Source organism: Bos mutus, chromosome 5 (assembly GCF_027580195.1).
Source record: "Bos mutus isolate GX-2022 chromosome 5, NWIPB_WYAK_1.1, whole genome shotgun sequence".
In the NCBI taxonomy this organism is placed as follows: domain Eukaryota; kingdom Metazoa; phylum Chordata; class Mammalia; order Artiodactyla; family Bovidae; genus Bos; species Bos mutus.
The window spans coordinates 114,020,768-114,092,543 of record NC_091621.1 but is presented as its reverse complement, the minus strand read 5'-3'; the positions used below and the strand labels follow the sequence as shown (position 1 = coordinate 114,092,543).

The following is a 71,776-nucleotide window of genomic DNA, read 5'->3' as shown; positions in this document are numbered from 1 at the left end:
TCTCCAGATGGAAAGAAGTGTTAAATCCAGAACAGCTTCTGGACAAAAGTAAAATTCAGAAAAGCACGGTGTAAAGATAAAAGCAAGAGCACACTTGTAAAGTCCTTTGTTAAGACCTTGGAAAGATTTAAAGGAACGCCTTAGAGAACTCTGCATTTGAAAATAAAAATGAAAACAAGCAAACAAAATCCAGGACTTTCAAGAATCCTTGGTAGCTTTGGCAGAAGCCCAAGGTAGAGAAAGATTTGTTCTCAAGAAGATTTGTGGATATGACTTTTTATTTTTTTAATGTCACGAAACACAATAAGATTCATAGGAATTTTCCAAAGGTTTAAGAAAATTGTACAAGCAGAAACACCACTAGCTTGGACTGGAAGAAACAGAGAATATATCAAAGAAAAAAGTTTCAGCTCAAAAAATGACTCTTCCATGAAGCCTCCCCAGTTTCTTAGCTCAAGTTAATAGCTACATTTTCTATCTTTCTGTAGGATTTGCTATGGCCCTTATGACCCTGAACGAAAATGCTTTACATACTTTCTTCCTCCCCACCTGGCCCATGAGTTCAAAAGTGGTGGGGATAATGTTTTATCATTTTTGTTGTTTATCCAAAATTAATGCAAAATTAATACAGATGCTCAACCAATATCTGATGGTAAACCAATAAGTGATGGAATAAAAGTTTTGATGAAGGAGAACGAGTGGAGAAAATCTAAATGGTATGCTTACCAACCAAGGCATAGACAGGAAGTTTGATAAAGTCCTGTCCTGGAGGTCAGTGGCACTGACTTGGAGTTTGGGAAATCTGAATACACTTCCCAAGTGGTGAATAAGCACAGTGAAGGAGTAGCTTCATCTTTGGGGGATGGCCTGGGCACCGTGTTCTCTTCGATATGTAATTCGTGACTTGCATCTAAGTTTGTTCAGCATTTGGCAACACACTATAGAACATTAAAGGACACCCGAGGATTCTGGAAATCTGAGCACCAAATTCCCAGAGACCATCTCAGGCTTAAAATCTTCTGTTAGGAGAAACCAGCTTGGAAACTTATGTTAAAATCTGTGAGACCAGAGAGTGATGGTCATTCTTTGTTGCTGCTGGCACATATCGTTCATTAATATTTTTAAAAGATTGACTATTGGCCTATGGGAAGGAAGAAGAAGGGAAGAGGAAGTTTTAGAAATTGTCTCAGTTCAGTTCAGTCACTCAGTCATGTCTGACTCTGCGACCCCATGAATCGTAGCACGCCAGGCCTCCCTGTCTATCACCAACTCCCGGATTTCAAGTCGGTGATGCCATCCAGCCATCTCATCCTCTGTTGTCCCCTTCTTCTCCTGCCCCGATCCCTCCCAGCATCAGAGTCTTTTCCAATGAGTCAACTCTTCGCATGAGGTGGCCAAAGTACTGGAGTTTCAGCTTCAGCATCAGTCCTTCCAAGGAACACCCAGGACTGATCTCCTTTAGGATGACTGGTTGGATCTCCTTGCAGTCCAAGGGATTCTTAAGAGTCTTCTCTAACACCACAGTTCAAAAGCATCAATTCATCAGTGCTCAGCTTTCTTCACAGTCGAACTCTCACATCCATACATGACCACAGGAAAAACCATAGCCTTGACTAGACGGACCTTTTTTGGCAAAGTAATGTCTCTGCTTTTCAACATGCTATCTAGGTTGGTCATAACTTTCCTTCTAAGGAGTAAGCATCTTTTAATTTCATGGCTGCAGTCACCATCTGCAGTGATTTTGAAGCTCCCAAAAACAAAGTCTGACACTGTTTCCCTATTTCCCATGAAGTGATGGGACCAGATGCCATGATCTTGGTTTTCTGAATGTTGAGTTTTAAGCCAACTTTTTCACTCTCCTCTTTCACTTTCATCAAGAGGCTTTTTAGTTCCTCTTCACTTTCTGCCATAAGGGTGGTGTTATCTGCATATCTGAGGTTATTGATATTTCTCCCGGCAATCTTGATTCCAGCTTGTGCTTCTTCCAGCCCAGCGTTTCTCATGATGTACTATGCATATAAGTTAAATAAGCAGGGTGACAATATACAGCCTTGACGTACTCCTTTTCCTATTTGGAACCAGTCTGTTGTTCCATGTCCAGTTCTGACTGTTGCTTTCTGACCTGCATACAAATTTCTCAAGAGGCAGGTCAGGTGGTCTGGTATTCCCATCTCTTTCAGAATTTTCCACAGCTACTCCACATTCAAGGTTAGGAGAGGGGACCTCATCCAAGGTAAGGAGCAGTGGCTGCACTTTGCTGGAGCAGCTGTGAAGAGATACCCCATGTCCAAGGTAAGAGAAACCCAAGTAAGACGGTAGGTGTTGCGAGAGGGCATCAGAGAGGGCAGACACACTGAGAAATTGTCTAATGTTGCTTAAATGGGTAGGATTTTTTTAATGAATAGTGTGAGTTTATAGGGAGCTTCCCAGATGGCCCAGTAGTAAAGAATCCTCCTGCCAACGCAGGAGATCCAAGAGGCGTAGGTTTGATCCCTGGGTCGCAAAGATCCCCTGGAGAAGGAAGTGGCAAATCCCATGGACAGAGGAGTCTGGAAGTCTGCAGTTCATGGGGTCCCAAAGAGTCAGACATGACTGATCGACTGAGCACTCACATACATAAGTTTGTAGAGTGGGTGTGATATTGTAGGAGAGGTTTTATGCCACTAGAACAGTGATGTCCAATGGCTGTGTCCATCGGACCTTTGTTCAGAAGGCCGCCTTTATCCAGATGGCACTTTGTCCTCCCATAATTCTTAGTAAGACTCCCTTCTGAGAGAGTCTGAGACGGAAGCCCATGCCTCCTGTTGTCATGGGAACCTCATTCGAATTCCAGGAGAGTTTTGAGGAGAGATGATTCATGTTGAGCCCAAAATAAGATTTATTGAAATGATTGATATTTCTGTTCTTTTTCTGTCTCTCCCTGTGGGAATCTCAAGATCAAGACCTAAGAATTATCACAAATACCCGAATACGTATATTCTCAACACTACAGAACTCATACAATGACAATGTTGGGGGACACTTGCAAGATGCATCTTAAGAGGGGCTGGCAAGGCCTCTCCCCAAACCCTAAAGCCCCCCTTTTGACTCAAAGCTGCCATTGGCTAGTTCCAGTTCAGTGGCTTTGTGAAAATGAGAAAAGTCTCCTTCCTCAGGGGGACACCCCTCTGTGCCGGGGGGCATGGCTTGGTAAACAGAGAGCAGATGGGTTTATGACCTCACTCATCCCCTCAGGTTCAACTTCTACGTCAAAAACAAGCCACACAGTCGTAGATGCCACTATGGAGCCCAAAACTCCACCTTTGGGGTCCAATCTATGTGCTCGGATGAGAACATCATCCTCCACTTAATCAAGTGCCAGCATGCCCGGATACTGAACACCTGTCCAGCACCTGTCGGCCATCGACCGCTGCATTCTCTTTACCAAATGACAAGTAGTGACAGGGACAGGAAGGGGACACCGGCCAGAGACCTGAGCTGTGGGAGGCCCCCGGGGAAAAGACTCATTGTGGGAGGAACTGGAAGCCACCTGGGACCTGAAGTTCAGGGAAGAGGGTGGGAGCAGTGGGGTGGAATGGAAGGTCAGTGGGACCAGACCACAGTCACCTGTTTCTTTTTTAAAAAAATTGTTTTCCAAAGTTTAAAATGTTATTTTTATATTTTCTAATATTTGAAAATTTGCAAAACTGATTTCCTTTTCATCATTTTAATGTGGCTACTAGAAACTTTCAAATTGCATTTGTGGTTTGCATCATATTTCTATTGGATGACACTGGTCTGGAACTCAGTGCCTGGCACTTAACTAAAGGTGCTTGTAAATGTGATTTGAAATGAAACAAAACAGAATGTACCACAACTACATGTCTCAGAGCTGACTGATCACTCTCTTTAGACTGTACGGCTACATCTTCATGGCTACTGTTTGCTGTCCTCTTTTTTCCGCAAAGCTTTGTTGAGATTCAGTTGACATACACCACTGTATGTCAGTTGAAGGTGTACAACATAATGGTTTGATGTATATATATTGTGAATTTTGTTCTCCTCTTCAAAAATTCATAGTTGCTTAGCACAAAAGATCAAGCCAATAAGCCAAAAGATAGTTACAGGTATTTTTGTCTTTAAATAAAAAATCCCCTTTGCTCCCCTCCCTCATTTCCTTCTCTAGGAGCTACCACAATCACTCAGGTTCAGTGAGATGGCTCATATCACGAGGAGAAATGAAAATTTACCAACTTTGGGCCGTTTCTATAGACACTGAAATTGATTCAAGACTATGAGTTGTCAAAACTCCAAATCCCTAGGGATCTGGTGGCTAAGACTCTGCGCTCCAAGGCAGGGGGCCCCAGTTTGATCCCTGTTCAGGGAACTAGATCCCTCATGCTGCAATTAAGACCTGGAGCTGCCAGATAAATAAAAAAATATTTTCAAATCCTCCAAACCCTTCCCTTCGAAGCCCTTACCTGGTTCAAAGTCTGTCTATGAGAAAACAGAGCAGAGAGCAGAGTATTTCACGATCTTCTGTTAAATGAAGTTAAATGAATAAAGCTTTGAGTTCAGATTAGGAATGTGGAGGAAATAGCAATTTGGAGAAAATTTTAGTGGTTTTTTTTTTTTTTTCTTTCTGAATCACTAAGAAGAAGAAATCTCACATAAATTAAATTTCGGGTTTTCAGAAATCTGTGATGACTCCTGGCACCAGGGGGCAAATTTCTAGGAATTAAATGGGATGATAACTCCTTATTTGCTTCTGAATTCTCTCCCCCAGGTTTTCCACGTGTAGCTTATACCCAACACGTGCCCTGTGTCAGACACAAGAGCCCTGCCGTGAGGAAGCTGGACCGGGGGTGGGGGGTGGGCCTGTGGGAGAGAGGAGATCCCATGGGCTGGGCTTTGGAAGAGGGGGTCCCTGCTGGAAGGGGATGTAGACAGGCACCAGAGGAGACTGTGGTTTTAGGCATTTTTTTGTTTGTTTAATTACTTGTTAGAATGGATTGCATTTCTCTCCCCAGAAGAGATACAGATTTGAGATGAATTTTAGATGTTTTTAAAACAAAAATGCTACTCAGTTGAATTTGCTGTTTTTGCCGGAGCTGTGCAACTGAGCTGGAGGAAAAGACAGCATAAGCAACTCCTGCCAGACTGAAGCCCTTTTTGCTTCTTCTGTGTCACAGAGTCTCCATTCTGTTCCCAAGGAAGAAACCATATCCTCAAGGATTCCCGAAAAGCTAGACAATTAGGTAAATATTTTTGCTCAATAAACATGCCATTTGGTACCACTTTCCCTGACAAATTATCTTTCCCCTGTCTAAAAGGGAGTAAAAAAAAAAGGTAACCTTTATCCTGAGATGGATTCATAATGAATAGAAAGATACAACTGGGTTTGTACAGCGTTATTGGTACAACATTTAAACACACTGGAACTTGAAGTCACTAAGCTTTTTCCATCATATTTTTAACTTTTCTAAAAATAAAAAAAATAGAGCTCAGGCTAACTGACTTCTTTAAGAGAATACCCTGATATTGAGGAAGGAAGTGAGACAGCTGGTCCCTAATCATTTTCTTTTTTGGCCTCAAGGCATGTGGGTTCCCCAACCAGGGATTGAATCTGTGCCCCCCTGCAGTGGAAGCTCAGGTCTTAACCACTGGATCTCTAGGGAAGTCCTGGTTGCTAGTGATTTTGCCTTAAAAGTTGTAAAAGCCACATTTTTACAAAAGGAATATGGGCTGTCTTAACTAGCTTCATGCAGAGTTAGTGTGATGGCCATGATGTAAGACAGTCTTTGTGGAAAAACTGTCTCCACTGTTTTCCCTTTATTTCTAAATGCACTGGAGCACTTCACAGTTGCTCAGAGCAGGTCCTTAGATAAACAGTGAACCACAGAGATAACACTATGGCAGTAAACCGCATATGCTGTGACTACTCAGTCTTTCTCACCTTATGATTGACTGGTTCATTCATTCATTCATCCACTCATTCACTCAGTCACATGTATCGAATGCCTTTTATAGAGAAGAAATAAATAACTTAGCCTGTAGGAACTGAAGCCAACTTCCCAGGTAAAGAGGCTTTTGGTCAAGGTCTTGGAGATTACAGATGCGGCAGAATGGCCATCCCAACATAAGGAACAGCATATGTAAATACACAGAATGAGAGCCGGTTCTGTGATCAGGGAGGGAGGAGCAGGAAAGTTCAAATCAGTGGGATACAGGATGCTCACAGTGAAGTGGACTGCACTTGGTTACAAAAGACCTCGAACTCCAGCCTAAGGGGTTTATATTTTAATTTCTAGGAAAAAGATGACACGAAACAGACTTTCAAGTTGACCCCCGTTCATTTTTTATTTCTCCATATTCCCTGTGCTCTAAGGACAAAACGATGAAAAAAGTATAAAAAAAAAAGAAAAAAAAACCCTAATAAGATGTAGCCAAATTAAAAAAAAGAAAAAGAAAAAAATGTCTTTGTGGATCAATCCCACCAGGGAGGAGAGATGAAGTCATGAGACTGGCAGGCAGCAGAAAGGAGCCTGGCTCCTCTGGGGTGACAGAGGCTAAGTGTCCATGAAAAGATTGGTGGAAACTGGCTTACTGTCCAAAGACAAGGTCTGACTCTCCCAGAAGCTGTGGGATGAGGGAGCTGAGACCCAGCCTTCCAAAAGGGAACTGACCCAGGTTTCTTGAGTGACTCTGAAATGTTCATCGCCATGGGGCAGGAGACCCCAGAAAACTATTGTAAACCTGGCTATGGGCAGAGGCTGCAGGGAGCTGGGGGGGAGCATCCACAAAGCTTTTCGGTCGGGTGCAAGAGAGTGCAAACACACAGAACAGAAAGCCTCCTGTGAAAAGTAAGTGTGAGTCACTCGGTGTCTGACTCTTTGCGACCCCCTGGACTGTAGCCCACCAGGTTCGTCTGTCCATGGGACTTTCCAGGCAAGAATGTTGGAGTGGGTTGTCATTCCCTTCTCCAGGGATGTCACAAAGAAGATTTTAATGGTTTTCAAAGAGGTGGTTTTATTGTTTGTGTATTTATTTATTTATTTTTAGTAAGTGGAGGAAAAAAAGGTTGTTGGCTTAAAAAATGCTCTCCTAAATAACTTCTGGGTTCAGAAGAAATCATAATGAAAAGTCCAAAATCATCTAAATAAAAGTTAAACATAAATACATATGATGCCATTAGACTTGTAAGGTTCAGTTAAGGCCTACATTTATAAAAAGAAAGAAAGGTAAAAAGTAAATGAGTTTATAGTCAATTCAAGAAGCAAGAGGTGGGGTAAAAACCAGAAAGAGCCTAAAAAGGGAAGGAAGGAAAAAATAAGGGTGAATGAGAAAACTAACAATACAAAAGATCAATAAAATTAAAATTTGATTTTTTGAATAAAAGAAAAATGTCTCATAAGGATAGTAAAGAAAAAGGCACCAAACAATAATTCAGAGAACCAAAAGGGGACCAGATCCACTTTATCTCAGAATGGAGAGTAAACAGATCATAAGAGAAAATGATACATCTATGCAAATAAGTTTGAAAAGTCAGAAGAAAGAATCAAGTTTCTTTTTATAATGGAGTAAAGGGAGAATAAAGGCCACACTCTCTTGGCCTAGTTTATTAAGTTTGTTTTTTTTTTAAAGATCACAAGTCAATGATAAACGTTATTGAATGCTTTTTCTTTACCTCTTGTGAAAAGCATACATTTCCACCCCACTTTGCCTTCTGATGATGGCGCAACATGACTATAAGAACCTGAATCTCTGAGATGTCGCAAACGGACTGGATTTCTTGAGCATGAAAAATAATTTTCTACCTTATTTAATCCTCTATCATTTAGTCTTTTTGGGTTCATCTCAGCTAAGCCTAATTCTAACTGATACAAAAAGGGAACACATTAACTTAGTGAAGATTATTTATTAAAATATATTACAAAAATCACACATAATAATCTGAGTGAGACCACCCTGGAGCTGTGCTCTGGGGGGCCTTGAGAGGAGAAATACAATTAGTCAGGAGGCAGCAGGACTACACTCTCTAAACGGTTTCTCTTCCGTCCTGTACCCAAAGTCTTAGCTAATATAATCAGATCAAGAACTTAAAAACCAAAGGAAAATGGTTTTTATTAGCAGATAATATGATTGTCCGTGGGGCTTCCCTGGAAACTCAGCTGGTAAAGAGTCTGCCTGCAACGCAGGAGACCCCGCTTTGATTCCTGGGTCGGGAAGTTCCCCTGGAGAAGGGATAGGATACCCACTCCAGTATTCTTAGCCTTCCCTGGTGGCTCAGACAGTAAAGAATCTGCCTGCAATGTGGGAGACCTGGGTTCGATCCCTGGGTTGGAAAAGATCCCCTGGAGAAGGAAATGGCAACCCACTCCAGTATTCTTGCTTCGAGAATCCCAATGGACAGAGGAGGAGGAGGAGGAGGAGGAGGAGGAGGAGTCCTGGAAGGCTACAGTTCATGGCGTCGCAAAGAGCCAGACACGACTTAACACAGCATAGCATAATAGCCCATAAGATATCTTATAAACTTTTGTAATAAATGAATGGCTGCTAAGCTGGATGTAAGATCAACAAACACATTGGTAGCCTACCTAATCACCAGTATTAGACAATTAAGAATGTAATTTTTTTTAAAAAATGTCTTATTCACAAAAATGAAGAAGATGCTTGTGGAGATGATGGACTGTTATCGAAAGAGATGATAAAAACACACGGTATATTAATTAGGATTCTTTCACATGCAAGTAACACATGGCAACAAGAAATGCCTTAACTCTATGAATGTTTGTTATTCTTTGTAACAAGAAGTCCAGGATCAGCAAGTGCAACACAAACCTGTCATCAGACGCTCGGTATCCTTCCATCTTTCTGCTGCACAGCTTCTGCCTTCAGATTGGTCCTCCTGTGAAGTCTCCTTCGTACAGCCTCATTCTGAAGGAAGTAAAGGAAGCATCTCTTCACACATCCATGTATGTCAAACTGTTCTCGCAGAATGTCGCACACACGAGATTAAGCTGTGCGGTCATGCTACCAGCAAGGGATGCTGGGAAGGCATCTCATATTTTCAGTCTCTATCGTGGGAAGTGTACTCTGCCAATAAGAAAGTGAGTGGGGGGACTTTCCTGGTTGTCCAGAGGTTAAGACTTCACCTTCCAACGTGGGGGCTGTGGGTTTGATCCCTGGTCAGGGAGCCAAGATCCCACATGCCTCATGGCCAAAAAACCAAAACATAAAACAGAAATAACATTGTAACAAATTCATTAAAGACTTTTAAAAATGGTCCACATTAAAAAAAAAAATCTTTGAAAAAGAAAGGGGGTGCAGTAGAGTAGATTACTAATGAAGAGGTCACTTATGCCCCCAAATAAATGGATGGGGAGACCCAATTGTATTAAAGCTCCCCAAATTTAAATCTATGAATTTAGGACAACTGCAATCAAAAGGGAAATGAGTTTGTTCCGAGGCAGTTGAAAAGGTCATACAAAAATTAATACGGGAAGGGGAAAAAAAGGGCCAAGAATAGCTCAGACAATTTTGGAAGGGAAAAAAAAAATTAGGGCACTTGTCCTACCACCTTGTAAATCAAAACACCTTGTAAAGCCATAATAACTAAAGGTGAGAACACTTATGTCAACACCCACTTCACAAAGCTGTTACAAGAATCACATTATAAGGTCTACATGAAAAATGCTTTGTTGACTGTAAAATGCCGTCAGGGTGCGAGTCAGTACAGAGGACAAAGATGTACATTGCATCTCTGAGCTACAGTACTTCCTCCAGCAGTGAAATTAATAACATTGACTTCTTTGCTCCTTACCTGCCGTAAATCTTCCTGTGAGCAGGGTCAAGGGAGGGCAGGAAAGAAGCATGAAATCGTCCACTTGGAAGGAGTCCCAGAAGTTATTATTCCAGTCTCCCACTCTGAGGAGGAGCCCTACCTACAAATTCCAGCCCCAGGTGGCCATCCTGTCTCGGCTTGAACACTTTCCGTGATGGAAGGGTTACTCCCTCTCAAACCCTGCTGGTCCATGGGCAGGCGGCAGGCATCGATACAGATGGAGCTTAAAGCAGACTCACTCCAGCCTTTTCCCACTTGCCTTACTTCAAGAACAACACAAAACACATGTATTCCCTTGGTCACCAGGGCCTTTCCCTGGCATAAACATTCTCAGCTTTTTAACTGTCCCTCTAAGACCCTTCCCTAAACATGCTGACCTTCCTGGGGTGCCCACTCCTTTGTCAATATTCTTCTCAAATCTTGTGTCACTTCCCTGCCCCTACCTCCGAATGGAAACAAGAATGAATCAGTTTAAACAAATTAAGGCATAGTCCTAAGACAATGGATTATCCATGAAAACTGTGTTTTCAAAGAACATATAATGAGTTGGGGGGAGGGATTCAGGATATGATGTTAATTTAAAAAAAGAGAATATAAACTCTACCTAAGCTACATTGTAAATTCTTCCTTCCATATGCCTCCATCTCACACACAAAAAAGACTTGAAGGACACTCGAAAACTAGTAATTATCCTGAAATGGTGACAATTAGATCATTTTTGTTTTCTCCTTTTCAACTTCCTACATTTCTAGGTTTTCTACCACAACTGTACTTTTCTTTCGCAATTTAAAAAAATTACACACACACACACACAAAATTACAGAGGCCCACAAAGCTGAATGTGAAGGAGAAACATGGCGCTTGGAACGAACTCGGATGCTCTGATGCAGGTGGCCTGTGGCACGCTCACCATCTTGGTGTGGCCGTGACAAACATCAGTATTTTTGCAGCCATATCAGAATTTTGGGCTCACACTGAGCTTTTTATTAACTAAAATCATCAAAAAAAATTTTTTTTTCACATGAATTCTTTGTCAATAGTTTGAGTAACCGAGTCGTGTTTTGAAAATCAAAATGAAAATCTTTCATTTTCCCCCATTAAATTCCACGTGTTTGTTTTGGCTCCTTGCTCAGCAAACTGTATCCTGCTGAGTATTACTTGTGTGTCTCCGTCTTATGTCAACTCTCATTTATCTGTTGGCGTATCTGACACATCACTGAAAGGTATTTAGCAGAACCAGTCCCCACACAAGGATCGGAGGCTTCTGGCCCTGTACCTGCTTTCTTTGGATGACTCGACTCAATCCTTCAATGCTTTCTCTATACCCTGGTTTGCCTAGCTGTGCCTTGCCCCAACTGGAGATCATCTCTAATCCTTACCTATTCATCTTACCATAAGAAACTTTGCCCAAACCCTTGCTGAAAGACTCCGTACCTCTGGGAAAACTGGTGGGTTTTGATAAGCTTTCAAAAAAGAAAAAGCTGTGAAATGATGTTCAAGTCGTCATTGGACCATAAAGAAGGCTGAGCACCGAAGAACTGATGCTTTCGAACTGTGGTGCTTGAGTCCCTTGAACAGCAAGGAGATCCAACCAGTCAATCCTCAACGCAATCAACCCTGAATATTCATTGGGAAGATTGGTGCTGAAACTGAAGATCCGATACTTTGGTCATCTCATGCGAAGAGTTGACTCACTGGGAAAGACCCTGATGCTGGGAAAGATTGAAGGCAAGAAGAGAATGGGACAACAGAGGGTGAGTTCTTTGCATGGCATCACCGACTCGATGGACATGAGTTTGAGCAAACTCCAGGAGATAGTGAAGGACAGGGAAGCCTGACGTGCTGTAATCCATGGAGTGGCAAAGAGTTGGACACTACTGAGTGACTAACATTTTTGAAGCGATTACAAGCTAACTCTTGAAAACCCAGGTTAAGGTTTGCTGGGGCTCAAAGTTAAACTCAACAGTGAAGACTTCCCAGAACCTACACGTTCCCCCTGTTGACAACTCGGACTGCCCCTTATCGCAAATCCCTTGGCACCACTCCTGAGATTCCTGAGAGATTACTGACAATGATTCTGTGACGAAATCTTCAGGTTCTTTCTTCCTTGGGGATGAAATGTGTCAGGGCCTGGAGATCTGAGCTCATTTAAAGAGACTGGGTATTTCTTGCCCAGAGGGCTTCAAGCCTCTTAACAGTTTCCTCTTAACCAGGTTGAAGATCTTGGAGACAGTGGAGATGGCAGCTCGGTAGGAGGGGAACTGCTCTGCTTTTATCTGTCATCTGCTTACCCAACCTGCCCCAAGCACTGGACTTGGCCCTTCCCTGTTCTCCCTGCTCAAAGTACACTCACACAAAGTTTTTCTCACTGTTTCAGAGCACTTCTTGCAAGTCCCAGCTAGATTCTGAGTCCCAGCCTTGCTAACACCATGGTTGGACACCCATGATAGTCTTTGCTGTTCTTCTCTGGCTCTGTGCTTCTCCCTGGCACTTTTGGAAAGTTCCTTTCAGAACCTAACGCTTCTGAAGGGCTTCCTTTGTTAACTCTGGGTCTTCCCTCTGTTTTATCATTGAGATCACAGGCGGTTGTACTGTCAGAATTTAATTTCGGGAAGAATTTTTTTTTTTAATTGAAGTATTTGGACAGCAAGCAGATCAAACCAGATAATCCTAAAAGAAATAAGTCCTAAATATTCATTGGAAGGACTGATGCTGAAGGTGAAGCTCCAATACTTTGGCCACCTGATTCAAAGAACTGACTTATTGGGAAAGACCCTGATGCTGGGAAAGACTGAGGGCAGGAGGAGAAGGGGACGACAGAGGATGAGATGGTTGAATGGCGTCACTGACTTGATGAACATGAGTTTGAGCAAGCTCCAGGAGTTGGTGATGAACAGGGAAGCCTGGTGTGCTGCAGTCCATGGGGTCACAAAGAGTCGGACACGACTGAGTGACTAAAATGAACTGATAGTAGATTTACAATGCTGTGTTAGTTTCAGGTATACAGCAAAGTAATTCAGTTGTAATATATATGTATATGTATATAGTCTTTTCAGGTTCTTCTTCATTATAGTTTATTATAAGATATTAAATATAGTTTCCTATAGTATACAGTAGGACCTTGTTGTGTATCTATTTTATATAGTGTATACCTGCTAATCCCAAACTCCTAATTCCTCCCTCCCCATCTCCCTTCCCCTTTGGTAGCCATAAATTTGTTTTCTATGTTTGTAAGTCTGTTTCTGTTTTATAGATAACAGAAACACTTGTATCATTTTTTTTACAAGATCATTTGTATCATGATTTTAGATTCCACATATAAGCGACATCATATGATATTGACTGACTTCATATAATATTCAAGTAAGTGACATCATATGATATTGACTGACTTACATCACTTTTGATGAAAACCTCTAGCTTCATCCACGTTGCTGCAAATAGCATTACTTCATTCCTTTTTATGACTGAGTAATAGTCCATCATGTTTGTATATATTATCACATCTCCTTTATCCATTCCTCTGTCTATGGACATTTAAATTGCTGGAAGAATGTTTCTTTAATACCTCTTCTGTTCTTTTACCCTTTAAACAATGAAACACAGGCATAATAAAGCAAGACACAGGAACAACAGCAAATTAGAAGCTCCTCTTGAGGTTTGCTTCTCTTCACAGATGCACACGAGGTCTGCAGAACCACTAGGATTGGGCACTAAGGCTCCTCATGGTCCGTTTTCCTAGAAAAACATATGATGAATGATGAAAAGTGATGCTTAACTTGCTTCAGATAAAAATGTGGAGGAGCCATTCCTTCCTATTTATTGGGCACAAGAAAGAGGGGAAAGGGCAGAGATGGAGAAAGAGGGGAAATTAGTATTGGGTACCAACCTCCTGGTTTCAGTTACTCTTCATATCAATCCTGGAAGTACTGTCCCAATTTTATAGATGGAAAAAATGAAACTTAAATTACTTGAAATAACTTTGTCTGTGATCCAGTAGGCAGAGTCAAGGGTTGAACCCAATCCGTATGATGCTAAAGCTCATGCTTTTTCCTACATAACAGGTCGTAGGTAAGTAAGCAGTTCGCAGGACAATTCAGACCAGAGATGTGTGTGTGTGTGTGTGTGTGTGTATTTGGACAACTGGTATTTACATTTTTTGAGTATATTGCCAACATTTATATTCCATGCCTCTCTTCTCCCCACTCCTGTGTCCACAAGTCCGTTTCCTACATCTGAGTCTCTGTTCCTGCCTTGAAAATAGGTTCATCTGTACCATCTTTCTAGAGTCCACGTATGTGTGTTAATATACAATATTTTGCTTTTCTCTTTCTGACTTACTGCACTCTGTATGACAGATTCTAGGTCCATCCACGTCTCTACGAATGACCCAATTTTGTTCCTTTTAATGGCTGAGTAATATTCCATTGTTTTCCCACATACTTCTAAATCTGGATGCAAATGTGTGTCTCTGGGGGGTGTTCTAACAGGGCTCTATTCAGTGTGAGAAGTCTGACAATTACCTCCTGGGGATGCCACCTTCGAGGCTAGACCTTGCAACATTAGGGGAATAATAACACATTGTGCTTTGGGTCCTAAAACATCTTCTTAGAAGCACCTCACAAAGGCCTTCATGGATGCACAGAGTTAAGACCTTTAGCCACAGTAGACGGAACTGCTTCACGCCCCCCTCCTTCCAGGCATGTCTCTGATGTTCTTAGGGAAGTTTCATTGATTGGAGCTCAAGTGCCAGTGAATACGCTGGGAAAGGATTTATGTTTTTCTTACATTTTAAAGATGCTTGTATTTGTTTATTTATTTATTTATGTTGTTGTTCAGTTGCTACATTGTGTCCAACTCTTTTTGACCCCTTCCTCTGTCCCTGGATTTACCAGTCAAGAATACTGGAGTGGGTTTCCATGCCTTTCTGCAGGATCTTCTTCCTTCCTGACCCAGGGATCAGACCTGCATCTCCTGCATTGGCAGGCATATTCTTTATGCCTGAGCCACCAGGAAAAGAAAGAAAGAAAATAAAGAAAGTGAAGTCGCTCAGTCATGCTGACTCTTTGTGACCCCATGGACTATAGCCTACTAGGTTCCTCTGTCCATGGGATTTTCCAGGGAAGAGTACTGGAGTGGGTTGCCATTTCCTTCTCCAGGGTTTCTTCCTGACCCAGGGATTGAATGTGGGTCTCCCACATTGTAAGCAGACGCTTTACCATCTGAGCCACCAGGGAAGCCTTAACTTATGCATTGATTAATTTATTCATCAATTCATTAAAGTGGAGAAAATAAAGTTAAAAAAAACACTTAATGCAACAGCCATTTTCATGTAATAAACTAGATATTGCTGGAATATCCCTGATGGTCAGTGGTTAAGACTTAACCTTCCAATGCAGAGGGCTTCCCTGGTGGCTCCAATGGTAGAGAATCTGCCTTCAATGCAGGAGAGCCAGGTTTCCCTGGGTCAGGAAGATCCCCTAGAGAAGGGAATGGCTACCCACTCCAGTATTCTTGTCTGGAGAATTCCATGAACAGAGAAGCCTGGTGGGCTACAGTCCTTGGGATAGCAAAGAGCTGAACATGACTGAGTGACTAACATTTTCATTTTCCAATGCAGAGGTTGCGGGTTTGATCCCTGGTTGGGGAACTAAAATCCCATATACCTCATGGCCCAAAACCAAAACATAAAACAGAAGCAATATTGCAACAAACTCAATAAAGACTTTAAAAAATGATCTGCACAAAAAATTCTGAAAAAAAAAAAAAAAAAAAAGCCCAGATATTGTTGATAGTAAGTGAAATATGCCAGTCCTGGGCTTGACATGCGTGATCAGCTTTAATCTTCAGAACAAACAGATGAGGTAGGTATTTACTGTCCCTGTTTGATAAATGCACAGAAGGAAGTTCAGAGACATTCATGGGCTCAAGACCAAGAGCTGGTAAAGGGGAGAGCCAGGGTCCCAAGCCCCAGCTACTCTCCTGAATGCTTGTTTCTAAATCTTGATAACCCTTGATGGTGTTTAATGAGCAATTTTTTTCTTGTGGCCACCATGGTGATGCTGCTGCTGCTGCCAAGTCGCTTCAGTTGTGTCCGACTCTGTGCGACCCCATAGACGGCAGCCAACCAAGCTCCCCGGACCCTGGGATTCTCCAGGCAAGAACACTGGAGTGTGTTGCCATTTCCTTCTCAAATGCATGAAAGTGAAAAGTGAAAGTGAAGTCGCTCAGTCGTGTCCGACTCTAGCGACCCCATGGACTGCAGCCTACCAGGCTTCTCTGTCCATGGGATTTTCTAGGCAAAAGTACTAGAGTGGGGTGCCATTGCCTTCTCCGTGGTGATGAGAAGGGCATAAATCCTGCATCATTCCTTCTCCTCCTGCACCAGTGATGCCCTAGTTCCAGGAGGCCCTGGACCACTTGCAGGCCTCAGCCTCTGGAGAACCTCTGGGGGTGGAAGGAGGCAGGAACAGAGCCCCCTGCTGGTGGGAGGCCAGATGTGCAGACGCTCAGGAGCTCACAAGGCAGCCTAGTCCATCCTGGGGTCCCTGGAAGTGTGAGGTTAGCCTCTGGTTGCTCAGGAGGAAGGAGACTGTGATCTCACCCACCTCCCTGGAAAGGTCCAGCCGGGGAGTGGGCAGAAAGGAGCTGTCCTTCCCAGGCATTGGAGACCAAGCCGGAGGAGAAGGGAGGAACCGTGTAGCAGCCAGGATCCAGGCGAGGGGCTCCCTGGAATTTGCAGCCTGGAGGGCTGGGGGTGGGGTGGGGTGAGGATCAGGGGTTCAGGCATGGGAGGGATAAGGTTGGCTTCCCAGGCATAGGATTTCCCAGGGAAAGCACTTCCTCCACTCTAAGTGACAAGGTGAGCAGTGGTGTTTGGGAACTAGAGGAGCTGCGGCTTAGGTGCTGTATTTTCTGGACGATTGCTACATGAAAGGGCTCCCAGGCGCAGGAGTCTATGTTCCCACGCCCGACGATCCATCCAGCAGGCCATATGGCCAGGCTGTTCCTTCACACACTTTTACTTTTGCTTTCCTGGAAGGAGTTCCAGTGTTATCTTTCTGTTTAACAGTTATAAACACTCCCATTTATTACGAGCTTCCTAAGCACCGGCTTTTACTTCTCTTTGCCTGGGAAATTTGTGCTTATCACCCCCAAGCAGGGCAATGAAGGTGCTGTGCAAACACTGCTTTACAAGTAGGGAGTGACTTGTTGGTTTGCAGCTTTCATTTTAGCAGTAAGCGCCAGGACCTCCCAGTCCCTGGCTTCCTCCTGAATATGGAAGACTCCCCTTAAGGCAGAGGTAGTGACCCCCAGTGAAGTGAGAGAGCCTTTTTTCCCACCTGTTGTTGGGCGGGGGGCGGTCTCAGGAGCATGGAGAAGGGTGTTTGTGAGTAAGGTCCAGGACATGCCCACAAGAACAAAGATGTTCACGTCCCCCTAAGTTCTGGGCCATAGGCTCACAGGTCCCTGTGACAGCTCTTTTTGTATTACAGGTATTCTCTCTTTATTCAACAGCCTCTCCCTCAGCACTATGAATGCCTTGCAAGCAAAGTCTGTGTATCTTTTCTCTGTTTCTACATCCCCAACACCACGTCCTCGGCAGCCCTTGGTTCATGGTGGATGCCCAGTGCATGTGTCTCTGACATGCTTTGTGAGCTTATGAGTAACTCGTTTGGGGAAAGACTTTATTTTTCCTCTGTTCCGTCTCATCCCAAGTCTTCTCTCACAACTATGTTACTTTTATGACAGTGGTGTGATTCTGAAGTGTTCTGTTAGGATTACCCATTACAGTTTACAACTTACGATGGACAAGAATTTCACAGATGGGGGGGTGCCTTTCCACGTGTGAGCATTTTTGCATAATCCATGTCTGCTGGGATATATATTGGTACTGATGTAGGACACTCAAAAGTAGTTTCTCCCTTCCTAAGAAATGCAACTGCACTATTTGTCAGATAAAGTATAAACCTGGCCTCTGATCCAAAGCTTTAGGTTGTGTTGGTCAGTACAGGGAAGGTTGGGTTAGCTCAGGCACCGATGAGTCAGACTCCGTCCTGAGTCATTTTGTACACTCAGCAACTTTTCTTCAATCCCTAATCTGCACTGGCTTCGGGAGGAAAGTGAACCAGTTCTGCCTTTGTTATCAGTTGTGCACTAGAGTCCTTTTCTTGTCTTAAAATGTAAGAAGACACCAAGTGTTTAACTACTCGAGCTCACCTTTCCGTGACTCCTAAGGTGAAAAGGTGCTTCCACATGGTAGGTAATTACCTCAATGTTCTGATTAGGGAACACTGATAAGGGCCTGGAATTCATGCAACATCCACATTGGTTTATTGAGTTCTCTGGGCAGTGCTCAACAAGGGTAAAGCAATAACTATACAGTTCAGCAACATACCCACACCCAGATGTCACAAGGATTGTCAGGACGAAGAGCCAGATGATCTGTACTGAAAACAGCAGAAGTTTAGAGGAAGGACAGTCTGGGGCTGACAGTGGGGAGGGAACACTTCCCGAAGGAAATGGGCACTGAGCTGGGTCTTAAAGGAAGTGTAGGATCTGAGTGGGGTGGCTGGAAATACCAGTCCACCTTGGGGAAAAGACCTTAGGAAAAGGTTGTGTGGGGATGGCGGGGGTGCACACGTGTGACTGAGTGGTCATGCCCATCTGAATGGAGAGAAAACTGGTACCCAGGGGAGGAGGAGGAGGAGACACAGGCAGGATGAGACATCGGGCCAGGTATGTCAGTTCTAAGTGCCACACTAAGGTGTTTGGATTCTAAACCACATTGTATCCTCAAAACCACAATGACAAGAAAAAAAAGGACCTAACTTATAGATTTGGTGATGGACAGAGAAGCCTGGTGTGCTACAGTCCATGGGGTCACAAAGAGTCGGACATGACTGAGCGACTGAACTGAACTGAACTTATAGCACAGGGAACTATATTCAATATTTTGCAATAACCTAAAAGGGAAAATAATCTGAAAAAGTCATCTATCTATGGAGTGGAGTGTTAGTTGCTTAGTTGTGTCTAACTCTTTGCTACCCCACGGACAGAGGGGCTCAACAGGCTCCTCTGTCCATGGGATTCTCCAGGCAAGAATACTGGAGTAGGTTGCCACGCCCTCCTCCAGGGGATCTTCCTGACCCAGGGATCTAACCAGTATTGCAGGCAGATTCTTTACTGTCTGAGTCACCAGGGAACCCTGCCTCTCCATCTATCTATCTATCTATATCTTACACCTGAAACTAACACAACATTGTGAATTAGACTCACAGACTTAGAGAATGAATGTATGGTTACTGGGGGGAAGGGTGGTGGGGAGGGATAGATTGGGACTTTGGGGATGGACTTGTATATGCTGCTAGATTTAACATGGATAACCAACAAAGACCTACTGTACAGCACAGGGAAAACGGCTCAATATCATGTAACAGCCGAAATGGGAAAAGTATTTGAAAAAGAACAGATACATGTATGTGTATAACTGAACCACTTTGCTGTAAATCTGAAGCTAACATAACATTGTTAATCAGCTACGCTCCAATATAAGATAAAACGTTAAGAAAATAAATCAACTATTCTTCAATTTTAAAAAGAGTAGAGCAAATTTTATTGAGAGGACACTGAAAGACAAGGCAAATGAGAGCAACTCGTTAGAAAATGTTTGATTGCTTGAAACATAAAACAGAGACCATCAGACCTTGAAGGGGCCTTCAACTTCATCTGATCCAAATGCCTGATTTCCCAGATGGGGAAATTTCAGCTGAAATAAAACCAAAACCTGCCCACGCGCACTCAGTGGATAAAGGGAAAAGCCAAAGCTAGAAACCAGTGTGGTGTTTTTTCACCACCCCCCCACCCTTAATAAATTCAAATCTCCAGACGTAGACAAATCACATCCCACGTTGCTCAAAGAACTCGCAGAACCCTTGTCAATAATCTTTGAAAAAGCATGGAGAATAGCAGAACTGTTAAGAGACAAGAGAAGAACAAAGTTGTCCCGATTCTCAAAAAAAAAAACCAGGGGGGAGGGAAGGGGCACATTATAAAAACGATAAGCTAGTCAGCTTGACAATTATCCCTGGCAGAATTCTAGAACAGAATTTTAAAAAGCTATTTACTCCACAAACATTATTATAATGATAGAAACGAAGGGGGAAATAACCCACAATTTGACCACTTTAACCCATCAACTGAACAGAGTATTAAGTAGACTCTTTGTAAGTCTTTAGAAAAGGAGAGATCACTCAGAGCCAACCCGAAATCTCAGGAAACAAAACACGTCTTCATTTATTTCTTTTTTGATAGGGATGTTAGACTGGTAGAAAGCAGTGGCGTCAAAACCATGCTTGCTTTCAGCATGGCGCTTGACAAGATCCATCATAATCTTTGTGGGTGAGACGTGAACTGGCTCACAGCCAGTGGGAACAGCCATGGCTGGGGTAAGGATTGTACCTAAAGACTGCTGATTAGTGTGTACATCAGCTTGAAGGGACGCTATGGTGCTGAGCCACAGAGGTCTCTCTTTATTCCTCCCTGAGAGTAATATTCAGTATTTTTGTCTGTGTCTTAAAGGAGATGTTTATCTGATCTTCATATGACATGGACAAGGGGACATAGCTAATATGAAGGACCCTCGCTGTGTTCTGTGAATTGTGTTACCTATACTTTTCCCACAAAATGATCACATTTCCATCGAACCACCCCTGGGAGGCAGATGGGAATGTGATCTGCCTCTGAGATGAGGAAATTGATGATCTGAGATGAGTCATGTGCTTAAGATGACACAGCTCAGGAGGGCAGGAACAAAACTTTGAATCCAGGCATGTCTGGTACCAGAGTTGGGATGAAATGATCGTGTGTCGTTTCGACAGACCGCAGCTTTGAGCTTAAATCAACGCGGTATTACAGAGCCCAACATCCGCATTTTAATTCTAAAGATCAGTGGCGTATGCAAGGATTGGGTTGATGGGACCTACCACACCCACGGAAATGACCTGGGGGGTTTTAGTTGCCCCCAGGCTCCAAAGGAAAAACAGTGAAGAGAGTTAACCAAATTTGGCTGCATTTATTGATACACAGTATTTAAATCAAGACAGCTAAGGGTCCCACTTTGGAGAAAGGTAACTAAGAGATGCAGAAGCTCTGTTATAGGAAATATGGTTGAAAACAACTGATACTGTTGGAGGCTGAGAAGGCCTAAACCATCCCATATTTAAGGAGAAGCCATTAAAAAAAAAAAAGGTTAGTTCATTCTGCATTGCTCTAAAAGGCAGAACGGGGATGCATGTGTGGGAGTTAAAAAGGGCCAGGGTTTGGCTTAATCTGAGAACGAATTTTCTAACTATTGGAACTGTCTGGAAATAGAAGACAGAGGTCAGTTTGCTGTTCCCATGACAGTTTAAAGACTGGACAAGCCCTTGTTAAAGTGGAAGAGGTTATGGTGGGAGCCAAGAGGGAGACAGAGGCCGTGCCTGTGCCCCTCCAAATCCAAAATCCGACCCTACTTGTTTTTGTTGAGTTGCTAAGTCCTGTCCAGCTCTAGTGAAACATTCATCAGACGACCCACCAGACAAATCCTTGCACAGATCTAGATTTGTTAAAACAATATGGTTTCTTGGGAAGAAGGAGAGGTCCTACTCTAATTCCTAATTTAATCTGGGGATTCCTGAATTCCCTGTGGCTCAGATGGTAATGAATACGCCTGCAATGCAAGAGACCTGGGTTTGATCCCTGGGTCGGGAAGATTCCCTGGAGAAAGAAATGGCAACCCACTCCAGTATTCTTGCCTGAAAAATCCCATGGACAGAGGAGCCTGGTAGGCTACAGGCCATGGGTTCACAAAGAGTCGGACACGACTGAGCGACTAAATTCGTATCAGCATCATCTCATTGGTAAAGACATGTCCACATCAGAATAAGAATCTAAAATTTATCACCTTTGATCATCGTTAAGTCTCCTGACCACTCATCTTTGTTTTGGATACTACATAGTTTGAGAGATTTATAGTTCTTAAATTTAAAGTATTTATAGCATACTTTTACCCCTACGCGTATTTCCTTCTGCTTTCGTTCAGTCTTGACTATTTGGCTGATTTAGGGTAAACTGTACAGTTAGATTATTGTTACTCCAGAAAGCTATTCTGACATGTGCTTGACAAAAGCTGATCTTGGTCATCCAGAAACAAAGGAATTCTCTGGCTTATAGGAAGTTTGTGCTCACATTTTAAAATCAGAGCCATTTCTTGCCTGTCTGCCAGCGCCACCTAGTGGGGCTCTGAGTACATTTTTCCCAGCCCAGGAGTAAAAATCCCAGTTTGGAAAGATCTATGTGGGATCATCATTCCTTTCTGGACCTCAGAATATTTGGGGTGGAAGAAACCTCTAGGGGTCAATATTTAACATCCCTGTATTATCTAGGTGGGCCTTCCCCAAGATCCTAGCCAGAGATACCAATTTTTAGTCTAGTCCCCAGCCAGATTCTTTACTGTCTGAGCCACCGGGAAACCCTAAAAGGAATGCATAGTCAACAGGATTCAAACCTGCTCAGGGAGACCCCAGTGGATTTCTAGTTCATTTCCTTAACCACTTTGCCATGACTACATAAGCCTAGTCCCCAGAGTGAGCATTAATCCTGAAGACCAGAGCACCCAGGAAAAAGGAAAACAAACAAATTGAAAAAGAGAGATCATAGTGATTTTTTTCCTGTCTGTTTCCTTTGCATTTCACTTTTTTTTTTTTTTTTTAAGAAATCAGGACAGATTAAGACTTGATGCAAAGACTTGTGACCTGAGACTTGCAGAGGTTCACAGAGCCTCAGCAAGGGGGATCGGTCCAGATGGAAAAATACACAAATACCCTACAAAGTGGGGTAAGAACTTAATTCTTTTCAGGATTTTGACTTTTGAGAAGTGGTTGCTGGGCAGATCTTGCTCAGCTCTGCGCCAGTGATGAGACTTGTCTTAAGTCATTTCATATTTAATCCACTGTGCTTTCAAGAGAAGGATATCATGTGCATTTCTTGTTCTAGTTTCAGGATTATTCAGGATTGAGGATAATGTTAAGGATATTCTATCAAAAAAAGAGTCCCTTGGATTGCAAAATCAAACCAGTCAATCCAAAAGGAAATCAACCCTAAATATTCATTGGAAAGACTAATGCTAAAGCTGAAGCTGCAATACTTTGGCCACTTGATGCAAAGAGCTGACTCATTGGAAAGTATCTTGATGCTGGAAAAGGTGGAAGGCAGGAGGAGAAGGGGGCGACAGAGGATGAGGTGGTTTTGAATGGCATCGTCGACACAATGGACGTGAGTTTGGACAAACTCCCGGAGACAGTAAAGGACAGGGGAGCCTGGTGTGCTGCAGTCCACGGGGTCGCAGAGTTGGACACGACTTAGCGATTAAACAGCAACCAGGGACCCGGCCGGGGCACCTGAGAACTGGAAGGGTGAGAGCTTCCTTGTTGATTTTAGACGCACAGGTGAGTGAAGGCAAGGTGATCTGGACCAGAAAACTGATCACTCCTGACTCTCAGCTACTGCCTGTCCCTTCCATTCTTTGGATGGTTGTCTCTTTACTTTATGTCTCTTATCACATCTTACACGTGGCTCTCCTTTTAGTCTCCTCTGGTAAATGAAAAGTTCCTCAAAGGCACGGGATGTATCTTTTGCTTCCTATATCTCTTGGCTGACATACCTGAGCTCAGTATCTGATTTATCTCCCTGGGACATCAAATCATGGACTGTGAGAGCTGGCAGCCACCTTGAAGATTACCGGGTCCACTCATCTCTTCCCAGCTCAAGAGGGATGTGACTTGCTTCAAGTCCATCACTCAGCTCATTGGAACCAGAACTGGGATCAGCCTCTGCATCCCCTGACTGTTCTGGACATTAACATGGCAGCTTCAATAGTGGAAGGGAGGCAGGGTGCCTCTCCACCCACAACTGACAACAGCGAGCCACCAGCAAGAAACTTCCCAAACCCTCATGGATACAAATATTGCCTTCTACTCTATAATTTGTACGTGTTTGTTTTAGCATGAAAATGTTAGAATATCTTTTTTTTTTTTTCTCATGAGGAAACTTGGTGCTGAAAGTACAATGAGAAAGAGTTGTTTTTCTTCCTTGGCATCATGTTGCAAGCCTCAGAGTCAAAACAAAGTTGTGACTTTTGTGCTTGGGATTGAGGAACCCTGAACATCTTCCTGAGTGTGGTTCTGGGTTCCTGAGGATAGAGGTCAGAAGGAGGATAAACCAGGGAGGGGAAAGCCAAGATTCTATCTTTTGAAAAAATTAATTGTTTTAACAGCCTTATTGAGATGTAATTCACATACCATATAACCCCTTCATTTAAATTGCATAATTGAATGGCTTTGGGGATAAAGGTGCTTTGTCTTGAGTGAACAGCTGCAAAGACACATCCCTACACAGCACCTGTTAGAGTAGAAGGAAAAGCAACGTGTGGTTTTTATTTTTAAATTCCATTTATGCTCCATCCTGCCCCTCCCGATCTGTAATTGTTGTTTAGTTGCTAAGTCGTGTCCAACTTTTTGCGACCCCATGGACTGCAGCACCCCAGGCTCCCCTTCCTTCACTATCTATCTCCTAGAGTTTGCTCACATTTATGTCCATTGAGTCGGTGATGCCATCCAACCATCCCATCCTCTGTTGCCCCCTTCTCCTCCTGCCCTCAGTCTTTCCCAGCATCAGGGTCTTTTCCATTGAGTCAGCTCTTCCCATCAGGTGGCCAAAATAGTGAAGCTTCAGCTTCAGCATCAGTCCTTCCAATGAATATTCAGGGTTGATTTCCTTTAGGATTGACTGGTTTGATCTCCTTGTTGTACAAGGGACTCTCAAGAGTCTTGTCCAGCACCACAGTTCAAAAGCATCAGTTCTTCAGTGCTCAGCCTTCTTTAAGGTCCAGCTCTCACTTCCCTACATTACTGTGGGAAAAACCATAGCTTTGACTAGACGGACCTTTGTCGGCAAGTGATGTCTCTGTTTTTTAATAGGCTGTCTAGGTTTGTCATCCTGGAGAAGGGATAGGCTACCCACTCCAGTATTCTTGGGCTTCCCTCATGGCTCAGTTGGTAAAGAATCTGCCTGCAATGAGGGAGACCTGGGTTCGATCTCTGGGTTGGGAAGATCCCCTAGAAGAGGGCATGGCAACCCACTCCAATATTCTTGCCTAGAGAATTTCTACGGACAGAGGTGCCTGGTGGGCTGCAGTCCGTGGGGGGTCGTGAAGAGTCAGACATGACTGAGGCTCTAAGTAGAGCACAGCACAGGTTTGTCACAGCTCTCCTTCCAAGGAGCAGGTGTGATCTGTAGGGCATTATTAATCCATAGAAGCACCCCTTCACTGCTCCCCAACCGCTCCTCCCAAACTGAACAGAAGCTCTATCCATATTCGCTTGATTTGCTGGGCAGAAACAATGGTCTCGGTGATGAACTTGCAGGAACGAAGAGTTCTTGAGTTGATGGGAAAGGGAGCAAAGGGACAGGGAGAGGGTGGTAGGTGATAAAGCAGGGAGAAACACTGCTTTTTAAAAGAAGGAGAAACAAGAACACAAACTTACCCTAGGGCAGTACTTGGATGCCAGTTGTGACTGGATGGCCAAGCAGGGGGCACTGGTGGAGGACTGGAACCACACAGAGCAGTGGTCAGGAGCGCCATCCTGAAGTCAGGCACCGCGGCTTGGGTCCTTGTTCTTGGGCAGGTCAGGTGATATCTCTGTGCCTTACTTTCCTTTCACATAAAAGGGGGTAAAGGCAGCGCCTACTGAACTGTGTTGCTGTGTGAATTCTATTTGTCAGTTGCATATTGTAAACAGCTTTAAACAGTGTCAGGCCCGTTCTTGCTGTTATACCAGGGCCTGTTCCATCTGCACCCCTTCTACACACACACACACACACACACACACACACACACACTTCTTAGGAATTCTGACTGGCTGTTCCTTCTACATGGAACCCTCTTTGCCGGGGTACCGTTCAGCTTGCTCCCTGACCTCCTCAAATGTTACTTTCCTAATGAGGACCATCCTGAATGCTCTCAATATCCTTTACTCTTAACCGTGTTTCTTTAGCTGTTGTCACTTTACAGCCTACCACACAATGTGTTTACTTTTTATATTATAGGATCTGTGGCCACCTCTCACCATCCCTTCCCAGCCTCAAGCCGGGCCCCCAACCTTCCCCAGCGTGTAAATTTCACAAAGGTAGGAATTTCCCTCTGTTTTGTTCCCTGGTACATCCTAAGAGGCTAGAGCCTGTGCCTGAAATATGGAGCTGCTGCTGCTGCTAAGTGGCTTCAGTCGTGTTTGACTCTGTGCGACCCCATAGACGGCAGCCCACCAGGCTCCCCCATCCCTGGGATTCTCAGGCAAGAACACTGGAGTGGGTTGCCATTTCCTTCTCCAATGCATGAAAGTGAAAAGTGAAAGTGAAGTCGCTCAGTCGTGTCCGACTTTAGCAACCCCGTGGACTGCAGCCCACCAGGCTCCTCCATCCATGGGATTTTCCAGGCAAGAGTACTGGAGTGGGGTGCCATTGCCTTCTCCGTGAAATATGGAGCGAGGTTGCTAAAAATTTGTTGAATGAAGAACTGAAGAGCAACTCATATTAGATAATCCGCCGTGGTTTCCTGACCTCCCTGAACATGATTCTTAAGAACTGGTGAAAGTTCCTGTGTCAAGGTCCCCCGTGTCTGCCGTGAGCTGAGTGCAGGCAGGACACCCTCCAGCTGTCCTTTCTGCCACTCAAGGCTTGTCCTTGCTTCCCTCCTAATTTTAAAAAGGATTTCTTATAGACGTGCTTTCTGCTTTTAAACTCAAAGCTTCTCACACTGAGTCATGTCTGTGGTCTCTTTCTGAATCACCCCCATTAAGTCCTTTTTGACAGAGTGATGACCCAAACCCTGGAGTGGCGTTCCTGGAAGAAGAACCTCGGCCAGGAATGTCACAGCCTCAGAGGCTTTTTTCAGAGTTCTCCATCCTCTAATTAGGATGGTCGCTCATCTCAGCTGCCGCTTTGGGCCGAGGCTGTGAGTTGCATGCTGATGTCCATTGCTGTGCCTGCATCATTTCCCCCAGCAGCCAAGGGTAATCATCAGTGGGATTTTCGAGACAGCCTTTCCATTTAGTGTGAGTGAATTACTTCATGCTGCATTTTTTTTTTTCGGTTGAATTTAATTCCTTGTCCTGTTTCCTAATTAGGAAGATTTATGGGATTCATTCTGATTTTTTGGAAAAAAACAAATCAAAAAAATCCTTCCCAGGGATACTTATCCCAGTTTTGACAAACGTTTTTCATCGGCTTATTTCATCTCTTAATTCCTGCTGGAGTTGTTAACTGTCAGACTCCGACAACGGGGCTGATTCTGCGACTGCCTCATTGTTGGCTCTTTTTCAGATGGAGGCTGGGTCTTTATATTCAGGGCCGATGGGCACAAATACAGCTCTTTCTCCCCTCACTCCTGGACCCTCTCGTGGCCCCTCATCCTCTCTCTATGCCTCTCTCTGTCTCCTGCTTACCCTTTCTGTCAGATCCCGCCGTCTCCCATATATTATACATTCCTAGTATGCTGGCCCCTGTTTTTAGCTGTCCACGTGGCCCTTAAATATAAAATCAAGGACTTCCCTGGTGGCCCAGTGCTTAAGACTTTGCTTCCAGTGGTTGCAGGTTCAATCCCTGGTTGGGGAACTAAGATCCCACATGCCTTGCAGCCAAAAAAACCCAAAATGTAAAACAGAAGTGATAGTGTAACAAAGTCAAGAAAGACTTTTTAAAAATAGTCCACATAAATACATTTTCAAAAAATGTATAAAGAATCAGTTATAAAAATACCATTAAAATAGCTAAGACTAAATCCTTCATCTCACCCGTCACTTGGTTCTCTATTCTCTTTCTGTTGTCTTAGGGGACATTGATTTTTTTTTCCACCATGAATTGACCTTGCCACTCTTTTCCTTCCTCCGCATGTTTTCTCCATCTGATTATTTTCTTTCTTTTTAGAGATAAGATGGATTGCCTGTGCTCCTCCATACTCCCACCTCTCCTTGCCCCTTGGGCCTTTCCTCTGCTCTCTAGGCATTCTGAGATCTAATCCATTCACCCAGAAAAGCTGTGACAAACCTAAACAGCATGTTAAAAAGCAGAGACATCACTTTGCCAATAAAGGTCTGTCTAGTCAAAGCTGTGGTTTTTCCAGTAGTCATGTATGGATGTGAAAATTGGACCATAAAGAAAGTCTAAGTGCTGAAGAATGGATGCTTTTGAACTGTGGTGTCAGAAAAGGTTCTTGAGAGTCCCTTGGATGATAAGGAGACCAAACCAGTCAATCCTAAGGAAATCAGTCCTGAATATTCATTAGAAGGACTGATGCTGAAGCTGAAGCTCCAACTTTGACCACCTGATTTGAAGAGCTGACTCATTGGAACAAGAGTCTGATGCTGGGAAAGATTGAAGGCAGGAAGAGAAGGGGATGGCACAGGATGAGATGGTTGGATGGCATCACCGACTGGATGGATATGAATTTGAGCAAGCTCAGGGAGTTGGTGATGGACAGGGGAGCCTGGTGTGCTGCAGTCCATGCAGTCACAGAGTCGGACATGACTGAGAGACTGAACTGAGCTGAATCCACTCAACCAGGTGGGAGGGAGGATTCTGTCCCTCAGGATCCCTGGGCTGGGTTTAGGGTGGTTTAAGACAGCTCTTGGGCTGCAGTCCATGGGGTTGCTAAGGGTCAGACATGACTGAATGACTTCACTTTGACTTTTCACTTTCATGCATTGGAGAAGGAAATGGCAATCCACTCCAGTGTTCTTGCCTGGAGAATCCCAGGGACAGGGGAGCCTGGTGGGCTGCCGTTTATGGGGTCGCACAGAGTCAGACACGACTGAAGAGACTTAGCAGCAGCAGCAGCAAGACATCTCCACCCAGAACACAAGAAAGATAAACGAAAACATCTCTTTGTCTCGTTTTCCTGAGAAAGCTAGTGACTGTCCATGGTCAGGATACATAGTTTCTACGGCTGTGGCATTTAGCCCCAGACAATGATGCAGTGGGAAGCTGTTCCAGCCCCAGACTGTGTCACAGAGAGTAAGCTCTTGGAAGACTATGAGAGGCTGAATACATGTCTGGACCATCCCTGGAGACAGTTACAGAAAAGTGCATGACGATGTTTCCTGTGAGAACATTCTAGAAAGTCCCAGATCCATTCCATTTCCTCAGAAACATAAGAGGAGTGTTATTATTAATTAGGAGCCTAAATACCCAAGGGGCTCGGGCAGGTAATTTGAATGAGGATAAGAGACACTGGTTTGGTGACTCAGGTAAAACCGAGAATCCGTTGCTAGTCCAAAGTGGTGGGTATTGCCAGTTGTTGGCACAGGAAGATGCTATGTAAGGGGAGCTCGAGAGACCTATTATTTAATGTGAAATTTCCCAAGTTTTAAAACGGTGGCCACTTATCAAAACTTTTAAAATACTTTGTGTGCTAAAGCTTCTTAGCTCTCAGTTTGAGACCCTATGACTAATGATCTCGGGTCATTTCCCATGCTTGCTCTCTAATGGTGGTTATAAATCCAGAATAATAAGAAAAAAGATGATTGAGAAACTTTGCACTGTTATTTCCAGTTTATGAAATGTGTTCTCTTCACATTTGGGACACAGCTGTATATTTTAAAAACATATCCATCTGAGGTTGGACGGCATCACTGACTCGCTGGACATAAGTTTGAGCGAGCTCCAGGAGTTGGTGATGGACAGGGAGGCCCAGCGTGCTGCAGTCCATGGGGTCACAAAGAGTCGGACACGACTGAGTGACTAAACTGAACTGAACCTGAGCTCTATGCATCTGACTCTCCAGCCGCCAGGCCAGGCAACCCCAAGGTTTCATAGAAATGAAATCCCACAAAAGGCCCTAACCTTTCCAGTTAAACTTTCATTGTGAAAATCCATTCTATCTTCAAAGAAGTGCTAGTTCCTAAATTATTTACTACTGTTCACTTTGCAAAACTTGTTAAAGACAATCACCATAAACCACCAGTAACAATTTCATAACTATAGATAAATTTTATTCCTAAATAGAAGATGAAAAAATTGAACCCAGCAGTTTATTCAAAGAATAATGAATATATGACTAAGCAAAGTTTATTTCAAGAAGGTAAGGATGGGCTGAACATTAGAAAATCTGTTGATTCTTGTGTTACGACTTCCCTGGTAGCTCAGACAGCAAAGAATCTGTGCCTACAATGCAGGAGATCCAGATTTGATCCCTGGGTTGAGAAGAGCCCCTGGAGAAGGAAATGGCAACCCTCTCCAGTATTCTTGCCAGGAAAAGTCCCAGGACAGAGAAGCCTGGGGGCTACAGCCCATGGGGTCGCAAAGAGTCAGACAGGACTGAGTGACTAAGCACATTCATACCTGTGTTGAAAAAAATTTGAAAACTGTGGGAATTGTGAATTAAGTTTTGTCTGGGGCAAAATGAGGACTGCAGCCCAGGAAACATTCTTTTTGGATGGCTCTGAGAAACTGCCTCAAGGAGGCAAGAGGAGGAATAGGGATATATAGGAGTTTTGCAACAAAGGGCAGGTAGTCATTTGGGAACACCAGAAACCAGATATGGCAAGTTAAGGAATTTAGCACTTTTCTTTGTATGGGAAGATGCAAGAGTCTGGACGCACTGAAATCATTCCTTTGATCTGTCCCTCAGCTTTCTGGGGCCTGTATCCTGTATTTTCACATCCTGAGTTCCCTCAGGGCTCATCAGCTCACCTTCCACGATGACGGCAATCGTTGGTGACAGCGACACCCTTTGTTAACTGATGTGGCAGGACATATTCCATTTCTCCTAGTGTAGTTCATTATATTCATGAGTCAGAATAAAAAAGGAGCACAGTGATAGAGCTCAATAGACAGTTGATAAATTTAATATCTTTCCCAATTAAATGCTTATAGTAAATAAGGAACAGAAAAATGATGTGTGTGTGCTCAGTCATGTCCGACTCTTTATGACTCTCTGGACTATAGCCGGTCCGCCTCTCTGTCCGTGGGATTTTTCAGGCAAGACTACTGGAATGGGTTGACATTTTCTCCCCAGGGGATCTTTCCCACCCAGGGATCAAACCCACATTTTTTGTGTCTTCTGCATTAGCAGGGAGATTCTTTACCCCTAAGCCATTGGGGAAGTCCTTAAAGATTATAGTGTTCTAGGAAATGGCAACCCACTCCAGCGTTCTTGTCTGGAGAATCCCGGGGACGGGGGAGCCTGGTAGGCTGCAGTCCATGGGGTCGCTAAGAGTCAGACATGACTGAGCGGCTTCACTCTCACTTTTCACTTTCATGCATTGGAGAAGGAAATGGCAGCCCACTCCAATATTCTTGCCTGGAGAATCCCAGGGACAGAGGAGCCTAGTGGGCTGCCGTCTATGGGGTCACACAGAGTCGGACACGACTGAAGTGACTTAGCAGCAGCAGCAGCAGCACCAACTAGGAGCAAATGTTTGTCATCCTGAGTTAAAGACTGAGTGCCCTTTTTCTTGTCTTGTGTTGATATTTTGGCCAATGCAAGAGCAAGAGTGAAAACTGCATTATTTGTAGGTGATATGATCGTTAAAATAGAAATTTCAGAGACATCAGTTGATAAGCTATTAAAACTATAAGACATTTTCAGTGGGGTAGTACACAAGATAAATACATACAGCATTCCATAGCTTGTATGTACGTTACACACATTTACATTTGAAATATCCATTGTGATTGATATTTAAGTCGTTTTCAAGTTTTTACTATTCCAAAAAATGTAGCAATAAACATTCTTGTACAGACCATTTCTGTACATTTATTCATTTGCCTCCTTGAAATTAGCTCCTAGAAATGGAATTGTTCAATAAAAGATTATGGAAATTTCATATTGCCAAACTATGGGGCAGGGATCTTTACTTAACCTTTTTTTCCCCCCACTTTATTTTTTGTCAGATGGCTAACCAGTTGCCCCAGTATTACTTACTAAATAATCCATTCTTTCCTCACCACTTTGTAATAGATTTACTATACATATTGGATTGAAGGATATCTGTATATCCTATATTTCATAGTAAGTGAAAAAAATCAGATTCTAAATCTGTAGGTATTCTTGGACAAGTAAAAATTGTAATCTGTGGAGTTATATAAAAGCTCAATCTGTGGAGTTATATAAAAGCTCAGAAGTATATTTTTTTAAGTTTTGTTTTTTTTTTTGACGTGGACCATTTTTAAAGTCTTTGCTGAATTGTTACAATAGTGCTTTGGCTGTTTACACTTTAGTTTTTTGGAGGAGGGGTTTGTAAGATCTTAGCTCCCTGACAAAGGCTAAGCATTGGAAGGTGAACCCTTAACCACTTGACTGCCAAGGAAGTCCCTCAGAAGGACCTTAAATTGTTTCCTTTTTGCTTCCTACGGGCAGATAGTATTTCTTTGCCTAGAAAATCCTTCCTCTCTTGTAGCTCATTTTACCTAGGTAACTTCAATAGGAGGGCATCCTATTTAAGTCTTAGCTTAAATTTCTTGGTGGGTGTAGGACACAGGGGGTAGGCAAACACCCTGTCCTAGGTAAGCATTTTTTCAAAGAATCCTGTACATGCCATACTACCTACAAACCATCCTGCATGTTCTTACTTATCTAAATTACACCTTATTGTTTCTCTGGACCCCAAGCTCTATGAGGGCTGCACACGGGTCAGTCTTATTCATTCTGGAGCCTAGCACAGTGCCTGGCAAATAACCGTCATTAACTGAGCACTTCAGTTCAGTTCAGCTCAGTTCAGTCGCTCAGTCGTGTCCGACTCTTTGCAACCCCATGAATTGCAGCACGCCAGGCCTCCCTGTCCATCACCAACTCCCAGAGTTCACTCATACTCATGTCCATTGAGTCAGTGATGCCATCCAGCCATCTCATCCTCTGTCGTCCCCTTCTCCTCCTGCCCCCAATCCCTCCCAGCATCAGAGTCTTTTCCAATGAGTTAGCTCTTCACATGAGGTGGCCAAAGTACTGGAGTTCCAGCTTCAGCATCATTCCCTCCAAAGAAATCCCAGGGCTGATCTCCTTCAGAATGGACTGGTTGGATCTTCTTTCAGTCCAAGGGACTCTCAAGAGTCTTCTCCAACACCACAGTTCAAAAGCATCAATTCTTCGGCGCTCAGCCTTCTTCACAGTCCAACTCTCACATCCATACATGACCACAGGAAAAACCATTGCCTTGACTAGACGGACCTTTGTTGGCAAAGTAATGTCTCTGCTTTTGAATATGCTATCTAGGTTGGTCATAACTTTCCTTCCAAGGAGTAAGCATCTTTTAATTTCATGGCTGCAATCACCATCTGCAGTGATTTTGGAGCCCCCCCAAATTTATTCTGACACTGTTTCCACTGTTTCCCCATCTATTTCCCATGAAGTGATGGGACCGGATGCCATGATCTTAGTTTTCTGAATGTTGAGTCTTAAGCCAACTTTTTCACTCTCCTCTTTCACTTTCATCAAGAGGCTTTTTAGTTCCTCTTCACTTTCTGCCATAAGGGTGGTGTCATCTGCATATCTGAGGTTATTGAGATTTCTCCCGGCAATCTTGATTTCAGTTTGTGTTTCTTCCAATCCAGCGTTTCTCATGATGTACTCTGCATAGAAGTTAAATAAGCAGGGTGACTTACTGTTTGCCAAATACCGCGCTAGGTGCCTTTAACGACCTCACTACACCCTTAGATACTATTATCACCTCAGTTCTGAGAGTGAGGAAACCGAGTCTGAGCATGAAAGCTTGTCCTCCTGCTGCTGCTGCTAAGTCGCTTCAGTCGTGTCCGACTCTGTGTGACCCCAGAGACGGCAGCCCACCAGGCTCCCCGGTCCCTGGGATTCTCCAGGCAAGAACACTGGAGTGGGTTGCCATTTCCTTCTCCAATGCATGAAAGTGAAAAGTGAAAGTGAAGTCGCTCAGTCGTGTCCGACGCTCAGCGACCCCACGGACTGCAGCCTTCCAGGCTCCTCCATCCATGGGATTTTCCAGGCAAGAGTACTGGAGTGGGGTGCCAGTGCCTTCTCCGGAAAGCTTGTCCTGCGGGCTATTAATTCTCAGGCCTGTCTACCTCTTGGTCACTACGCGGTGATCAATAAATATAAGAGGAAGAACAGCCAGCGAGGTTCTCTCAGAGTGGACGTTACACTTCAACTGCAGGCCTGGACGTGTGCTTGGACTGAAAACCCTTTAAAAAGCCCAGGACCACTCAGATCCTGGCAGGCTCCGCCCACCCCGCGCCGAGACCGGAAGGGAGCGTCAGGGGCGGGGCGGGCTTCCGGGGACGGGGCGGGGCCGGCGTTGGTTGGCCGGCTGCAGCCGGAAGTCGGGAGGTTTGGCGTCCAAAGACGCCGGCCTGTGACAGGGGAGAAGGAGGCCTACGAGAAGGTTGCCTCTCCGGCCCTTGGCTCCCGGGGACCCTCGGAAAAATCCAGTGCCCCGACCCTGCGGCCGGCCCCTTCCCCTAGGCTCTCTCCGCTCGATTTCGCCACCGCTATGTGGGAAGCGAATCCGGTGAGTAGCCGGGTGGGATGGGGCGGACCGATGGGCGGGGTTGACGGGAGAGGGCGGGCGGAGTTCCCGGGAACTGCGCCCCCCACACCCCGCACCCCTCCTGGCCCCGCCGGCCGGCTGTTGAGTTCCGAGAACGCGGAGGCCCCGGGTTCGGCGGCTCCGGCAGCACCTTGCGAACAGTGGAGAAGGCTTGGTGGGTCTCCAGTGCCGGGCAGGCTGTCTGACCCGTCCCAGTGATTGATTTGGACTCGCTGTGGTTACTCTGCTCCCCATCCCTCCACACTGTCGTTTTAGACTGCGTTTTGCTGTCTGGCTGGCGTTTCCTGGGCCTCGAACCTGTGAGTCTTCGTTAGGCTCAGATGTACTTGCCAGCCTTCCACCTCACCCCTATCCAAAGCGAAGGGGCTTTCCCCCCGGACTCTCCCCTGAATGGGCCTAAGAGGAACCGCCGGGGCGCCTTTCCCCTTTTTGATGGACAGCCTGGGAAAACGGGTGGGAGGGGTGGAGGGGCGAACGTGTGTTCTTAGATTTTTTTTTTCTCCCCCGGGTGGACAGAAGTGGTGACCTGGAGCGTTCCCGCTGCAAGTCTTTCTCCCTCCGGTATTCGCATTGTGTCTACATATATTTTTATTTTGTTTTTGTACCTTCGTTTAATATGCAGCTTTAAAAGAGAGGAGTCCGTTTGCCAGGAGTATTTCTATTAGTCTCCTGTTAGAGGCGAAGTCGCCTGGTAACACAGTTAGACGCTGTTTACACCTTTGAGTTAACTGGAAAATGGCAGAATCATGTATCAGCGAATTGTTGGCCAAAATATGTGCAGCTGCCCCGTCTATTGAGAGAAATTCCTGAGTCTACTTTAGTAACCCAGTTTCCATATTTGCAGTAACTCCTTTTCTGTCATCAGTACTACATCTTCCTCGTTCCTGGAGTATATTTCCAGGTAAAGAAGAGAGTTATCAGTAAATTTCCATCTGTTTTTCCCAAGTAGAGACTAGTCTGTTGGTCTGGATTTTTTCGCTGCATGTTGTGGTTCCATCCCAGACCTTCATGTAATGATGGTCATCATTTAAGACTTTTTTTGTTTTTGGCTCAGACATAGAATCCTCTAATATAAGGTCACATCAGAGGAAAGTAATTGCCGGGTTTTGATTTTAGCAAAAATAATTGCAGATTGTGAGAATGTATTCTGCTTATATATTCACTTTCGCTGTCATCAGTCAGTTTCATATATTATTATTATGTGTGTGTGTGTGTATTCAGTTTTTATTGGCTGTCCTCTTCCTGGTTTCTCCATAACACATCTTTACTCATCTAAGTACATGTCTTGCTCAAAGTCACATGTCTTAAATCCTTCATTATGTTGTAAGCTCCACAGGGGCAGAGATTTTTGTCTGTTTTGTTTCCTGTGGCATCCAAAGACTAGGGAAGAGAGCCTGGCATATAGTAGGTGCTCAGTAAATGCCCCTTGAATTCACAAAGGCCATTGTATCAACACTGGGAAGACTCCTTTGCTCCATTTTTTTTTTTTCTCTTTCTCCATAACGTACATATCAGAATTCACTATTGGGTCACTGGTGTGTTTGTGAGGGTTATAGAGGCGCTAGTGAATATCTCCTGTATTTAGTTTGTTATGGCATTATCTCACTTCTTTGGAAGGAATGGTTGGTTTTCTCTAAAATCATTCTAGCGATTTTGCTTGATTTCAGTAGAGCAGACTGACTTTTGTTAATTGTGATGAACTTTGCACCTACAAACCCACATTCTTCTTCTGACCCTTGTCTTGCCACTCTAATATGTCTTAATGGTCCTGTGTTTTCTTACTGATACTGTTTTTCTTCCTCTGAGCATATGAATACTATCAATAAGGACAGTTTGTGAAGTGAAAGTTGCTCAGTCATGTCCAACTGTTTGCGACCCCATGGACTACATAGTCCATGGAATTCTCCAGGCCAGAATACTGGAGTGGGTAGCTTTTCCCTTCTCCAGGAGATCTGCCCAACCCAGGGACTGAACCCAGGTCTATTCTGTATAAATACAGCCAGCATCCTGCATTTGGGTTTCCTCTGGCAATTTGTTAGTTTCTTTTAATAGAAGAAGCATCTGGATTGTCTGTCCAGCTGTGCTCCTGGAGTAAAAATTAATTTTAATGTTTCTCTAAACCAAACACAATTGGGAAGATGAAAAAAAAAAAGCATCCTAAAGATAAATACAGATGACTCTGTGTTACCCACCAGTGTAAATTACTGTTTACCATTTCTTTCCATTGAATGGTATAATAAATTCTGCTTTGTGGAGGAAGGCATAGTGAACTGCTTTAATTGAAGATGTCTGCTAATTTCTCCCTGTATTGTTTTGGTAGTATCTATGACTCTGATATGCCACCTGTAATCTGCAAATATATCTCCTCTGGCAAATACACCTCCTGTGTGATACTGTATTCTACTTGCAAGTGTTTTGGGGAGATAACTGCACTGACTCTGGCTGTGGTAATACTAGAAGCAGCCGCCCCCTTCCACCTGGAAAGTCACCCAGACATGTTTGGAGTGTGGAAAATCACCATGAACTTGCAGCATTTCCTTGGGTGGGGGGAAACCCCACACAAGAAAACCAAGGAGCTATAAATAAACTTTATCTCAGCACACAGTTTTATTTTCCTTTTTCAAGACAGTCATGAGGTTGGTGGTGATTCTGTTCAAGTCTTTTACCAGCCAGGCACCGACTGAGGCAGACCCGGTTGACAGGCGGCATGTTCTCAGTTCCAGTGGGGGTTCCTGGCAGTTCTCCACCCACTGGGGGAGGCAGCCCTTGGCCAGTGTCCCTCAGTTTAGGAAAACGGCAAGATCTGCAGAAAGGACTTGGAAGGAGCACCATCACTGCCTGACTCTGCATACCCTGACCTTGCCCTGCCTTTTGCTCTCTCTGCCATTGTCTTACCCCTCTTTGCTGAAAATAGATTAAGTGTCAACATTACATGGGAGGGAGTTCCAGCTTCTCTCTGATGACAGAAAGTGAAAAGTGACAAACGTCTCTTAAGATAACAGGTCATCTCTTGCAGTAACAGGGTCTTAGTTCATAAAGAGTGATAAACTCTTGTGAAATTCCTTTTCCCTTGTTAGCTCGGACGGTGAGAACAGTCTAGTGACGTAGCGGAGGGAGGAGGAAATGACTTTGCCAAGATCAAGCAGGTGGGGAAGCCACGGAACTCTTAGCACCCATGTCCTCGCTGCCTCTGTCCTGCGCTTGGCGGGAGCCGTGATGATGTTTGTAAGTCAGCGCGGCACTCCACCTGCCAAGCCTCCTTTTCCTCTGTTGTTTTATCATCACAGCTGAGCTGCTTCCAGACTTCTCTCCTTTCTCTGTCCAGCATCTTGAGAGAATAGTCTTACACTTTGTGTCATTCTTACTCAAACCTCAGCTCCGCCAGCCCTGCCTCTGCCCCAGCACCTGGCTTGCTGGGAGGTCACCAGGAGCTTACGGATCACCATGCACAACGGCCACCTGCACACCTGACCCTCTTCTGTCTTTCTGCAGCATTAATGCCACTGGAAGTATTTCTCACAACCTCCTCTCTCTTCTTTTGGAATTTTCTGGGACTGTACTTCTTTGGATTTCTTTTCCTTCCTGTGATTTGTCCTTGAATCCTGATCTTGGCTTAGCTGCACTGCCTTTTTCTGTCCTGAAACGTTCCACCTTCCCCTTGTTCTTGTCTCGGTGCGTCTTTCTGAACTCCCAGGCTTCAGGTATCACTCTGATGGCCGTGCCTGCCCAATGTATGCCATTAATCCTGACCCCTTCTCTGAACTGGGAGATGGACAGAGCTACTGGTTGTCTGTCCAAGAGTTCATAGGTAGCATGTCTAAACCCAGCTCCCTGAGCTGTCAAGTCATGATTTCACCCCATCAACAAACACGAGATAAACACCTGCTTACTCCAGACACTAGGAAGGGACCAGTGCAAACCTGGACCGCGTCAGAGCCTATCCTCAAGGGCTGGAGGTATAGTTTGAATGGGGCCAGTGTTGCCAGAGGGTGTCTGGGGGACTGGGTAGGTTTAGTGAAGTAACTTACAGTTTGAGCTAGGTGTCCGAGTCACATGATGTGGTCTCATGGAAAGGACAGAGGAAGCAAAATAGCTGAAGCCCGCAAAAGCAAGAGAGAATGACCCGTACAGCTTCAGTGGAGGAGTGACATGGAAGAAGAGCATGGCTGGTGGGTCAAGTCTAGGTGAGGACATCGCGAGAGAATGAGTGTGGAGGGTTGTAGGGGGTGGCAGCTGACATCTGTGGCTGTGTGTGTCTGGAGTAGGCAGTGTCTTTCATAGACGTACCCTTGGGCTGGAGGGGGGATGGAGGTAGGGTGGGTTCCTCGCAGGGAAAGTTTAGACAGTGTAGTGTCTATGCAGACATGTTCTCAAGATCAGCATCCACTTGGGGTTTGGTAACTGACAGGTGCTTCCAGACTTCTCTCCTTTCTGTGTCCAGCATCTTGAGAGAATAGTCGTACACTTTTTGTCTTTCTTACTCAAACTTCAGCTCCCCCAGCCCCTCCTCTGCCCCAGCACCTGACTTGCTGGGAGGTCACCGAGAACTTTGGCATTGTCTTGGCATTCTCTATAATTGTTCTGGCAATGGGTTTAGCTGAGCTTAGAGAGGTGTGATGATGTGCGATGTTTGGTGGCTGGGGGCAACACTGACTAGTTTACGGGGTCCTCCGGTACTTCTGTGAGGTGGGGGCGGGTGTAAATTACTGTCCTTTGTTTAATGATGAGACAAAGGCTCAACCTTGGGTGCATTTTCTGAATAAGGACAGCCCAGTTTTCAACACAGAGCTTTCTGTCCCCAGAACAAGTGCTTTTCCCATTCCAACTTGGGATGTAGGATTTAGAGTGAGTAGAAAAGACCCTGTGGGGAGGGCTGCAGGAAACCAGAGCTAAAGGAAGGGCTCCTGAACTGCAGAAAATCTTTGTGATGACATCTCTGGGGATTCAGGACTTTCTAGTGATGTCGCCCACAAATAGGAGGAGAAAGACAATGCGGCCCTCCTGGAATTGGCATGGTGGGCACTGCACAGGGCTTAGGGGTGAGTCTGGTGTCAGGGCAGAACAGTCGGAGACAAAGCTGGGGGTGCGTGTTCATGGTTGAGGCCTGAAGGGATGGCGTGGGGTGGTTCACCGAGGGAGCCCCCCCTGGCCTGGTGCTCATGCAGGGTGTTGAGGCCTTTGGCACGTGCAGCTTCCCCTCCCAGAGTAGACTTGCTTTGGAAATAAGGTCTGAGGTCGCTCACTCATTTATTTAGCACTTACTATAAGCCAGTGAGTTCTCAGGCCCAGAGTTCACGGTAGTGAGCAACCCAGCAGGCCTGGCCCTTGTGGGTTTGCGGTCTATGCAGTGAGGCAGACATTACACCAATAACTGCACCTTAGCGTTCAACTCCAACCATAGTAGAAGCTCTGAAAGAAAAAGCACACTGGAATGTGTAACAGGAGGAGCTAGTGCTGGACTCGGAGATCCATCCGGTCAGGCCACCCAGTGAGAGCTCCTTCTGCAGAGATTTGAGGGACTGAGCAAGGGTTAGCCAGGTACAGTCATCATGGGAGGGGAGGAGGGCTGTTCAGACAGCAGAGATGCCCCGAGCGAAGGCCCCGAGGCAGGAAGGAGCTTGAGAGAGAAGCCATCTGTGGCTGGAACGCCAGGAACCAGGAGTCCGGCCGGTAGGTAGTTAGGAACAGGCCACGTGTGGATTTGTGGCACCTGTTTAGGATTTGACTTTTACCCTCAGAGGAGGGGTTTTACAAAGATCATTCTGGCTGCTGTGGGGAAAATGAGTTCTGTGTTAGAGAGTATGCGAGGCAGAGTGATGGGCTGCCAAAGGTCTCCACATCCTGGTCACCAGAAAGTGTGACTCTTGTCAGGTCACGGAGCAAAAGGGAGTTAAGATTGCTGGTCAGCTGACTAATAATGGGGAGTGTATCTTGAATTGTACAGGTGTACCCAGTGTCGTCATCACTGGGGTCCTTAAAAGCAGAAGATGGAGATAGGAGTGAGTCAGAGGGAGCGTGAGGCTGGAGGAAGAATCACAGATGTACATCATTGCTGACTGGAGATGGACTTAAGGGAGCCGTAAAGCAAGCAGTGCGATCGGCTTTTAGAAGCTGGAAAAGCCGAGGAAATTGAGCCCCCCAGCAGCCTCCAGGTGGGAACCAAGCCCATCTTAATTTTAGCCTGTGAGTCCCACATCAGACCGCAACAGACCTGTGAGATGAGAAAGTGTGTTCTTATAAGTCACTGAATTGGTGGTGGTTTGTTCTGGCAGTGACTAGAACTTGCACAGATGGACATCTGAAGGACCGTGGGGAGGCACTTAGGGAGCTGTAGTGTGTGGTCCAGGGTTGAGGAGAGCAGGGTGGGTCAACCCAGGTCAACACAGTCACCAAATTGACACACTTATAATATCAGATAACTGTAGGATTCAACCAGCCAGGATGTTTGGAAGATGGGAGCAAGTGGATTCTTGGACTGCTTCAGTTTCTGGAAAGTATCTGTTCCTGTTCTCTTGTAACACTGGTTGTGTTCTTTATATATTCACAATACTAAGGTCAGTCTTCCTCTCCAATGAGTCAGGAAAACCATCAGATTCTTGGAGGAAATCAGAGCCTAGCAATTGAGCCATTTCCAGCATAGTTTGGTGACTTTGTGAAATCTGGTATTGTATTCTCAGCATTAAAACTTGGGGTAAAAAAGGGTTTAGCGATGTTTTGGCCTTGGACTAGTAGGTTGCCGTTATTTACGATGCTGACTGTGTTTCAGCATCACTTCCATAGGCCTCTGGAAATCAAGCTTGACCATAGGCTTAATCTGTATCACGAAGAAGTGTTTTTAATCTCATCCCTCCCTTCAGCAACTCTTGTCAGCACTTTTATCCTTGGCAGCCAGTAAATCAGGTGGGAAGAGGAATCTTACAGACACTGTCATTTCTTCCTTCAGCGTCTGAAAGCACGTGCTCTGAGGTGGCAGGATTTGCTGGTACTTGGTTTTCACTGTTTCCTTCCACACCCAGTTATACTCGGGAGGCACATTGCTGCCTTCTGAGTGTCCCAGATGTTTAAGCATCATTTAGGAACCCAGCAGCACATTTCCTTGCTGTTTGTATAGCTTGAGCTCTTTTAGTTGTGAATGGATTGCACCTTTTCCAGCCCACGTCACAGCCCACAAAAGTATCATTGCCTGAATGAAAGCCAACTTCCCTTGTACCATGAGTTCCCATCAGTAAACAGAACAGAAGGCTGTTGAGTTCTCCTACCCTGTTACATACTACATGTGCTACGAGAATGGATTTGTATTTTCTCTCTTGTAGTTTGTTCAATTTTAAAACTAAATACATGTTGAAACACTCAAGTGATAACAATCGCTCTGCTGTATCATGTGCCATTGATAAGATGTGACTTCCAACAGAGTAATTTAATAAAGAAATTTTGTCAAGAGCTTGTTTTTTTTTGGTCACAGCAGTTAAATTGGGCATTAAATTTGGATTGACAGGTTCTCAGCAATATCAAGACTTTTGCCCATTTTAGCTGGGTAATGCCTGTTTAGCCTGGGTTCCTCTGTATCCTTATCAACAAAGGAGATTGATTTGGGCTCTGTTTGAAAATTGTGTGGAAGTTTATTTGTTTTTACACCATTATATTTGCTGAACACCAGCTTATATGAGCTGATTAACACAGACCGAACATAGGCGTTATGGTAAGAAAATAAAGGATTTTTGTGAAAATCATTATTAAGCTTATATTTCAACTTTGCAAACTGCATGTGAACAAATTTCTTCCTTTACTTTTTTTTCTCTGAAAATGCCTTTGAACTACTTCCTAATTCTTAAGGACCATGTTTTAAAGATGCTAAGGAAGACAAAAAGGGACTAGGACCGAGCACCAGGAACCTGTCAAGTGATAGCATGAATAGATGTAAAGATGCAAACGGTTGAGGATCATGGCCAGAAATCTAAGATGATTTGGAGAGTGTGATTCAATGAAAACTGAGAAAAAAGTAATTTAGATTAATGGGTAAAATGTTACTGAGAGGTTAAATAAGATAAGGTCTGATAAACGTGCACAGGACTGAGGACAGCTCATTGGAGGTCCTGGCAAGTGCCTGTGTGCGTGCGTGTGTCCGTCTGTGACAGTGGTAGGAGATACTGGGCCAGAAGCTGGCAAACCCGAGTTAGAGTAGGTGTTAGCGTGCCTGGAAAGGGAACCAACAAGCACAGTGTGTGTAGACACACAGTTATAGTTAGTAAGCCTCCACAGGAGAAGAGGCGGAATCCCCAAAGCACTCAACCGAAAAGAAGATTGAAAAAAAAAGATGAAAAGGGGACAAAGAACAGGGGACAAGTAAAAAGCAAATAGCAAGATGATAAACCTAACCAATCGATAATAGTAAGTAATACTCCAAACATTCCAGTTAGAAGGCAGATTGTCAGATTGGATTAAAAAGCAAAACCCAGCTGTAAATTGTCTATAGGAAACACACATGGAAAATGAAGACACAAGTAGGATAAAACTAAATGGAAAGAGATACACAGTGCTAACTCTAGTTGAGAGAAAGAGTGGTATTAATATTATAGTAGGTTTCAGTGATAATGGTATTATTAGTTATAAAGAATGCCATATCCTAATGATAAAGAAGTCAGTTCATCAGAAACAACTTTAAACATTTATACACCCAATAACAGAGTATCAAGATACATGAAACAAAACTAGTAAAACTGTTAAGGAGAAATAGACAAATCCCATTTTAGTTGGAGATTTTAATACTCCTGTCTCAATAATTGATGGAATAAGTAGTTAGGAATGAGCAAGGGTATAGAAGACTTGAACAACATTATCAACATCAGCTTCAGCTGATCAATATTTATAGACCATTAATTACATCCAACAACTGCTGAATACACGTTTCTTTTTTTAACTACACAGAGAATATTTAGCAATATAGATCATGTATCTGGGCCATGAATGGAGTCTAAATACATTTAAAAGAATTGGGGATTAGGAAGAGGCGGGCACTCGGCTTGACCCTTGACGCCAGCCCGAAGGATGCTGAGTCCAAACGCCTGCCTCGACCCAGAGCCTCGGAGCACCTCAATCCCTGATGGCGTCCTGGCGGGCAGGAGCGTCTCCCCAGGACTCCCAGAGAGGCTCCCGGGGCCTTGCGCGCCACCGGGGCTGGAGGAGGCTCTGAGTGTGCTGGGGCTGGAGGGAGAACGTGAAAAAAAAAAAAAAGAATTGGGGTCATAGGTATGCTGTCTGAGTGAAATGGAATTAAATTAGAATTCAGTAAACAAAAGATCTGTAAAAATCCTCAAGTATTGGTAAGTAAATAGTAACCTTACAAAACTCATTGATTAAAGAAATAAGGGAAAATAGAACATGAAAACCTATCAAATTTGTGGTATGCTGCTAAGCAGTACTCAGAGGGAAATTTATAGTTATAGCTGCTTATATATAAAAAAAGCCACAAATCAGTGACCACAGCTTCCTCCTTAAGAAATGAGAAAAAGAAGAGCAAATTAAACTAAAGCAGGAACAAAGAGATAAAGTTTAGAGTGAAAATCACGAAAATGAAACAACAGAGAAAATGAAACCAGAAGAAAAAATAGAAAAAGGGAATACAAATTACCAATATTGAGAATGAGAGAGATAGTATCACTACATATTCTACAAATGTGAAAGGATAGTAAGGGGATTGTTATGAACAACTGAATGTCAGTTAGTGTGATGACTGAGATAAAATTGACATGTTCTCTCTAAGACACAAATTACCAAAGCACCCTCAAGAAATAAATCACACAAATAGCCCAGTATTTACTAAAAAATTTAAATTTGTAGAAAAAAATTACCCACAAAGAAAACTGCAAGTGCAGTTGCTTGCCAGTGATTTTTATAAACATTTAAGGAAGAAATAATAACAATTTTGCACAGACTTTCAGAAAATTGAAGTTAAGGTAATACTTCACCACTCTTTCTATGAAACTGTCACCATGCCAATACCAAAACCAATCAAAGACGCTATAAGACAACTACAGATCAACATCCCTAATGAATGTAGACACAAACATTCTAAAGGACAAATCAGACCTAATAATATATAAGGTTAATGCATCATTACCAAATGGTGTTTATCCCCCAAATTCAAGGTTTGTTTAATATTTGAATAGCAATCAGTATGTGCTAATCACTCAGTCATGTCTGACTCTTTGTGACCCCATGGACTCTGTGCCTGGGATTCTTCAGGCAGAATATTGGAGTGGGTAGCCATTCTCTTCAGGGGATCTTCCTGACCCGGGATCAGACCCAGGTCTCCTGCATTGCAGGCAGATTCTTTACCATCTGAGCCATCAGGGAAGCCCAGCAATCAGTATAACTCATCTGCAAATACACTAAAATGAAAAACCGTATGATTATTTCAATGCATGCAGAAAACGCATTTGACAAAATCCAGTATCTATTCCTGATACAAGTTCTGAGCTGCCTAGGACCAGAAGAAAACATGCTCAGCCTGAGAAGGGGTGTACAGAAAAGGTTAACTGAACAGGCCTGGGCTGCTCAAACTCTGCACATTCTCAAGAATGTGCAATGACCAATACCTGTTTTCATGACTGTCCTTTGCTGAACTCCAAAGAACTGAACTCTTGGAATTGGTTATCTAATGAGTGCAATTGCATGGTTGCGATCTTCAGCCATGCTCCATCAGTGTCCAGATAGTTTATACTAGCAATGTGATTGATGGTCAGTTCTAACCTTCTGGAGGTCTGGAACTTTGGCAGCTGAGGTGGGTCACCCACACAGGTGCTATATGCTTGCATGACCAATACCCAGTAGAACCCCTGGACACCTAGGCTCAGGTGAATGTCCTTGGTGGGCAGCCCTCTGTTGCCCACAGAGTTTCTGGGAGAATTAAGTGTCCTGTGTGACTCCAGTGGGAAGGGACACTTGAAAGCTTGAACATGGTTCCTCTGGACTTCACCCCATCCAATTTCCTTTTGGTGTTTATTTCACTCTGTATACTTTTACTGTAATAAACTATAGCCATGAATCGACCAACTCTGAGTCCTGTGAATTCTTCTCTCATGAGCCTCAGGTTGACCTTGGGGACCCCTGACACATGGGACATCTATGAAATACCTGTATCTAATATTAAACTTAGTAGTCAAAGACTGAATGCTTCCCCACTAAGATCAGGAATGAGGCAGTGATGCTTGTTGTTTATGTACCTTTATCCTGGAAATTATAACCGTGCAGTAAGACAAGAAAAAGCACAGAAAAGAAAAAACAGACATCTGTATGCTAGAAGAAAGAAGGAAAGCTTCTGTCTGTATGATGCCTATATAGAAATGTGATGAAATGTCTAGAAGTTTTCTAGAATTAATAAGTGAGTTTACTAAGGTTGCCAAATACAGAAACCATATCCCCAAATCAACATATATCTACATACTAGCAACATTCAATCAGAAATTGAAATTTCAAATGCAGTTCCATTTACAGTAGTATCAAAAATAGGTATGAATCTTGCAGAAATGATGTGTGGGATCTGTACATGATGAGTGGGATCTGTACATCAAAAACTATAAAACATTATTGAAAACAGTTAAAGAAGATGTAAATAAGTCAAGAGACATACCTCATTCATGGGTTGGAATACTAAATATTGTTGAGATGCCAGTTCCAGGTAGCTCATTCACTATTCAATCCCAGTCGAACATGAACGGACCTAGACTTGCCAAAGCAGTTCTGAGAAAGAAGAACAAATTTGGAGTGCTAACCAGACCACCTGACCTCCTCTTGAGAAACCTGTATACAGGTCAGGAAGCAACAATTAGAACTGGACATAGAACAACAGACTGGTTCCAAATAGGAAAAGGAGTACGTCAAGGCTGTATATTGTCACCCTGCTTGTTTAACTTCTGTGCAGAGTACATCATGAGAAACGCTGGGCTGGAAGAAGCACAAGCTGGAATCAAGATTGCCGGGAGAAATATCAATAACCTCAGATATGCAGATGACACCACCCTTGTGGCAGAAAGTGAAGAAGAACTGTAAGAGCCTCTTGATGAAAGTGAAAGAGGAAAGTGAAAAAGTTGGCTTAAAGCTCAATATTCAGAAAACTAAGATCATGGCATCTGGTCCCATCACTTTATGGGAAATAGATGGGGAAACAGTGGAAACAGTGTCAGACTTTATTTTTTGGGGGCTCCAAAATCATTGCAGATCGTGATGGCAGCCATGAAATTAAAAGACACTTACTCCTTAGAAGGAAAGTTATGACCAACCTAGATAGCATATTAAAAAGCAGAGAGATTACTTTGCCAACAAAGGTCCATCTAGTCAAGGCTATGGTTTTTCCGGTGGTCATGTATGGGTGTGAGAGTTGGACTGTGAAGAAAGCTGAGCACTGATGAATTGATGCTTTTGAACTGTGGTGTTGGAGAAGACTCTTGAGAGTCCCTTGGACTGCAAGGAGATCCAACCAGTCCATCCTAAAGGAGATCAGTCCTGAGTGTTCATTGGAAGGACTGATGCTGAAGCTGAAACTCCAATATTTTGGTCACCTCATGCAAAGAGTTGACTCATTTGAAAAGACCCTGATGCTGGGAAAGATTAAGGGCAGGAGGAGAAGGGGACGACAGGGGATGAGATGGTTGGATGGCATCACCGACACAATGGACATGGGTTTGGGTGGACTCCAGGAGTTGATGGACGGGGAGGTCTGGCGGGTTGCGGTTCATGGGGTCGCAAAGAATTGGACACAACTGAGCAACTGAACTGAACTGAATGCTATCTGATTAAAAGATTGAGTATGAAACTGGACTTCCTAAGTGGCACTAGTGGTAAAGAATCCACCTGCTAATGCAGGAGATGCCAGAGACGTGGGTTCAATCCCTGGATCGGGAAGATCCCCTGGAGGAGGAAATTTCAACCCACTCCAGTATTCTTGCCTGGAAAATCCCATAGATAAAGGAGCGTGGCGGGCTACAGTTCAGAGAGTTGGACACGACTGAGCAAGCAACATGACATGAAACTCCACTCAAAACCGTGTATTCAAAATAGAAAAAATGTTTATTAGAATAGAAGGTCTAGAAGTAGGCCCACAAACATGGACAACTGATTTTTTAATAAAAGACTCGGTGGAAAAGGGCGGTTTACTCGGTGTTTTGTTAGAAGAAATGTTTAAGCCCCTGTGCCAGTGAGATTCCCCCCATGCTGATGGATTGGTGTGCAGCCTTGGAGATGTCACATCGGCCCCAGGACCTGCTCTGACCACTCCTGGGTTGGTACAGCCTAGAGCTTGTGCACAGCCTTCCCACTGCCACTGTTGATTCCATGTGGGCTCTTGTTGGCTTTCCCTGGTTCTCTATGTTAACTTTTTGACTAGTCTGCCATTCTGCTTATATCAGAGCTTCTCCTTAATTTCATGAAAAGATTGCTATTTTTTTTTTCCAATAATGTTCTTAGGCATGAGGTTCTCTACTCTTTGTTCATGTAGAGCCAGCCCCCTCAGGCAGATACATGGATCTCTGCACCCTAAGCAGGGGTGTACCTTTGCTCCGGTAAATAGAACCCCAGTGTCACTGCGCCTGGAACTGGAGATGGGAGCCTGTTCTTCCCAGAGTGCCACCTTCCTCTGAGTGGGCACTGGGCGAGAGGGGAGATGACAGCCCTCGGTCGTCTTGACTTACTCCTCCTGCCATGAAAACTTTACTCTGGGAGCAGACTAGGTGGAAGCAGTCAGGGCCCCGTATTCACAGCATGTTGGGTCTGGACGGGAGCTTCCACCAAATGAGTGGGGACTGGGTAGAGGAAAGGAGACGAGTCCTTGGTGTTGTCTGCCCAAAATAGACCTTCTGCACGTGGGGGCAGGCAGCCCCTTCCAGGGTGTCGTAGCCCCAGACTAGCAGCTGGACAGAGAGGAAACCCCTGTCTTCTTGTCTGCAACACAGAGCAGGGGGAGCAGGGCTGATGGAGCAGACCTCAGCTCAAAGGCCAGACCTTCCCTTGCCTGCTCTGAGACTTCGTCGATTTTCTTGAGCAAATACTTCTTTTGCTTTATGCTCTTAGGATAGTTTCCAGAGACTAAATGTTGTTGTTCTTTAAAATAATGTCCACCAGTTAAAATGCAGTTTTGTCATTCCAAAAGTTCCACCCTGTTTCTAAGCTTTTGATGCCTAGTTTTGGACCTTCTTCCTATAATAAGGGGGGCTTTCCTGGTGGCTCAGATGGTGAAGAATCTGCCTGCAGTGCAGGAGACCCAGGTTTGATCCTTGAGTTGGAAAGATTCCTTGGAGCAGGAAATGGCAACCCACTCTAGTATTCTTACTTGGATAAGCCCATGGACAGAGGAGGCTGCAGCCCATGGGATGGCAAAGAGTTGGATGCAACTGATCGACTAACAGTTCACACTTTGACACATATAAGAAACAAGGAGGTTTTCATTACCAAATATTATTTCCTCAAGGTGTTATGTTTATACTAACCAAACAAGTGATACTTACTTTAATAAACTCATCAGAGGGTTTTAGCCATCTGGAATGTTATTTTTCTCTCACAGGCCAGGATTTTGACTTTAAACTTATCTTCCACCTGGCCTTTCAATTTGATGATCCAAACTGATTGCTCCCAGGCCCCATAAATACTCCCTTTGGAAAAGCTAGCATTGTAGACGGGCTCCTCCAGCATACGCATTGCACTTGAAAATTTACAAAACGTTTTTTTCCACTTTACATTAACTTTTTTTTTTTCTCCTCAGCCTGATGTGCAGGAAGTATCATTGTCTGCCAGTTAACCAGAAGATCAAGCAGAGTATGGCATCCTGGCTGATCGAACCCATCTCACTGACATTTATTGACTGCCTCCTCTCTGGTGGACAGCTTGTACACACTCCTTTTGTTGCCTATAAATGTATCATAACCTCGATACATTACTTCCGTGGTTACAGTATTTTAAAGGTATTCACTGAAGCTTGACTTACCTCTTTGAGCCTAATTATATACACTAGCCATTCCTTTGGAGGGTGAACTTGTTGAAAACCATACAAGTTAGTCTTGTGAACTGAGTCTGTAGAAAGAAAGTCATAACATCTGTGAAGCAAAGCAGTCACATTCACCTTTAGCCCCAGAGGAGAGAAGAGACAGGGGGCTGGCATCTTAGGGAAGAACCAACGCTCCAGAGGCCTCGGGTATTTCTAGAATCTTCTTTGAACTGCCAGCTGTGTGATTCTAGACAATGTAATTATCTTTCCTCTATTTCGTTTCCCCCAACATTAATTGGAGAATAATGACTTCTCTTGTGCCTTGGATTGTGGAGGAAAACATTAGTGTAAGTTGACGAGGAATTTTATAAAATCTGAAGCTCCTTAGGGCAGTGGTACCAGCCTGTGGTATGGCCCTCTCTGTACAGGGATGATAAGACAAGTCTGTCCTGGGCGCCCCTCTGACCTGCTGACACACACACAGCTGCCTTTGACGGGCCTCCTGGAAAGGACTGTGGTGAACACGCCCGCCTTGTGACCTGGCTCACGGCGTGGTCCTGGGTTAGTGTGACGCACCACAGCACACCGGTTGCTTGTATGCTGTGTCCGGGGGGCTTTTCTACTTCCCATCCCTTTTCTCCTCGATGGAACTCATAAGCCAAATATTTATCCGAACTATTTCCTTGAAATTCATCCTTCCCAATTTTTCAAGTTATTTTCGGAAGAAAAACTAAATTTAGGTCACTGTTGCTTTCTGTGTAAATGGGCAAATTAGGTGAACAGTAAATCATAAGGAAGAGTAGGCGCTGTGAATAACTTACACAGCTGATCTTAAAATTTAAATCACTGCCTTTATTCCTGGTAAAATATATAAGGTGGAATGCAGGTGCTGTGTGTTCAGCTGCTAAATCACATCTGACTCTGCGACCTCACGGACTGCAGCCTGCCAGGCACCTCTGTCCATGGGATTTTCTGGGCAAGAACACTGGAGTGGGTTGCCGTTTCCTCTTCCAGGGGATCTTCCTGACCCAGGGTTCAAGGCCGTGTCTCCTGCGTTGGCAGGCGGATTCTTTACCTACTGAGCCACACAGCAGAGCCTAAATCTACAGCTCTTGCTCTGAGGGTGTTCTGGTTTTAATTTCTTAGCAGCCAATCCACTTTAAAACATGAAGGGAAATTCCTGAACATAATTACAAAGCATTCCTTGGAGAGAGTTTCCAAACAGGAATGAAAAAATAACAAGCCCCATCCCCTGTGCTCAGGTACTGTGCTTGGTACTCTGCAGGACTGGGCGTCATGTCTCCCAGCAGCCAGGGAAGAAGGATCTTCTCATCTCAGGTCTGTGAGAAGGAAACCGGGCATAGAAGGTTTCTCAACAAGGGCATAGAAGCTTAGCCCAGGTGAAACCACTTCTGGATACTTTAAAGAATGAAATTTTTTCCAAATTACCCAAGTACTACATATTCTTTGCCAAAAAAAAAAAAAAAAATCAGAGATACAGGAAATTAAAGTTTTGACAAATCACCAGTAACCGTTTAACTTTGTGTGTGTGTGTATGATGAAACACACACACATACACACACACACACACACACACAGCAAAGTCTGAATGATACACAGTTAAGTGAATAGTATTGATTAACCGTGGAGAAAGCAGGTGAGAGCCACCAGGAAGGGAAGTGATGGTCAAAGAAGTCTTTAGCTTTATCTTGAATGTTCTGCTTTTTTGCAAGGAGAATATTTTCATATATTAGCTGTGCAAATTTAGTAATTTAAAAACCCTTAGAGAATGAGGAAAGAAAGCTACATTCTAGGTAAAGTTGAATCTTCATGACTCACCTCTTTCCCTCTTTTCTGGTGACCTCCTCTTCATCACATTCTCCACCCAAAAGTGTTTAAAACTTTCAAAAATAATAACATGTACATGATATAGACAAGATTATAAAGTCATTGATAAGGAAATATAAGGCAGTGTTCCATCGTGTGGAAGTGCACAGACCCTGGGTCTGCACTGCCTGGGTTTGAACCCTGGCTTCCCTGTTGTGACCTTCTCATTTATAAATGTGGGGTAGTAATAGTACCTATGTTACAGGGCTGTTGTGAGTGTTGCTCGTGCAGTACTGGGGACAGCATCTGGCAACTAGGAAGAGCCCATCCTATAGATCAGTCCTGGGTGTTCACTGGAAGGACTGATGCTGAAGCTGAAACTCCAGCACTGGCCACCGGGTGCGAAGAGCTGACTCATTTGAAAAGACTGATGCTGGGAGGGATTGGGGGCAGGAGGAGAAGGGGACGACAGAGGATGAGATGGTTGGATGGCATCATTGACTCGATGGACACGAGTTTGGGTGGACTCTGGGAGTTGGTGTTAGAGAGGGAGGCCTGGCATGCTGCAGTCCATGGGGTCGCAAGGAGTCGGACATGACTGAGCGACTGAACTGAAGTGAACTGAACTGAAGAGTTATATAAGGGTTACTATTATTACTATTATTATCCTAACATTCAGAGAAAAAGCCATGTTAAACGTATATCCATTTGGACTTTTCTGTGTGTGTGCATATACACGTGTGCATATATAGACATATACACATTTATGTGGGTAAAGATAGATGTATATTTTTATTAAAATTGGATCATACTGTTTCCATTTATTATAGCCTTCTTTGTACTCTCTCAATACTATATTTTACAAACATCTTTCCATGCCACTAAATGAAATATGAATATTCATTGCTTTTTTTAAAGATACGCCACACAGCTTGCAGGATCTTAGTTCCCTAGCCAGGGATTGAGTCGGGCCCTGGCAGTGAAAACTCTTCAGTCTCAGCCGCTGGACCACCAGGGAGTTCCCGAAATACGAACGTTCAAAACAAAAATCAAATGTGTCAGTATTTGGTTTTAACTAGTAGTGGTAGCGTGGATCCTTCAGCCAAATACATGAACAGAGGATAAGCCACATTTCTCGGCGCTAAACTGAGAAGCTGGAGTGCTTCTTGGTGCTGATACAGCTTGCTTAAGTGGTGGCAGGGACATCGATGCATCCACCCAAGTGTCTGATTGATTGTCATGTTTGTTAAGCAATGATCGTCAATATTTTTTTTTCATTAAACACCAAGATTTTTTAAACAGACTGTGGACAGTTTAAGCGTAAAACTAAAATTTGTGGTTTACTTCATAATCGCAGACTGAATCGAGGCTTCCCAGGTGGTACAGTGGTAAGGAACCTGCCTGCCAGTGGAGGACATGAGAGATTTGGGTTTGACCCCTTGGGAAGATTCCCTGGAGAAGGAAACAGCAACCCACTCCAGTGTTCTTGCCTGGGAAATCTAACAGAGGAGCCTGGCGGGCTCCAGTCCTAGGGTCGCAAAACAGTCAGACGTGACTTAGAGACTGAGCATGCACACTGAAGCTTTCCTCTTTTTTTTTCCTAAACAGCCCACTCTGGGAACTTCTCTTATAAGCAGTTAATCCAAAACCTCCAAACTGTTTGTCCAGCAGTTGCTGCTAAAAACTGGAACTTTATGTTCCATGTCTGATGTGCAAATGTGATATTCATCATTTTACATGTTTATCTTCAGAGCCAATATGCAAGACACTATGCTGTTTGTCAGCATCAGAGTTGACATTACAGATCTTTGTGAGAAGAAAAATGATGTGTAGAAACTTCATGGTGTCCAGTGGCTAAGACTCAGTGTTCCCAATGCAGGGGGCCGATGTTCAATCCTTGGTTCGGGAACGGGATCCCACATTGCCACAACCAAGATGCGGTGTGGATGCTAAGTCACTTCAGTCATGTCCGACCCTTGGTGACCCTATGGACCGTGGCCTGCTAGGCTCCTCTGTCCATGGGGTTCTCCAGGCAAGAATACTGGAGTGGATTGCCATTTCCTCCTCCAGGGACTCTTCCCCACCCAGGGATCAAGCTTGCGTTTCTTAAGTCTCCTGCATTGGCAGGTGGATTATTTACCACTAGTGCCCCCTGGACCTGCAGCCAAGTAAATATATTAAATAAGTAAAAATTAAAAAAAAAAGTAATGTGTAAACAGCGCACTGGTTGCTAAGAAAACGATCTCTTCCTCTCTCCGGCACTTCAGGAGATGTTTCACAAAGCAGAAGAATTCTTATCCAAGACGACAGACAGCGAGGTGGATGAGATGGACACGTCAGACACACAGTGGGGCTGGTTTTACTTGGCGGAGTGCGGCAAGTGGCACATGTTTCAGGTAGCGCCCCTCTGGGTGGGGCGGGGGTTAAACGCGGAGCGTCGTCATGCTCGCGTGAAAAATCAGTAGAAGCTGCACCCGCCAGAAACCAAACCTTAGGGAAGTCAGAGAGCGGAACTAAAAGAAAAGTCAAACTCTTCTGGCTCCTCTCCCCTTCCCCAGATTTTCAGTGTTTTCTTAGAAGGTACGGTGTATGTTTTCTGTGTGTCCAGAGGGTGAGCGTGTCTGCGGGATGAGCGTGTCTGCGGGGTGTGTGGGCTGGGCATGTGTGCGCAAGGCCAGGCCTGGTTTGGTGGACAAATGGTCAGGGAAGAGACCCAGCCTGCATGAAGCGCCCCTGTGCTTCCAGTGTCAAGTCAGAGGGTGTAGATATGTGTTCTCCTCCAGCCTCATGCAGCCTGAAAGCAGATGCTAACACTCTCTTACAGCCAAAGACTGGGAAACTCAGGAAAGTTAATGTAACTGGTCCCGAGTCACACAGTTAATTAACTGTTAAGCTGAGATGTGAGCCCACACTCAAAAGTTTGTGGTCTTTTTTCTTTTTTCACTTACGAGGCTACTTAAAAGATTTGATTTGAGCCACTTAAGATGTGTCATTTTGGCAATAATCTGAAAATATTGCAATACTTTGGAAAAAGGCCTTATAACCAGTCGTTAAAGTTTTTTGTGTGTGTGTGCTGAAAATCCTTAAGCCTTTGCCCACATGTTGTCTTAGCCGATTCTCCCCATGTGTTGGTGACTAGGACAGGTCAGCAAGTTTCCTCTGTCCCTCCATTCTCTGTCTTGTCCCCCAGTACCTGCCTCTGTGGCCAAGCCGTTTCTGTGAACAGCTGGTAAATGAACTTTCTGGTTTGTCTTAAAGCCGGATACCAACATTCAGTGTTCAGTTAGCAGTGAAGATATCGAAAAAAGCTTCAAAGCAAACCCTTGTGGCTCCATTTCTTTTACCACTTCCAAATTCAGCTACAAGATAGACTTTGCAGGTATGTTTTTTTCCCCTAATAGTTGTGTGTTCTTAGTGTGTTGATATGGTGAAATCTACAGTTCTGCAGATCAGGATTAGTTGATATATTAATATTTGCAAACGGCAAAGTAAACCCCTTTTGTAATACATAAAGATGCCTCTACAAAAATTCAACATTTAAAATCTTTTGGATTTGCCTTTTATAAAGGTGTGTTCATATGCTTATAGATACTGATATATATGGAGAGTTTCGTATCTCTTGAGTTCATATAATGCTTCTCACCTAAGGAACACAAAACGCCTCTAAGCCATTGTGTTGCTCCTCATCCTTTCAGTCTCTTGAAATAGGTAGGAGCCATCAGGTGATTTCAGGATCAACCAGAGCAGTTACGTGACAAAGTCCTAGGTGGCCGGTTCTAGTTTTAAGGCCAAAGTTCAGCCAAATGACCCATCTCTTGGTATCTTGCCTAGAAAACCACTCTTCAGTGGACATTGCCTTCAGCCACTTTCTGATTTCTGGATCTCTCATTTCCAGCCAGCTAGTCTGGAAATCAGCCCCACTTGGATTTCATCTGTGATGAAATTAATCCGGGATGAACATTCATCTGTGATGAAATCCAAGGGCATGCTTTTAAGGACCCCTTGACAAACCTCTTGTACTCACACTGCCTTCTCCAGTTGCCAGCCTCAGCTGTTTACTGGTCAGAGGCAAATAGGACCTGGAGGGAGGGTGGCTTTCTTAACAAAAGTGCTTTGCACTGCCACACAGCTCTGTCATCCAGGTCAGGTGTTCTTTCCTGGTTCCTGAGAGTGGAGTCCTTATATCAGTGAGCGCTGGCTGTGGTAGCAGGTAGGGGGCTGGTGAAACACAGGAGATTCCCCTGGAGGAGCCAAGGCCCAGACATACTGAAGGGGGTTAAATTGTCCACTAAGACATTGGTGCAGCCAAGTCTCCAATGACTGCTATGCCCCCAGAGTTGTTTATTTGTTTTTAGTTAAGAGTTAGTGCTGACTACAGAGAAGGCAATGGCACCCCACTCCAGTACTCTTGCCTGGAAAATCCCATGGGTGGAGGAGCCTGGTAGGCTGCAGTCCATGGGGTCGCTAGGAGTTGGACACGACTGGGCGACTTCACTTTCACTTTTCACTTTCATGCATTGGAGAAGGAAATGGCAACCCACTCCAGTGTTCTTGCCTGGAGAATCCCAGGGATGGGGGAGCCTGGTGAGCTGCCGTCTATGGGGTCGCACAGAGTCGGACATGACTGAAGCGACTTAGCAGCAGCAGTAGCAGCAGTGCTGACTAAGCATAGCATTTTTTACATTAGGCAAATTGGCTGCCTTTAAGGGGCCCGACACTTGTCTTAGACAGAAGGTGCTGGTGGACACTTGAGGCTGGTGCACAACTGTCAGTGTTGAAGCCGCACTGAGACGTCATGACGTGCAGACCTCAAGCTTTACATGGAGGGCAGGACTCATCAAAGCGTTTGGTCCGTGCTCCAACAAGCCACGTGTCTTTGAAAGAATACTTTCTAGTGAATTGTATCTGGGGGAGCATTTCTCTTGGACAGTGCAGTTTATTTAAAAAAAAAAAGTCTATCAAAGAACAAGAGTCACATAAACACCAGCTCACACCCCTCTATGTAATGACACTGTTTCGAAAGTGTAGGTATTAGCATTTCCCACGTACATTGGCAAAATTAGCCCCCATCATTTTGTCACAAGCCAGCTCAGCTTCTCTTTATAAAAAAACTGGTGAGAAGTAAGCTCAAGACAAGCTGGTATAAGGTGAAGGCATCATAGGCTTAACTCCATGTGCTGAGACGACCTTGCTTTCTCGCCGCGTGGTGGCTGTGCCAGCGTGTGCAGAGCCTAGGCGTACAGGAGGGGTGAGCACACTTCTCACAGCAGCAGCCCGGCTGTGTGGACCACCTCATCTTGGCGTGGGATGACGTCCACGTAGACAGGGTGGTGAAGTGACCAGAATCCCCTCGGTAAGACTTAGCGCCTACCTCGGTGGGGATGATGAGGTGGACCTGGCAAATACCGCCATGGCTGAGAAAGAGAGGAGAGAAGAAAGTGATACATCAGTCAGTCCATTAGCCTCTTAGCACTGCATCCCTCGTGTAAGTCTGTATTGAGTCTAGCTAGGTTTTCTATTGTTTTGGTTTAGGTGTACAATTTACAGAGAAGGCAAGGAATGTACAAATTTTTGAAACTGTGAGTTGTGCAAGTTTTATCATGGTAACGTATCTTTTTTGTTTTTGTTGTTATGTCCAAAATTTTTGAAACAATCAAACATTAAAGAAGCCAGTCAGAAGATTCAGTACTTTCTTTCTCTTCCTAGTACTTCTAATTTTCCAAAGTTGAGAACCCCTCTCTGTTCACGTGTTTGACTCAAGCACGGTACGAAAAGGAATAGACCCTACGTACTGAGGGTGGCCTCCTCCTGTGTTAGCTTAGATCAAGCAGGGAAGCTGATAACCAGACGTGTGGTCAGGTATCCCTAATAAGGCTGGTGCTGGCAGCTGCTCCTGAAGCCCGTGGTCCTTGACCATCCGATTGTGCGGCTGCAAAGCTTCGTGACATGGCGTCGCCCAGTGTGTTCCCGTGACTCACCTCTTTGTCTCTGTGCACAGAAATGAAGCAGATGAACCTCACCACGGGGAAGCAGCGCTTAATAAAAAGAGCCCCCTTTTCCATCAGTGCTTTCAGGTATTGTGGGGGGAATGGGCTGCAAAAAGTGGGCTGTCTCTCTCTCTCCTCTTCTTTAACGTTTGGCAGAGGAATAAGTAGACGGAGAATGTTTTGGTGGGTTATTTAATGATCTTAATATTAATCTTTACTGATTTCACATTTGTTGATGCATGAGCCGTACTGTTATTTTCGACTGGCATTTCCTTTCCTGTCGTCCTTTTCATTTCCCTTAGATAGATGTATTTTTCAATTCTTTAGAGCAGTTTGAGCGGTAGTTTAAAAAATGCCTCATGATCTCTACTGTAAATCCTTAAAATAACCTACCGAGGTAAGTTCAAATTAGCTTGGAAAGACTCTCCTGGAACCATCCAATTATTTGGGTTTTAAATCCTGAGTAATTACCCACTTTGTCTTCACCTCCACTGAGCCCCACTGGGCAGCTCCTGGAGGTAATTTCAGATCTGCAGTGACTAAAGGGGGCCTGGGAAGACAGGAGTGTGTGGGACGGTGGCCCAGCTGCCTGCGGTCCTATCCTGAAAAGCTATGAATGCCTTGTTGTGGTTTAGTCACCAAGTCATGTCCTACTCTGCGACCCCATGGGTTGTAGCCCCACCAGGCTCTTCTGTCCATGGGGATTCTCCAGGCAAGAATACTGCAGTGGGTTTCCATTTCCTCCTTCAGGGGATCTTCCTGATCCAGGGATCGAACCCACATCTCCTGCATTGGCAGGCAGATTCTTTACCACTGAGCCACCAGGGAAGCCCTGCTATAAATGCCACAAGAGAAACAAGAGAATAAATAGGTGTTATTCACATGAGTAAAGTTGAAGGGAAAAACTTTAGGGCGTGTCTTGTATTATTGGGAATGATTCCTCAATCAAGTCTTGAGATTCCTGTTGTTCAAAGAATTTAAAATGAAACAAACAAAAAATGCTGTTTAATAGCATGTGATTTGTAGGAGATGCCCATTTGCTTCTTCCAAGGAGATGTTTTGAAAGGATTAAAGAAAATAGTTTTTGAAGTTTCTCTTCTTGGGACTTTGGGCATGTATTTTAGGATTATGATTTATAAGTTATGCAAGTACTTGTATAATGAATGCTCTAGGAAGGGAGAGAACTTTACTTCCTTACTAGCTACATTATATCCTCATTCTTAAGTACAAGGAATTTAAGAAAGGAATTGTTTATCTTCAGAGGGTATGTAATCTGAGAGAAAAATGAGACATAATAATGAAAAATGTTATAGTAATTGTATGTCACTATATCTGGTGTCTTTTTATGGGGAGAGGCATGTAATGCAAGGCACTTCGTTCGCTCACAGACCATAGAAGCCATAGCACAAAGACAGGAGAGGGGGGGAAATAACCAGAACGGAGTCCAAGACGCAGGATAATAAAAGGAAGAATGGTTAGGCAGGATACAGACGAGCAATGACGACCAAGAGGTGTTGATACAGAAATGCTTGTGTATTGCGGGAATATACCGAGCTCTCATGACATGCAGAGTGAATAGCACATTGCCTGTTGGCAAGAAATTTGCAATTAACCAAGGCTGTAAATATTCAACAAATAAGCAAACAAAAACGTTTCACACAGCTGAAAGATACTTCTGTCGTTGCTTAGTCACCAAGTTGTGCCTGACTGTTTGCAGTCCCATGGATTGGAGCCTGCCAGGCTCCTCTGTCCATGGGATTCTCTAGGCAAGAGTATTGCAGTGGGCTGCCATTTCCTTCTCCAGGGGATCTTCCTAACCCAGGAACTGAACCCAGGTCTCCTGCATTGCAGGCAGATTCTTTACCACTGAGCCACCTGGGAAGCAAAAAAGATACTTCAGGCAAAGTGAAAAAAACAAACAAAAAACAAAGAAAACCTGGGAAAGGTATTGTTACGTGGTATCACAATCTCTGGAGTATATGAAGTACTTTGAAGAATCTCTAAGTAGAAAACCAATAGCCCCTTAGAAGAATAAGAAAAGAATTTGTGCAGTTCATGCAGCCTCACTTATAAAAAAGAGAAATACAAATTATACCAGGTTATTTCTTACTATCAGATGGACAGAAATTCCAGAGTCTGGTAACACACCTCTTCGGAGAGGTTGTGGACAAGTAGGCATTCTCTACGTTTCTGCTGGGAATGTCAATGACTGTAGCCTTCGAGGAGGGCCTCTGGAAAGTTTCTGTTAAAGTCAGGAATAAATATATTCTTTGACCCAGAAATGCCATTCCGAAAATGTTATCTTAAAAGTTGACAAGCGGCCATGGACAATGACAAGTGGACAGACTTGTTCTCTAGCATCCTTAATGGCAGCAAGAGTTGGAAACAGCCAAATGTCATCCACAGGGAACTTGTGGTCAACAGGAGGGGGTGTGTCCATGCACTGGGGTACCTGTGTCAGTAGAATGCACGCCTTCATCCTCCAGTGTCCAGAGTGTCTGCGTGTGCCAGGCTGTGTGCTGGGGAGTTGTCTCCATGGTACAGAAGGCTCTCTGAGAATATAGTGAAAAACATAGAGCAGCTACAAAAGACACAGGAATATGCTGCCATTCCTGTGTGCAAAACAAACAGACAAAAAACCCCATAGGTTTGTGTTAACCTAAAGTTCTAGAATACCCAAGAGACTGAAAGCAGTGATTACTTGGCGTGGAGGCAAGAGGTGAGAACCAGACCGGGGACTGGAGAGGGAGGGAAGCCATCCACCACTCACTCTCTTACACCTTTATTGTCCAGTCGCTGAGTCACGTCCGACTCTTTGCAATACCATGGACTGCAGCACGCCAGGCTTTCCTGTCCTTCACTGTCTCCCTGAGTTTGCTCAAACTCTTGTCCCCATCTTTAAATCATGATTGTGTGATGTCCCCAAAGGTAAAACGAGTTAAAAAAATAAGTTAAAGACAGGCTAGAAGTTGATACATTTCTTCCACAACTTCCAGTCACCAGACGGGATTCATGTATCAGTTACAGCCTTCTGCCATCAAGCTCCCCAAGGTCATTGTCTTTTTCTGTGTTCACATCCAGTGGCTTAAACGTGGTAGATGACTTTGCCAGCTTCTGCTTTGGGACCGTGCAGGGGCCTAGTGGACAATAAAGAGAGAAAGGTTTAGATTTGAGTTAATAATAGATCTTGAAGGACATTGAACATGTAGCTGAGGGTTCTGAGTGGTATTTAATAGACACTAAATCTGTTAAAGGAGTTTTATTTTAATCAAGAAGTTGATTTTCTTCTCGGAAATTACTTTTCTTCACCTAAAGTCTTCCTACCTTTAAAAGAAACTCTGGCAAATACAGGAAAACAAGATCGAAATAATATCGTTTTTGAAGTTTCCCATCAGATTTCTCAACGCAGCCCCTAAAAAAGTTGCACACAAGCCAATATTCAGTAAGTGTTTTAAAATAAAGAAACCAAGGACGACACTGTACTGCTTTTGTCACATGATAATTCAGCTTGGGAGAAAATGTCTGAGTCGTTGACCGTGATTATAATCGGCTTCTAAAATGTTGTTTTGTCTTTTCTGCTCCAAGTTACATCTGTGAGAACGAGGCCATCCCCATGCCGCCACACTGGGAGAACGTGAACACCGAGCTGCCCTACCAGGTGAGGGCAGCACCCAGTGACCACCCGCCCACCGGAGAGGTGGGGAAGAACCCCGGTAACACAGTGCCATCTTCTCTTTCCAGCTTATTCCGTTGCACAATCAGACACACGAATACAATGAAGTCGCTAGTCTCTTTGGGAAAACAATGGACCGCAACAGAATTAAAAGGATTCAGAGAATTCAAAACCTAGACCTGTGGGAGTTCTTCTGCAGGTGAGACCATTTCCACTCGGAACCCTGCTCCTTGGCCTCTGAGACGTTCTGCAGCCTCAGAGACGGCAAAGCACAAATGCTCAATGGTGTTCACCGCCAGCGGCACCCCGTGCTCTTCTCCACGTGTTTTGACCTGGTTTCCCAGCCTCTTCCTCATCCCCAGGGACAGCTGCTCTGTAAGCTGCCAACTTCCTGTACAGCAGGGGTCCCCAACCTCTGTGATCTAATGCCTGACCCCCTGAGGTGGAGCTGGTACAATAACAATGGAAATAAAGTGCACAATACGTGTCGTTCCCTTGAGTCATCCCGAAACCATCCTCCCACCCGTGGTCCGTGGAAGAAGGGTCGTCTTCCACAAAACCGGTCCCTGGTGCCTGAAAGGCTGGGGACAGCCGTTCTTAGGCACAGTTGGATAGTTTTTACTGCCTTCGTTTGTATACAATACACATTATTATTTTGAGTTATACATCTCTTTCTGCATCATTCTTTTGAAAAATAATGTTGTCTGTAAAAGAGTTATCAGTGTTAATACACGTACACCTATTTCATTATTTTAATTTCCATATCTAAATATGTAATTATTTGTTCAGTTTTTTCTCTTGAGAGGATTTTAGGCCATTTTTAGTATGTTTGTTTTTTTTTGCTTTTACAGTAAGTCCTACATGGAATATCTTTGTATGTTTTGGAAGAGATTTGTCCACTGACAAGAGGGTTGAACTGGATGGTTTTATGTCCCTTCCAGCCCGAAGATTCAAAAGTGCAGTTCAACTAACATGTCGCACTCTGGGGATAAAATGATCAAGGCATAGTCCTTGCTCAAGGAATTTCACTGTTTAAAGACTCTGTGAACAGTTATTTATTGTCTGTAGTGTCATTTTTAGGTATCGGTAAAGCTTGACTGGTTTAAGCAATCAGTCATTTTACTGTGATGGGGCATCATCTGGGAGATCTATAGTTTTTTTTTTTTTAATTTTTTAAAATTAAAATATTTAATTGAAGTATAGTTGATTTATAGTGTAGTTTGGGGTATAATTTTTACCCTTGTCTGTTAACTAGTAATTTTTGATGAACCAATTTAGATGTCCCAAGAGCATGTGAGATTATTTTTTCCAGAGCTATTATATGTCCACTTGTGGTAGATGTTAAATTACCGTTTTCTGTTTCACCCATTCTATTGCGCTTCACTCCTTGAAGAATCAGTGATGCCACTTACAGTAGATTTCTGTGTGTTTTGTGTCTGTGCATTGTATTTTTAGGAAAAAGGCTCAGCTCAAGAAAAAAAGAGGCGTGCCTCAGATTAATGAACAAATGCTGTTCCATGGCACCAGCAGTGAGTTCGTGGAGGCGATTTGCATTCACAACTTTGACTGGAGAATCAACGGCATCCACGGTGCTCTCTTTGGCAAAGGTAATCATCCGAACCTAGTCGGAGTGCTAGGAGACAGTCTTCTCTTTGAGAGAGGATTAATGAGATTCAGGGGCTCCAGAGGCTTTAAGTTAAATGTTAGACGCAAAAGTTAAATGCTAGGCTCCTGGCACACCCTCAGAGTTTCTGAGCCGCCAAAAAGCCACTTCCTGCTTGTGCAAGATGGAAGGAAGACTTTTCACATCTCTCCGAGGTCAGATAACCACCCTCCACTGCTGCCCCCAAGTCCCAGCCATTCAGGTGGGACATCATGTCTAGATTTGCTCATTTTTGCATTATGACATTTAGTTTCCACATATGAGTCCTTTCCATGGATAAGTCTGTACACCAAACTGTTTTATGTCAAGTACACAGAGCACTAAAAAATAAATCAGTTAATGTGTACATGGTTACATAGGTCTATTTTTTGTTTGTTTTTTTTTAGAAAATGATAGGTTGGAATGTTGATGAGCTTTAAAGAATAATGGGGGAAATCCTCCCCTTTTTCCTAATGTTGTGGAAGTCTGAGTTCCTTAGTCTTTGCTCACTAGACAAGCACGTTAAGGAGAGAGGGGAGGGGAAACATTAACATTAACATAAACATAAACATTAACATTAAGAGGTGGACCTTAACTTGGTCTTCCCTGGTGGCTCAGTGGTAAAGAATCCGCCTGCATTGCAGGAGATGTAGGCTTGATCCCTGGTCAGAAAGATCCCCTGGAGGAGTGCATGGCTGCCCACTCCAGTATTCTTGCCTGAAGAATCCCATGGGCAGAGGAGCCTGGTGGGCTGCAGTCCGCTGGGTTGCAAAGAGTCGGACACGACTGAAGCGACTTAGCCTGTGTGTGAGCTGCATTGCCTGTATGCTGGGTCCTTATTTTGCACCTTCCCTCCAGCAAGAGGGGCTGCGTTAATTTAAAAAATCACGGCTGAAAAGGCCATCCCCTTTATTTAACTGTGTAAGAGGATCAGAAAGGTATTACATAAATCCCACTGGATTTGAGTAATAGGGGACTTTGCAATTCATTTCCAAAGTGTTTTGGGTAAGTGCTCCCTTACTGAGGGCAGCCTCCTAGACCTCCCAGTTTGGAAGAGTCAGATGCTTCATGGAGATTCCTGTTTAGCCAGTAGACCCGTGAGCTTGTTCTTCTGGAACGTTCGGGTGTGAGCTGAATTGCATTATCTCCGGAAATCTTTTCCTGGATTTCTGGATGTGGGGTTCTATCATTTCCAAAAATATTATTGAACTGTCACCTTGTAAAATAGAAACATGGTTTCTTGGGGTTTGAAATCATCTGTGCAGACCCGTGGTTTCACTGTGCTCCCCAGTGATGGGTGCTTAGATGGGTGGGTAGCAGGTGGGGAAAGGGTGGAAGGAAATAGAAGAGGGAGGGAGGTCCCAGCAGTTACAAGGCGGGTCCTGCCACTTGTAATCACAGAAGCCACTTGTGTCTGTCTTACATATTGGATTTATTTATAAGATTTGTTTTTGGCCATACCACATGGCATGTGGGATTTTAGTTCCCCAACCAGGGATCAAACCTGGGACCCCTGCCTTGGATGCTTGGACTCTTAACCACTGGACTGCCAGGGAAGTCCCTGTAATATTCTTTTTGAATACCACTACACAAGTCCAGTAGCTGCATTTTGGTGGGGATGGGGATGGTGTTGGTGGTGGGGACTGGTCTGTACTAACACACACACCCCAGTGGCCATCTGCATCGCAGCTGTCCACAACAGACAGATTTCTGTTCTTTTCTTTAACACCTATAGTTGAGGGAATTCCACGTCTATCTTGGCTCTATGATTGCCTGTGTCTGTCCCCCTAGCCCCAGTAGTTTCGCTTGTGTTTCATACATTCCTTGGAGTAACCTTGGCTCTCCGGGGCCCTTTCTGTCTAAGGAACCTATTTTGCTCGAGACGCTGCTTACTCCAGCCGCTTCTGCAAAGATGACGTAAAGCACGGAAACACGTTCCAGATCCACGGGGTCAGCCTGCCGCAGCGGCATCTGTTCCGAACACACAAATCCATGTTTCTCGCCCGAGTGCTGATTGGAGACTACATAAATGGAGACTCCAAATATATGCGCCCTCCCTCCAAAGACGGCAGCTATGTAAACTTGTATGACAGCTGCGTGGACGACACCTGGAATCCCAGGGTCTTTGTGGTGTTCGACGCTAACCAGATCTACCCCGAGTACCTGATAGACTTTCACTGATTTCACATCCAAGTCTTCGAGGTTGAGGGAGCTATATTCTTTTTCGCAGGGAGGTCTGCGCACCGATCATCTAGCCACTCAGTGTTAATGCTCTGATCCCTCTGAAGCAGAAAGAGGCCTCTCTATAAAAAGACACACTGACTTTACGGTTGGTTTGTTGTTCTGTTTCCGTTTGTCGCTGACGTTTGTTAAAGCGCAATACCACTGCTGTTTAAGGGCGGCGCTCAAAATGGAATCGTCTGAGTCACTCCATCTTTAAGGTTTACATGTGTGTCTTTAGGGTGAATGTTTTCAGTTCAAGTAGACTTAGTCCTATATATGATCAAAAAAATGTAGACATAAAAGTGTCCCTTGAGAGGAACTGAGATTTTGTAAACAAATTCTGAAATGATCATCCACTGATCTATGTGTTGCTTTGTTAGTCTTCGGGAGGATGGGAGGCAGTTTAAAACCTTGAAGCAGCCTGAGTAACTTGAGAGAAATCAGACACAAAAGAACGGTAGGCAGTGCTGCCAAGCAGGCCAGAAGGAGAGGATCAAGACAGGGCACCCTCTCCTGATGCCTTTGGGAGAGGCAAAGAGTCACTGCGGGGTGTGACTGGCCTTGCTCACCTCTTCTGCCTCCTGCAGCCCAAATGACTGCAATTAGCAAGCACCTCATCCCCTAGAGCTCCCCAATTCTTATACCCAGACTCCCTGCACAAGGTACTTACTGCATCTTCAAAAGGAAATTTTTTTACAACACACGTTCTTGTTCAGTCAGTTGTGTCCGACTCTTTGCGACCCCAAGAACTGCAGGATGCCAGGCTTCCCTGTCCTTCACTGTCTCCCAGAATTTGCTCAAACTCATGTCCATTGAATCAATGATGCCATCCAACCGTCTCATTCTCTCTTTCCCTCTTCTGCCCTCAATCTCTCTCAGCATCAGGGTCTTTTCCAATGAATTGGCTCTTCACATCAGGTGTCCAAAGTATTGGAGCTTCAGCATCAGTCCTTCCAATGAATATTCAGGGTTGATTTCTTTTAGGATTGATTGGCTTGATCTCCTTGCTGTCCAGGGGACTCTCAAGAGTCTTCTCCAGCACCAAGCACATACTTTCCCTTTGTTTCGGGTTCTTACAATGATTACTTCTAAGAGATTTTTAATCCGATCCTCCCCCCACCAAATGCACAGCTATTCAGCTATGATTTATAAAACCCACACTTCTAAATTCCCCATTTTGAATCGTTCCAGAAAGCCTGAGATGCTTGCAACCAATCTGATTTGTTCTTTTGAGTAGCAGTAGACAGTCTGCTCACTGTCTTGAAAAATTAGGTACAATTCATAATCGTGCTCAGTGAAGTTTGTTTACCTGCTCCATCTGCCTGGCTGTTCTATTTTAAGGAGGAATAAGTGATGTTGAAAGAACTTCCTGCCCCTAAAGCTATTCTAGCAGAGACAGGACAGCAACTTGGCAGAGATGTTACGTAGGAGTTCAGGTGTCGGGTGGAGGATTTGATCATATGATTGTTAAAGACTTTTTCCAGCCTTGATTTTCTGTGGTTATAGCTGAAAAAAAAAAAATTTGGTATCTTTTTTTTTTTTAAGTTTTGCCATCTCCAAGATTTATTTATTTTCTGTCTGCACTTCGAGGGCATGTGGAATCTTAGTTCCCTGACTAGGGATTGAAGCCACACCCCCCTGCCTTAGAAGAGCAGAGTCTTAACACCGCACCGCCAGAGAAATCCCCAGAATACTGGTATCTTTCCTGGAAATCCTTTTTCGAATTCACTTTGGTACTAAATTCCATCTCCATTACCTTTCACCCCAATTTGGGCTGAAAGGTAGTCAAGGTAATTTAACTTCTCAAGAAAAACCCAGTACATGTGCTCACCTGGGACGCTCAGCTCTGTCCCTTGAACTGCAAAGACACCATACAAATAAGGCGTAGGGAGCAGGTTAGGCGAGGCGGTTCTTCAGCTGCTGCTGCCTCCCCCAGACTCCCTGCAGCCCTGAGGGCATGTGACTGTGCCGAGAGTAGGTCACACACGGACACCTGCCACCCAGGAAGCTGTGTCCAGCTCACTGGAGCCAAGTGACAGCCGAGAGTTCCTGACTCTGATGTGCAGAGGAACAGCTGGTTTTGATGAAGTGCTGTTCGTGTTTTTAGAAAGGACACATTTTATAAACATGTGGAAGTCACCATGGAAATACAGGAGAGAAAGTCACCAGGCTGCTGCCTCATGGGAGGCAGCTTACCACTGCTGCGGACCTGCTCGCAAAAACGACCTCAGAGACATCAGGAAGGCACATGCTGACAATCTTTTTCTTCTACTTATTTGTTACTTACATACAAACTGATGTTCAGACAGTCCCCAATTCAACACAGCTCTCTTTTCCAGTTTAATTTGATGGCCTCCCCAATGCTTGAATGGAATAACTGCTGTAGATTTTATCTCAGTTGGTAAAGAATCTGCCTGCAATGCAGGAGACCCCAGTTCGATTTCTGGGTCAGGAAGATCTGTGAGAGATGGGATAGGCTACCCACTCCGGTATTCTTGGGCTACCCTTGTGGCTCAGCTGGTAAAGAATGCGCCTGCAATGCAGGAGACCTGTGTTCGATTCCTGGGTTGGGAAGATCCCCTGGAGAAGGGAAAGGCCACCCACTCCAGTATTCTGTCCTGGAGAAGTCCATGGACACAGTCCATGGGGTTGCAAAGAGTTGGACGTGACTGAGCGACTTTCACTTTCATTGGCAGGAGACTCAAGAGACGTGGTTTTGATCCTTGGGTTGGAAAGATCCCCTGGAGAAGGAAATGGAAACCCACTCCAGTATTCTTGCTTGGAAAATCCCATGGACAAAGGAGCCTGGTGGGCTGCAGTCCATGGGGTCACAAAGAGTCAGGACTGAGTGACTGAGTGCGCGTGCACACACACGCACGCACATACACACACACACAACTTCTGGACATTAGCTGATCTGACCTCCAGGAGACTAAGAGCCTGAGGTTGAAACTTGCAAGGCAACCCCCCAGGTGAACTCTGAACTTCACTAGCTAGCTCCTCTCTGTAGGCAGAGTGCGGTGAAATAGACATTGTAAGAGAGAACTGTGCTGTTATTCTTGTCTGAGGTCGTACTCCAAATCCTCTTTCATAAGAAAGACCTGAGTTTGATGAACTTCTTAAACGTGATCGTGTCGAGTTCATTGGTGTTAGCGTCCTCTTTGCTGTGATCAGCAGACTGATTTGAGAGTCGTATCATCACTGTGTAATGAGACTGGACACCACTGTTTGCATTCTTTTCCTGTCATCATGTGTGTGCGGGTTGGGGGAGAGGGAATCCATTCCAGATTCATGAATAAATGATTTTTAAAATTTTGCCCTGAATAAACTGCAGCTGATAGTAACTGTTCTTTTATCACTTTGGTAATATCAGCCTCAGGGTTAAAAAAAAATATATGTGTTGATAAGAAACAATCTCCTAGATCTTTGTGGTGATGAAGAAGAAGGTTTTGTATCAGCGTCGCTTTCATTTCTAGACTGTTCCTGTGAGGATGCTCAAGACCTGGGAGCCGCTCTGGACTCACAAATACACTCTTTCTACATGGAGTAATCAGTGCTCCCTGTAGCGGGTCATGGAGGGCTGCATATGTTATATATTTCTTTCTGCGATGTCTATGTCTCATTTCCACCTTGCATTATTTAAACCTCAGTTCTCAGCTCAGAGTTAAAGGACTCTTGAGGTGTTTTGTTTCCTGTAACTCTTACGTAACCCACTTGCAGGTGTGGGAAATCTCTTGTTCTCGGTTTGAATCATCACAAGCAACAGCTAAACACATAACCCGTGGCGGAAAACACTTACTCCATGCAATTGAAAATTCCGAAACAGACCAGGGCCTGGTACCTTCACTCTCGGTGGCTCCTGGCCCAGAGGAGAATCCAGGAGGCTGTCTGCCCTCACCCGAAGAGTGAGCTTCCTGAGTCCACCGGCCTCCAGCCCCTCCCGGGTATGTCTTTTTGAAGCGAGTTAGACACTTCACTTAATCTTTCGGCTTCTGTTGGTCAAAAAGGGAGGTGTTAAAAGATCCCTTAATTGTAGAGTGGTAGAAAGGCAAAACAGAATGACTAAGACTACCCACCCATGGAAACAAGTTAAGTTTTCCGTTTGCTGAAGCTAGGTCCTAGTCTGTCTAAATTGGACTTTTATTGGGACTCATTATGATGAAAATTCTGCTGAGTTTTGATGGATGATGGAGAAAGGTGATATCTTTACAGAAATGTGTCTAAGCCATCCAGCTATTTGATGTCACCTCCCAGGTTGCCCCAGTGGATCTCCTGTTCAGCAGGAGACACAGGAGACCTGGGTTTGATCCCTGGGTCAGGAAGATCCCCTGGAGGAGGGCATGGCAACCCACTCCAGTATTCTTGCCTGGAGAATCCCATGGACAGAGGAGCCTGGTGGGCTACAGTCCATGGAGTCACAAAGAGTCAGACACGACTGATCAACTACACGCGCGTGTACACACACACACACAGATTGCCAAGAACAGGGCTAAAAACCATCTTACAGTGGGTGTTTCTGATGACCCTTCCATCCCAGACTGCCCTCTGGCCCCTGGGGGAGGGATGTTTTATTTATTTTTCAATGAACATGGACTATTTTGCATAAAATAGTCCATTTCTAGATGAAAGTATACATCTCTGTACTTGCAAAGTGAAAAAGGGATGGTAATAAAAAGATAGCAAGGAAAAGAAAAACAGAAGCCTTGTCAAAAATTGTTTTTGATCAGAAGCTTCAGCAACGTGACTATGCTTCATTTTACCCCCTTGCCCTAAATGTAGGGAAAGGTTTGACGAAAGAAGCCACTCTGCTTCACTTCCCATGGATCACTGGATCATAATGCTTGGGCACTGCTGATGGAAAAGAGGAACGTTTCAAAGAAATACGAGGTACACGGCTCTCGGGGGCTGCCTGGTCATCGAGAATGATGTCCATGGGAGAGGTGAGTCCCAAACGTCTGGGAAAGATGTTGACAGCTCATCACCAACCCCCACTATTCCTCAGGGAGTATCATTCCCAGACTCTAGGCTGGGAGCTGGCTGGGGAGTTGGTTTGGTGTGTCCCGCCTCTCCCCCAACCCCTGCTGGCCTGTGTTCCCCCCATCCCAGGTGGGAAGGCATCTTGCTTCTTCCTAACACCTGAGTGAAGGCTCCTTCCTGAATGTGACTCAGCTCGGCCTCCTGCTGCAAGATTATGTAAAGCGTTTTCGCAGCTCTAATTGCCTGGCTTTCGTTCCTCAGCCCTGCAGGCTAAGAGCTTGGCTTTTATTTGAACCTTCTCCCTGTGTGGCTGTGGATCTAAGAAATTAGCACTGGTCTTATTTATTTTTAATGGCTCCTCGTGAGAAGGGAACATACAGGATATGCCAACGACGCTTGTGTTCTCTGCAGCTTTTTCCGCTGTGCTTTGCCCTCCGCCGAGAGGCTGCACAGCAAGCTGATCCCAGCTCCCACCCTGCTGTTTAAGCTGGCTCAGGAGAGTCGCAATCCAGAGTTGAATTCAGCTCACCTCTGCAGTGTTAACCATGAACCCACGTGGTGCTTCTTGTGTTTTCCTGTTCATTTTTAAGAAATACCTTGTCCTGAAGGGCTCATGACACTTGAGTATTTCTGCAGGTCCCATACAGAATCAGTAGACATTCTCAGTCTGCGTTTGATGAACATTCTTAGAGAATTCTTAAGAGAATCAATGTCCGGCCCAGTTCCTCCTCTTTATTCATTTAAGAAAAGGACCATCTTGGGAGCACTAATCTGAGTCTTATTTCTGACTTTGCTGGCTCCGGGTGACCTTGGATAACTCACCAGAGGGGAACCGTCACTTCTCAGAAGGTGAAGTTGACTGGAGACTGACCGAGCTCTTGGTAGAACAACCTGTGGCTGGATTTCTCTAGGAACACCTGACTTGGCTGAGGGCCAAGAGGCAAGGGTTTGGGACGGGAAAGGAAAGGGATTGACCTCGTTTTCCCTGAATCTCCAGCTACTCAGTCTGTCCCCCTCAAGTTCACGTCTCAGTTCCAGGGGTGAGCCAGGCAGCAACCCAGTCCAGCATAGCCCCAGCCCCGTGGGACTCATGGTCCGGCAGGAGGACATTCTGCACTGCCACAGGCTTTAGTAAGGGGGAAGTTAAGGCTGCTTGGCAGCCTGTGACCAAGGATGTAACCAATCCCGAGGGATCAGAGGAGGCTTCCTTGAGAAGTGACGTCTGGACACACAGATCAGAAAGAGGGGCGGGTGCTAGTTAGGGGGACTCTGGGCCTGGCCACACCCTTCTATGCCTCCAGGTTCTAGGAGATGAGGAACAGGTGTGGGTGTGGGCCAATGGAACATTCTTTATTATTCTAGTGAAGATGGCAGGATCCCAGCCACTTCAAGAACCAGAATCTGTCACGCCAATGCGTGCACCTGGCCCTGAGGTCTGGCTTCCAGAAGGCTGGGGGCTGACCCAGGGGGCTGGGTCAGTGCCGGGGGTGGGGGTGGGGAAGGGAGGGGGCGTGGTGACTGGGACATCAGCGGATGTTGCAGAGATTTTTATTCGACTTAGAATCCAGATGCTGATTATGCAGAGTTGTTCATTCCTGTTCCTGGGCCTTTGCTCATGCCTTCCTCCCCTGCTCCCACTGCCAGCGGAAACACACGCACATTCCTCCTTCTACCTTCAGAGTCCCGTCTATCTGCAGCTTGGGCTCTGGGGTCAGATAACCAAGCTGAACCCTGGTCCTATCTCCCGCCAGCTGTTTGACCTCGCAGAGACAGAGGTTACTTAACCTCTCCGTGCTGCACCTCTGTGTCTGTAAATGGGGATAGTAACAGCGCCTAGGCTTCCCTGGTGGCTCAGCAGTAAAGAACCCGCTTGCCAGTGCAGGAGACATGGGTTTGATCCCTGGGTTGAGAAGATCCCCTGGAGGAGGGAATGGCTACTCACTCCAATATTCTTGCCTAAAGACTCCCATGGGCAGAGGAGCCTGGCAGGCTGTAGTCTAGGGGGATCGAGAGTTGGACATGACGGAGGACTAAACAACAGA

General features: G+C 44.6%; 1 protein-coding gene across 4 annotated transcripts; it reads left to right on the top strand.

The window, feature by feature from the left end:
* Positions 1-34,183: 34,183 nt before the first annotated feature.
* PARP11 (poly(ADP-ribose) polymerase family member 11) lies at positions 34,184-66,012 on the top strand. Of its 4 annotated transcripts, XM_070371757.1 has the most exons (9): positions 34,185-34,392; positions 49,184-49,382; positions 53,500-53,628; positions 54,491-54,611; positions 57,231-57,306; positions 60,805-60,877; positions 60,961-61,091; positions 62,348-62,499; positions 64,399-66,012. In XM_070371757.1, the coding sequence occupies exons 2-9, from the start codon at positions 49,188-49,190 to the stop codon at positions 64,713-64,715; spliced, it is 1,194 nt and encodes a 397-aa protein (XP_070227858.1). In that variant the 5' UTR covers positions 34,185-34,392; positions 49,184-49,187; the 3' UTR covers positions 64,716-66,012. The 4 variants fall into 4 exon arrangements, with proteins under 4 accessions (XP_070227859.1, XP_070227858.1, XP_070227860.1 ...); XM_070371758.1 differs by lacking the exon at positions 49,184-49,382 and having other exon boundaries at positions 34,184-34,392; XM_070371759.1 differs by lacking the exons at positions 34,185-34,392; positions 49,184-49,382 and adding an exon at positions 49,398-49,661.
* The last annotated feature ends 5,764 nt before the right edge of the window (positions 66,013-71,776 follow it).

Coding starts and splice junctions, on each gene's coding strand:
- PARP11 (XM_070371757.1), top strand. CDS start 49,188: ATGTGCAGGAAGTATCATTGTCTGCCAGTTAACCAGAAGATCAAGCAG. Junction 54,612..57,230: donor CTACAAGATAGACTTTGCAG/GTATGTTTTTTT, acceptor CTCTGTGCACAG/AAATGAAGCAGATGAACCTC. Junction 60,878..60,960: donor ACACCGAGCTGCCCTACCAG/GTGAGGGCAGCA, acceptor TTCTCTTTCCAG/CTTATTCCGTTGCACAATCA.